Source organism: Rutidosis leptorrhynchoides, chromosome 6 (assembly GCF_046630445.1).
Source record: "Rutidosis leptorrhynchoides isolate AG116_Rl617_1_P2 chromosome 6, CSIRO_AGI_Rlap_v1, whole genome shotgun sequence".
NCBI lineage: Eukaryota > Viridiplantae > Streptophyta > Magnoliopsida > Asterales > Asteraceae > Rutidosis > Rutidosis leptorrhynchoides.
The window spans coordinates 234,792,184-234,864,272 of NC_092338.1; positions in this window are offsets into that span (position 1 = coordinate 234,792,184).

A 72,089-nucleotide genomic window follows, 5' to 3' on the forward strand; every position below is an offset into this window, starting at 1 on the left:
CATTTTGAACTGCGAATACATGAAATGTTTTTATAAATGTTTGATGAGATTGACACAAGCAAAACATTCCTCGAATGAATTATTATGCAGACAGATGTTCTGTGGATTATTATTGAATTATGTGGACATCATAATTGCCATCAATTGATGAATATATTTTCCCCTGATTATCATTGCTTGGTAACCTAAGAATTAGAATCGGGTACGGCCCTAATTCATGCGAATCCTAAAGGTAGCTACCGAGTTTAACACCCCCACCCAAAATGTTCACTAGACGGAAGAGCTAGTGGGCATGGTGTTTAGTACTTCGAAGTTTATATGATTATTATACAGACGAGATGTTCTGTTTTAGGGATATTATTGATGCGCATTATATGTTAAGGTCAGTTACCATGTTGAGCAATGAAATCGTTATGAATGTTATGTATCAAGAGAATGATTTTTATACACAGGTTATGTGTATTAGTTTTATGCACGAGATATGTGCACGATTATTTAAAAATCGCGAGGCAACCTACGGGGGAGAAAAGGATACGAACCTACTCAGCTAAGCATTATGAAAAATGGTTTCGTACACGAGATAGGTGTACTATATTTGAATCTTGTGGTCTATCAAAATGATGAATTTTATTATTTATAATAAACCTATGAACTCACCAACCTTTTGGTTGACACTTTAAAGCATGTTTATTCTCAGGTATGAAAGAAATATTCCGCTGTGCATTTGCTCATTTTAGAGATATTACTTGGAGTCATTCATGGCATATTTCAAAAGACGTTGCATTCGAGTCGTTGAGTTCATCAAGAATATTATTAAGTCGTTTATAGTGGGATATGTTATGAAATGGTATGCATGCCGTCAACTTTCAACGTGATGAAAGTTTGTCTTTTAAAACCGAATACAATATTTGTAAAATGTATCATTTAGAGGTCAAATACCTCATAATGAAATCAACTATTGTGAATCGTTTATAATGTATATGAACGGGTCCTTTCACTGCTTACATCATAGCATACACTAAAGATAACTACTCGCTAATCATGGCAATAATATCACATAACATAATGATAGAAGACATTATATAAAGATAAGAGATAGAAGTACCATTAGATTAAACGAGTTCTGAATACAAAAGTGACAACTTCAAGACTCCAGACCACTCCTAATACAATCTTCAGGGTTCTTCTCCGGGTACTAGGTTTCCCGCACGGAGTCGAAGGCCTTGAGAGTATGACTAATATTGTACAAGAGAGAGAAAGAAGTGAATTGAAGTATGTGTTGGAATGAATGACAAAGACCCTTTAAATAAACAAGTTTTTTTCCTGAAAAATGCTGGCAGACCGTTTGGCAGGCTGTTTGCCATACTGGTAGGCCATTTGGCAAGCCGTATGGCAGGCCGTTTGCCGGCCTGGTCAGCCTGATTTTCCTGGGTCGTAACTTGATTTCTTGTCTTTCACCGTTTTTGCTCTAGAATCTTCGTTTTAGCTCCGATTCTCTTGATTCTTTTTGCACCATCTTTGTAATTACCTGTTCTTCAATTCTAACCAACGAAGTGGGTATTTTGCCAACAAAGTTCGAATCTTTCTTGTTTTTGGGCCTTAATACCGGGGTGAAAATGTGACTTTTTAGCCGATATCACTTCCCGACTTCTCCAATACCTAAGAGTGTTAGGGACATAAGTCCAGAAGTGTCGTTAGATCGTCGAGTAGTGGTGAAGAATGAAAGAGATAAGTGACGGTCATGAAAGCGTATGGGATACGGGTCAACTTGCGAAAACTGAACAACCTTCTAATGTTCATACGTTGTACGTGGCTAATTAGGGTGAGCTCGGGGGGTGGGGCGAGGTGCAGTTACTCCGACAAATCCTCACATATCTTCTCCTCTGAGGATCAACTTTAGTGGGCGTGTAGTCCGAGGGGTACTCTTCCTAGATTGCATGAAGTAATGTTTCGATATCTGGAATGGTGGAACGGTAGTAACAGGTGGATTACATTACTAGTTCTTAGGGTTGGACGAGTGGGAAAAAGGTTTTGAAAAACATCTGAACTAGGAAAGATAAATTTTCTAAGTCGGTACAGCGAACAGCAGACATGTAGCAAGAAACAGCTTCAACAATAACCTAGGTAGTCTATTGCAGTACACAAAACTATAGTAGATAGTAGTGTCATGCAGTAGTATCAGGTAACCAGTAGTAATAAGCAGTAACATGCAGTAATATCTAACAGTAGCATGCAGCAGTTTCGCAGAAACAAGTAAACGAGCAAGTTGTAGATTAGTCCTATTGGGGAATCCTACTCGACTCGGTCAAGACACACTAATGCAACCTAATTCCCTACAACCAATGCTCTGATACCAAATGTGACGCCCCGTACAAAATAAACGTGTACGAATCATCAACAACAGGATCATCACATGTTTACAACACTATATGCTGTTTTAAAACAAGTTTTGCATTCATGAAAAGATAACGTCTTTACCAACGTCAAATGTTTTACAAAAGATAATGTGCTTCTATGAATAGAAAGCATTAACATAAGTACGTGACACAAAGGTCAATCCAAAGCCATTGTTCAAATGTAACATAAGTTTTGAATGCAACGTAAAAGTTCCATGATTGAGACATCTCTAAACAATGCAGCGGAAGTCTAACACAACAAGTCTATAACAGCGGAATCAAATCGTCTAAGCACCTGAGAAATAACATGCTTAAAAAGTCAACACGAATGTTGGTGAGCTATAGTTTGATTGTAGACAACAATATAATGTAGACCACGAGATTTCGTATTCAAAACAGTATGAAAAGTATATGCTTATCCGTGGGCACCTGGTAACAAAGTAATATAAATATCACTCCCTAAAAGTACACTTGGAGAGTGCGTATGTTCTCGAAGTATTAAACACCCGTTAAATGCTAGCGCGACAAGCCCGAGTGGGGATGTCAAACTCTATGGATCCATATCTAAGATTCACGTCTATCGGTTCAAAAACTAATTGTTAAATGTTACCGAGCTAAGGGAAATATTTGTGCCGTTATATCACCCACACATATATATAAAGTTTAAGTACTCGTGTGTAGTATGTAAAATATAAAAAGCGCATGTATTCTCAGTCCCAAACATAGTTAAAGTAAAAAGCGAGCTGTAACTCACAGTGAACGTGCGGTAAAATCGATATGAAAACGTAAGCAAGTAGTAAGTTGGTCCAAACAAGTAAGTTGGTTTATCCAAAAGGTCCTCAACCTAAGTCAATGGTTGCTAAGTCAGTAAATCGTACCAAAAGGTTTAAAAGTAAGTAAGTTAAGTCTTAAGCATCATCTTTATAATCATCGTTATCATCATACGTAAAAGGTAAAGTAAGGTTTTCAACAAGAATAGAGATCGAAACAAAGGGCTGACTTCGGACAGCTGCTACGACCTCTATAAAAACTGAAATGCGTGGCTAGTGGCCAAGGTTCCATTTGTGAGTTCTCTTACCGTTATCCAATTTTCAGATCCTAACTCGATGTCGTTTGACCGTGGCAACGGTTCAAGCGCGAGTAGGTCAGAAATTTCAGCACATCGTTACGAAGGCGTAGTGATTTTCAGAACGCTATAAATCCTAAACCGTATATCGGATTTAGGCGAGTATTGAACGAAAAGTCATTTACTCAAACCGAACTATCTGTAAATCAACTTTCTAGAAGTCCCAGGAGTCTGATCAGACCCCGAAAAACAGAAACTAGTGCTCCGGTGGGTTTCTTGGTGCTTGATGCTTATCACGGTTCTCATCCTTGATGCGTATAAGTCTCAAGTGTACAACTCTTTGATGTTTTAGCATCATTATGACCAAGTTTTAACCATCAACACACAACTAAAAGTAAAATCTAACTTTCTACAAGTTTTGAACATCAAGGTTGTCTCTTTATTGTATAAACACAATAAAGCTTTAACCTTTGTCCTTTTGATGCAAGTTTATGCATCTTCATCATATGAGATGATGAAGACTTGATTTTTATCACCATAAAAATCATAAAAAGGTTCCAAGTAAGTGAGATCTACAATAATAATTAGATCTCAAATGTTAAGAAACCCTAAGCTAGAAAGCTTGGATCTTTACAAGATTAATGAGACCATAAGCTAGAAAGCTAATGTGACGACTCGGAAAATTTCGACTAATTTTAAATCAAACTCTCGATACGAGTTAATATTTTTGACACGATAAGAAAATCCTGTTAGGTTGAGTCTCAAAAATTTTGAATTGTCTCGTGAATTCATTTGACCTTCGACCATTTCCGACGATTCACGAACAATTAAATGTAAATAGAGATGTGTGTATATATATATATATATATATATATATATATATATATATATATATATATATAAATAATTAGAAATTTAATTTGAAATATTATATGTTGTTGTTATTAAAATTAATTATGTAAAATATGATATTATGATAATTATTATTTAAAACATACCTATATATATAAATAAAGTATATTAAATATATATTTTGTGATTTCGAATCTATTTAGTAAATGACTATAACACTCAATTGTCATTCGATCAATATTAAGCAAGTTAAATTCGAACTTGTGTGATTTTAAAATAAACGGTGATCCGAAAATAAGTTATATAAATTTTTAGGGTTATTAATATATATATATATATATATATATATATATATATATATATATATATATATATATATATATATATATATATATATATTTAGAAGCTAATTAATAAATTTCAACACTTTTTATATTTTACCCAGGATCGGGCGTGGACAGTGGGTTAATTTTTGTTTAATAAATTATAATCGAATTCTATGCCATAATGACTGAAATAAATAAAGATATTTAATCTAAAAATTTAAGATTTTTTCTGAATACTTTTATCCGCCAATGATTATCAACGGAGAACGAAATTCAGTCCGTAAACCAAATAGTGAACTAATAATTTAAGGCAGCTAAACTGTTGGACACCCGTGATCTTTTGATTCCATTACAAATTGACATCCCTATCTGTGACAACCCGGAAATTTCTGTCCAAATTTAAACTTTAATCTTTATATTATTCCGACACGATAAGTAAAGTTTATTAAGTTAAATCTCAATAATTTTAAACTGTATTCATACATTCAATTAACCTCGACCAAGTTTTGACGATTCACGAACCAATACATAAATGGATATGATTATATATATATATATATATATATATATATATATATATATATATATATATATATATATATATATATATATATATATATATATTATAACTTAAAAACATTAACAAAGTATTAGACGTATAATACTTTACATGAACGTATTTGTTTTAAAATATAATCGACGGAATTAGAAGATGATATCAAATGATTGATTTATCAGATACATTGAATTATAATTAAGAGTCTCTATTAAGAGATCCACTTTGATTTAATAAACCTTTCTTTTTAAAGGTATTCGGAATAGATGGTAAAGTAATTTACGTAAAAGAACAAAGGTGTCACGTCTCCTTTAAACGAATATAATTTTATAAATATTTAGAGTCACTTTTGACGAATTGTTACTGAGTCATTATGATAAGAATAAAGGTTTTAACGTTACCTTGAAATATAGAATATTTCTAGAAACCTTTTGACAAGTTATAACGATCCAGGATGTAATTGAATATAAATAAATAACTTACAACGTGTAATCAAGAACGTGTCTGTATATGTCTCAAACTATTTAATAAACGATATTTATTCGATTAGTAACTATAATATTTAACAAGTTAGAGTGAACGCTAGTACATAAATGATTCATATCAATTTAAGTTATATAACGAAAATGATTAAAATATTTTTAGTTTTGAAAAACTAATTAATATATTATTAAATAAATTTTTTTATGAACAAATCATATTTTAAATTAAGATATATAGATTATATAGTTATATATGTATATATATACAAATCATATTTTAAATAAAGATATATAGATTATATAGTTATATATGTATATATATATATATATATATATGTATATATTTTACAAAATGATTAAATATAATATTAACTTAAATATAAAACGTTTTGAATTAAACATACTTAGATGAATAGTGAGAAGTTGATTTATAGAAACAAATGACCAAAACACTCAAATGATTAAGATACATCTTTAGTTATATAGTTTACTAAAAATCTAAGTTATATTTTGATAAGGGTACGAGTCACTAAACGTAAAAGACTAGTTTTCTCAGCGTATGAAACGTCGTTCGAAAAACCGAAAGCGGGACATAAGTCGAGTGACAACGTACGAATCATCGGAACTAAATTTACGTGTTAACTATGCATGTAAATATAATATAATATTTAATTAATTATATAAATTAAATATATTATATATTAATATATATTAAAACCGTCGGCAGCCCACGTTTTGTTGTGAATGAGCTGGAAACAGTACCTCCGCACTCGCGGAGCAGAAACACTAAACAACTCCGCACTCGCGGAGCTGTGGGTTCCATATCAGGGCTATAAATCCCGAGCTTTTCTGCTCTCGATTCAATCTATCTATCTATCTCTTTACTCCGTATATATTTATTTTATTATTATTATTATTATTATTATTATTATTATTATTATTATTATTATTATTATTATTATTATTATTATTATTATTATTATTATAATTATTAATATTATTATCATTATTATTATCATTATTATTATTATTATTATTATTATTATTATTATTATTATTATTATTATTATTATTATTATTATTATTATTATTATTAAGATTAATAGTATTATTATTATTTTTATACATAAAATATTACGACGAGGTCATGAGCGAACTATTTCAAAACGGGTTTTATGAGCGGGATAGAACTAAGGAAATTATGGGTTATAGCTATGGAGGTTATGGGTATGGATCATGGGTATGCTCGTGAGGTCAATCTAGTGTTTATCATCTCTGTTACGTCTACGTATCTTTCCTGCAATATTGAATCTCAATATTGATACGTGAGCACTCATAACTTAACTTTTATATATTATTAGTGTATCCCTGACTAGTGCTCGAGTATATAGGATTATGCATGTTTGTATTTTTGATATTGTCGTTAGATAGGATATGTTGAATCCTGAACTAGTTACATATGCGGTTGAGATAAGGTATAAGATATGCATGTCATTGGAAAGCTAGCAAAAAATTAAGAACTTTTCATTTAGATATCGAATGGTTTCGATGAACGGATTAGAAGTTATAGTCAATCGAATTTTTTGTATTATTATTGAAATTAATTATTATTATCGTCGTTAATATCATCGTTATAGTTTTTATCTAATTATTATTATTATTATTATTATTGTCATTATTATTATCATTATCAATAAAAGGTATTATCATTCAAAATTGTTATTTTTATTATTATTACTATCGTTATTATCGTTAAAGTTATAATTAGTATTATCATTAATATTATCATAATATTTATTATCATTAGCATTATTACAATTAAAACTAATACTAGTAACACCTAATTATTATGATTACTATTATTATCATTAATATGAACGCGATATAAAAGATGATTAAAAGCTATTAACAAATTGATTAGGAAATAATGAGTATAAGTATCATGATGAAATTAAAATATTGAAAGGTATTGATTTAGATAAAAATATTGTTTTCATAATTTTTATCATTATTATTATCAAAAGTGTTATTAATATTAAAACTATCATTTTTTTAATTATTATTTTTAATAGGAATATCATTGTTAATATAAAATATCATTATTATTATCATTTTAAATAAAATTATTATTTTAAAGTTAATAATAAAAAGTATCGTAAATATTAAAGTTATCATAATTAGAATTATCATTTTATCATAATATCACTTTTAGTAAATATAAATATTGAAATTTTTATTAATAGAATAATAATAATTATTATTACAAAATAATACAACTTTTACTTACCATTGTTATTATCGATATTATTTTATCAAATAAATATGTGATACAAAGATATTTTACTAAGTGTAATATGACTATATTAATAATACCTATCATATTATTTTTATGATATTAATTGAATTTTATAAATCTTATTATTTAAGATGTATAAAAGTATATTTTTATTACATAAATTTTAATATAAAATTTTATTTATTAATAAATGATTTATATTTTTTACTCTATTAAAATCTGTAAAAAAATATCTAAATATATTAAACGACTATATTTATGTTATATAATAATCATGTATAGATTTTTGAAATCATTTAAGATTAAGTTGACTTTTGTTGACTTTTGCATATTAGTCTCGAGCATTAGGATTGTGGTACACTATGACTTCACCTAATTTGTTAAGACAAATATTAACCAACATATAAATATATATACTTAATTTAGGTTCGTGAATCTGAGGCCAACCTTGCACTTGTTCAATGATGTTATATGTATTTTTACTACAAAATGCAGTATGGTGAGTTTCATTTGCCATTTTACCCTTTATATTTTTGGGCTGAGAATACATGCGCAAGTTTTATAAATGTTTTACAAAATAGACACAAGTACATGAAACTACATTCTATGGTTGAATTATTAAACCGAATATACCCCTTTTTAGTTTGGTAATATAAGAATTAAGGAACAGACACCCTAATTGACACGAATCCTTAAGATAGATCTATTGGGCCCAATAAGCCCCATCTAAAGTACCGGATGCTTTAGTACTTCGAATTTATCATGTCCGAAGGGAGTCCTGGAATGATAAGGGATATTCTATATGCATCTTGTTAAGGTCGGTTACCAGGTGTTCACCATATGAATGATTTTTGTCTCTATGCATGAAGGAAATGAAAATCTTGTGGTCTATTAATATGATGAAAATGAATGATTATGATAAACTAATGAACTCACCAACCTTTTGGTTGACACTTTAAAGCATTTTTATTCTCAGGTATTAAAGAAATCTTCCGCTGTGCGTTTACTCATTTTAAAGATATTACTTGGAGTCTTTCATGGCATATTTCGAAGAACGTTGCATTCGTGTCATTGAGTTCATCAAAGATTATTATTAAGTCAACTTATAGTTGGATAGTGGATATTATGAAATGGTATGCATGTCTGTCAAACTTCGATGTAAAGAAAGTTTGTCTTTTAAAAACGAATGCAATGTTTGTAAAATGCATCATATATATATATATATATATATATATATATATATATATATATATATATATATATATATATATATATATATTAGATGTGTAGACCCGTCCTAATCCATCCGGACGAAGTCCATATCGAATATAAACAATTCACAACAGTTGATTACATCATGAGGTACTTGACCTCTATATGATACATTTTACAAACATTGCATTCGTTTTTGAAAAGACAATCTTTCAGTACATCAAAAGTTGACGGCAGGCATACCATTTCATAATATATCTAACTATAATTGACTTATTAATAATCTTGATGAACGCGATGACTCGAATGAAACGTCTTTTGAAATATGTCATGAATGACTCCAAGTAATATCTCTAAAATGAGCAAATGCACAGCGGAAGATTTCTTTCATACCTGAGAATAAACATGCTTTAAAGTGTCAACCAAAAAGGTTGGTGAGTTCATTAGTTTATCATAAATAAACATTTCATAATTTTAATAGACCACAAGATTTCATATTTCCATTTTTCATAAACATACGTCCCATGCATAGAGACAAAAATATCATTCATATGGATTGAACACCTGGTAATCGACATTCACAATATGCATATTAGAATATCCCCATCATTCCGGGATCCTCCTTCGGACATGATATAAATTTCGAAGTACTAAAGCATCCGGTACTTTGGATGGGGCTTGTTGGGCCCGATAGATCTATCTTTAGAGTTCGCGTCAATTAGGGTGTCTGTTCCCTAATTCTTAGATTACCAGACTTAATAAAAAGGGGCATATCCGATTTCGATCATTCAACCATATAGTGTAGTTTCAATTACTTGTGTCTATTTCGTAAAACAGTTATAAAAACAGCGCATGTATTCTCAGTCCCAAAAATATATATTGCAAAAGCATTTAAAAAGGGATTAATGAAACTCACCATAATGTATTTTGTAGTAAAAATACATATAACGATATTTAACAACTGAACAATGCAGGGTTGGCCTCGGATTCACGAACCTATAACAATTGTATATTTATTAATATATCTAATCGTATTCGAATGAATATATATATAAATTTATTAATTACATTAATTTTATATTAATAACATATATTTTTAATTTGTATGTACATTCAAATGGTTAATATTTTTTATAGTTATCTTAATATATTCATATACATACTTGTTTAATATTATATTTAAAAATCGATAATTTGTTTTTTGTAAGTGTTTATATAAATAATTTTAGTAGGTTTTATATATATAGTTATGTGTAGTTTTAATATAAGTATAGTATATATAATAAATATATTTTATGTACAAAATATTTATTTGCTTAAAAATGATAGTTTCGATAATAACGATTTACTAATAATAATAAGCATAACCTTATTAAAAATGATAATATTAATAATAATATTGATATTGTTAATAATAATACTAATAGTTATAAGAGTGTTAGTAATACTTAATATTAATGAAAATAATGGTAACTTGTATTATCTTCATAATAATGTTAATAATAATGATCCTAATCATAATAATAATAATAACACATCTGTTAATAATAATAATTATCATACTTTTAATATCAATAATAATATCGATATTTTTGATAATTTTAATGATAACATTTATAAAAGTGATAGTGATGTTAATAAGTTTTATAATACTAATAATAATATTATTATTACTTAATAATACTACTAATACTCATATTAACCATATTACTAATATTACTTATAATAATAATACTTTTAATACTAAATACAACAATAATAATAATAAGAACCATAATAATAATATTAATATTAATAATAATAATATAATTAATGATAATAATAACTTGATAAAAGAACTACCTTCAAGACTCCAAAAAGTATAAGAAACTGTCCAAGCCGAGACTCGAACCCCCGACCCCTCGTTCATCTACACCCTCCCTAAACCGTCCATCCATAATTGTTTTTCTGTTTAGTATTGAACACCTCTTTTATATAAACCGTATTTCTATTTTTCCCTACTACCCTCTTCTTCGTAAATTGAATCAACCAACAACACAGACTAGTTCTCTCAGCGATTAAAACAATTTGTTTAGAACAAAACAAAAAAAAATATATAATTTGTTGAGATGAAATAAATTACCAGATAAGAAAATGAGTATGAATACCGAAACATTCGTTGTGGAAAAAAAATTATATAAATGAACTCAATCCAACATCATAACCGATTTGCAATTTAGTTTATAACTTTCAAGCAATAAATAACAAACTATATCAATTTTTGACTTAACTGAAAAAAAATTAAAAAAAAAATATAAACAAGAGCATAGCTGCTGTCGACGCAGGTATAGGAAGGAAAACAAATTGATGATGGAATTGAGAACTTTTTAGACTAGGATTATAACATGAAATAATTTTCTAAACATCTGTAGAAACTATAGAAATCGTCAATTTAACTTTAAATGTAACAAGTATCTTGAATTTGATCCAAGAACAAAGGTTGACTTTTAAATACCAAAACTTTAACTCAAAAATTCGTGTTCGATATAATGAATTGGGGTTTGATGTTTTGCAGAAAGATTACATGGAGGATTCCTAATAACTCTACATTTCTAGATTTTGAAGTTTGAAACGAAATCAAGTTTTGAGTAAAAAGATTAAGAACAGAGAAGAAAAAAAATAAATGAGTTTACATTAATTAAATTTCTGTAATACTCTGTGACAATTACAGTACCTTCGATAGTTAACGAATATTAGGTATTAATTCCACTTTTTGAGCAGTGAACAAATTTGTTATCTAGTGTTCATGGTTGACAGTCGGATCACAGGCGAACAGAAAAAAAAAAGTATATTGGGGAATCACAAAAAAATAAATAAATAACATATGCGTATATAAATGTTTGTTCCTAAATAATATAATTAATCTAAATATTTGTATATATATATATGTATTTAAAATATATCTGTATTTGTATAAAACTATATCGACTGTTTATATATATATATATATATATACATATTTATATATATATATACATATATATATATATATATATATATATATATATATATATATAAGGAAATCTAATAATATTAATTTTACAAACATTAATATTCAAAATTAATTTTAATAGTAATAATAATAATTCTAATAATAACAACTATTAGTAATACGATAATATATATTAATTATGATTATTATTATAAAGGTGATGATAATAATATTTGTTAACGATAATAATAATGATTTGTATTATTTTCATAATGATACATATAATAATAATAATGACTTTATTGATTATAAATCATAATATTAATGATAATTTCACTATTAATTATATTAGTAATGTTATTAATAATGATAACAATAATATTAGTAATAGTAATATTGTAACAAATTAACTGTATCCAATTTCATACCTTTATATTATATATAGTATTAGTATTTATATTAATATTTATATTTATATTGATTTTAATACGAGTAATGATAATATTAATATAGTAATTATAATTAATCTTGTAAGTAAGTTTAATATATTGATATTAGTAACTCTGTACTATCTATTAACTATATAATATATAATAACACATATTAATTATTTAATTTTTATATATTTTATATATATTACAACATACATATAATATTAATCATGTATAGAAATCATGTTTATTTATATACGAATTTACTTAATAACAACATTATTATCCTGCATATTACTTTACATAATTGATTCTAATATTTTAGTTATATTTTATTATTTCTAATTATTATATATATACTTTTGTTATATTATATTATATGTACACATTTATTTACATACAATTATTCGTGAATCGTCGTGAATAGTCAAAGGGCAAATGCATTCATGAAAAAGAAAAAAAATAATTCAAACATTTTGAGACTCGGTTAAATAGACTTTTCTTATCATGTCGAAACCATATAAGATTAAGTTTAAATTTGGTCAGAAATTCCCAAGTCATCACAGTACCTACCCGTTAAAGAAATTTCGTCCTGAAATTTGAGTGAGGTGGTCATGGATAACAATAAAAATGTTTTCATGACGAATATGAGTTGATAAATTGAGTTTTATCATTATTGAGTAATATGGATAAAAATAATTCGGTTATTCGAAGAGTACGAATGAAGCTATCACCAACGAGTGAAATAGGAAAGTAAAGATTAATCTTAACTTTTGACAGAGCCAGGGTTGAATTTAGAAAATAAGGTTCGTCTTAACTTCTGACGTTGTCTCGATTGAATTCTGGAATTCAAGGGATTTAAAGAAAATCTTGGAAATCTATAAGATCTGATTCTTCGAGATTTATGGAAACTAAGATCTCTTTAATTAAATGCGATCATCTATCTCGATTGCTCTGTCGAATGTTTCCATTATAAATTTACCTCTTCCATTTTATTATTCTCACCATTCCAATACTTTCTTTCTTAGTTCATACATCCAAAAGATTGTGAAAATGCTAAATCCCGTTCTAATCCTTGATATTTTCCTAATTATCATTCATGGCATCCTTCTTTTAAATCTTCCACCAGAAAAATCTATTTACTTCTACTATTACCTTGGAATGATACTATTCATAATTATACCATGTCTTTATATTGCTATTCGTATTAATATTCACGGTTTGCAACCTCCGTGCTGTTATCGGGCTTTATATTTTCTCTTATATTTCGAAATCCCTGTTTCCGTTTACTATAATCATTGTCATCCACAGTTAATGCTCTCTCCTATTTTGCTGCGATTTATACTTCAAATTTTCTATTTCTTTTGGAGCTTTGTCCCTTCATTTCTTCTTTTTATGATTGGACATCTCTGTTAATGGTCCAGAATTCGTAGATATGAGTTTCGGAATGAACATAATTAATGTTCTAAGAAGAAAATTGAAATGGCACGATCTTGATTTGGCAAATTACAAGAATATCTGAAAAGATAGAATTATCAAGAAGATATGTTCTTAATATATTTGAAGATTGGTTAGAATGTAGGAGTCGTGTAAATGGCACATGATGACGGTACTGTGAATCATCACATTCCATTAGAAACTCAGCATGACTTACTGTAATATAATCACGTTGATCATGTGTCATTATATTATACTAACTCATGCATCAGTTCCCAACATTACTTCAATAACATTCATATTTTAAGCTCGAAAGTTTACAGAATATAGAAACTAACAGTTTCTATATGATGTAATACTGATAGCACGAAGAGATTAATGATTTCAGATAAGAATAGTTATAAAAATATCTCCAGAAATATGGAGGATATTTATAATGAAAGATACGATAATATCTCGGAATATCTAAGATCAGAGGATGATAGAAACTATTATCTGCAAGGGTTTAGAGTATGGAGCAAGATATTCACTAAAGACTTTAGCAGACATTGAATCATTTGGATTCTTTGAAGTCAAACTTATTCTTTGTGATTTGTCCACGGCTTTCTTCCTAGTTTTGCATAATCTGCTTTTCGGTACTAAATTTTCTATTGAATGTTTCCAATATAATGATACACAGGAAGCACGAGGAGGTATATAATTTCGGACGAGAATATTTATGAAAATATCCTCAGAAATATCGAAGATATTGATGATGATATTTTGGAATTTCTAAGTTCGATGGTTGGTGGAGAAAGATTTTCCGCAGGATTTTAACATGACTTCGGAGCAAGATATTCTCTAAAGATTTCAACGGATCCAGAATTACCTGAATCCTTTGAATATAGGGTTTGGTCCTTGTATTTGTCCTTGGTCTCCTTCATGGGTAGCTCGATCTGTTTTTCAATACCCAAGTTTCTATCGAGCGTTCCTAACACTCCTTTCTTTATCATCAAACTTTTGGACGTTTAGACCATCTACCATTTTTCTGTTTCCTCTGCGTTTAATGCTATGATATCTGAATCATTGGTTATTAATCCGGGGTGGTTTCAGGAAAATTGTGTTTTTAGATGATTAAACGCTGATGGTAATATGGTGGAATATGAAAGGTTCCCTGGTAACAATAAAAGAGCACGCGTATATATCAATGTTATAATAAGGTTGTTTCGTACGAAAAGTCGAAGTTGTCTTGCTGGAGCTATGACAAAACTGGCTATCTCGAACAGCAGATGCACAGTTATTTTCGGTAATAATAACGCTAAAGGAATTAGCACAGCTACGTGTTAAACGTTTACTCAGGTTCCGAGTGTTTTCAGGTGCATAACTATATGCATCCATCTTTTCTCCCGTAAATGAAGTGCGGTTGGTTCATCCTATCGATTGAGGTGTTTTCAAGAATCATGAAAGGTTTGAACGCAGATTGTAATCGTGAAGATACAAATGATGTTTACGAGGAAATCAAGTGGCAACTTGAAGAATTGTTTAGTTTCATATGTTATAATCAATATTTTAATTCATTTTAATTGTCCAATGTTATTAGTCCACAGTCGATAGTCCACAGTTGACAGTCCAATAATTCATATATAGTTTAATATATAATATTCAAATTAATTAATACGTGTCGTGACCCGTATACGTCTCAGACTCGATCACAACTCAAACTATATATATTATTGTAGAATCAACCTCAACCCTGTATAGAGAACTCGATCATTACTGCATATAGAGTGTCTATGGTGATTCCAAATAATATATATAGATGCGTTGATATGATATGTCAAAACCTTGTATACGTGTCCCGATATTTAAAGTGCGTAAAAATAAATAATAGAAATTAAATGACGATAAATAAAGTGCGTAAAGTAAATAACAGAACATTAAATGACGATAAATAAAATTGCAAAAATGTAAATTGCGATAATTAAATTGTGATAAATAAAATATAATTAGTTAGATAGGAACAATTAGCTAGGAACAGTTAGCGTGGATTCTTAACAAAATTCCTCATAGTTAATTTGTTTGTTTCTAACAAATTTTATTGTGTCAAATATTTTCTTCGTTATGCCACTTGTTGGATTCTTATATGTCAAAATCCAAATATGAAATTGAATGAAAAGGGTTATTCTGTGATGAACGGATTCGTATAGCTGTGGTTGCAAGTAGGATAGTAAATGACTGTTGAATCAGATTCGAAGAATATACAGTGTAACTTATTAATGCGAAATTTAAATATTCCTCGGGTATTACCTACCCGTTAAAATATTTTCACCATTAACAGTTTGTACAAAAAAAAAAAATTTCAATTACAATCTTTATTAAAATATACTTACATATATATTTTCCTCAGATGTAATCATGGATTTAATGAGTCAATATGATAATAGACTCATTTGATTTACCATTAGAACAAGAATGTATAATCTCTAAAACATTAGAGAATACATAATCGCCATGTCGAACGAAGATAAATGATGTAGAACGTTATGTAGAACGATGATTATACTCGAGGTACAGAATGAGATGTTGAGGCATGGATTGTTGATGGTACTGGTGCTGTCACTGATGGTACTATTGATGCCGATGATCTTGCTGAAGCTGGTAAGTTTTGCACCATATTTTCCAGGGCTACAACTCTAGCACGAAGTTCGCTGACTTCTTCTATTATTCCGGGATGATTGTTGGTTAGAACGAGCGAATGAATAAGGTTTAAAATCTGAGATATTATGTAATCATGATGAGATATTCAAGAAATAATGGTGAAAATGATATTTCGAACTGGTTCACCGGTAAGTGCTTCAGGTTCTTTGCCAAGAGGTAAATTCGGTTGGTGAAAAGGATCGCCTTCCTCGCGTCTCCATTGATTAACTTGGCTACAAACCCATTAGATGAATTGGGGATGGATGATTGGTTGATTCATTCTGGCAACACTACTTTCGAGGCTTAGGTGAATATTCATGTCGGAATAGCTGTCGGAATAACTATTGGAATATCTATCGAAATCTGAGGGACTCGAACTGGTTGAGGGATTCATCTCGTACGATCAGATGAAGGATTTTTGATAAGAAATAGATTATAGGATGTAGATTAGTACCTTGCAATACATAATTTACATATGCATATATAATACTAAAATCTCATAAGTTACGGAGGAATCTACGGAAGCTGTCAGACAAAGTAACAACAACAGATATGCTAAGATATGAATTTATCTATACACTGTCTATGCAATAGTGGCAGTAAGACGTGTCTAGACTTTAAGGATGATAAACAAGTAATTTTTGACACGAAATGATAAGCAAAACTTTGGACATCAGACACGGTCGAAGCCCAGAATCACTAATGCATCCTAACAACTATCAGTTAGACTCACTAATGCAAGACCTGGTTCGCTACGACCACCGCTCTGAAACCAACTGTGAATACAGTGTGGATAACCACTGTCCCACCCAGTGCCTTCCCAGCTAACCGCCTGGTGACCACTGAGTATACCTCAGATACTGATTTTAGGGCCTGCCTCTCGGCTACTGCCAACCCTCGTAAGGGATTGCAAGGAGTAAGAGCCAATGCTTCGTCACAGGTAACACTGTGAGAACCTCCTTTACGACTAACCCACCACATATGGACGGCGTTATACCAGCTCTGATACTAACTGTGAAGACCCGTCCTAATCCATCCAGACGAAGTCCATATCGAATATAAACTATTCACAACAGTTGATTACATTGCGAGGTACTTGACCTCTATATGATACATTTTACAAACATTGCATTCGTTTTTGAAAAGACAATCTTTCAGTACATCAAAAGTTGACGGCAGGCATACCATTTCATAATATATCTAACTATAATTGACTTATTAATAATCTTGATGAACGCGACGACTCGAATGCAACATCTTTTGAAATATGTCATGAATGACTCCAAGTAATATCTCTAAAATGAGCAAATGCACAGCGAAAGATTTCTTTCATACCTGAGAATAAACATGCTTTAAAGTGTCAACCAAAAAGGTTGGTGAGTTCATTAGTTTATCATAAATAAACATTTCATAATTTTAATAGACCACAAGATTTCATATTTCCATTTATCATAAACATACGTCCCATGCATAGAGACAAAAATATCATTCATATGGATTGAACACCTGGTAATCGACATTCACAATATGCATATTAGAATATCCCCATCATTCCGGGATCCTCCTTCGGACATGATATCAATTTCGAAGTACTAAAGCATCCGGTACTTTGGATGGGGCTTGTTGGGCCCGATAGATCTATCTTTAGAGTTCGCGTCAATTAGGGTGCCTGTTCCCTAATTCTTAGATTACCAGACTTAATTAAAAGGGGCATATCCGATTTCGATCATTCGACCATATAATGTAGTTTCAATTACTTGTATCTATTTCATAAAACAGTTATAAAAACAGCGCATGTATTCTCAGTCCCAAAAATATATATTGCAAAAGCATTTAAAAAGGGATTAATGAAACTCACCATAATGTATTTTGTAGTAAAAATACATATAACGATATTTAACAACTGAACAATGCAGGGTTGGCCTCGGATTCACGAACCTATAACAATTGTATATTTATTAATATATCTAATCGTATTCGAATGAATATATATATAAATTTATTAATTACATTAATTTTATATTAATAACATATATTTTTAATTTGTATGTACATTCAAATGGTTAATATTTTTTTATAGTTATCTTAATATATTCATATACATACTTGTTTAATATTATATTTAAAAATCGATAATTTGTTATTTGTAAGTGTTTATATAAATAATTTTAGTAGGTTTTATATATATAGTTATGTGTAGTTTTAATATAAGTATAATATATATAATAAATATATTTTATGTACAAAATATTTATTTGCTTAAAAATGATAGTTTCGATAATAACGATTTACTAATAATAATAAGCATAACCTTATTAAAAATGATAATATTAATAATAATATTGATATTGTTAATAATAATACTAATAGTTATAAGAGTGTTACTAATACTTAATATTAATGAAAATAATGGTAACTTGTATTATCTTCATAATAATGTTAATAATAATGATCCTAATCATAATAATAATAATAACACATCTGTTAATAATAATAATTATCATACTTTTAATATCAATAATAATATCGATATTTTTGATAATTTGAATGATAACATTTATAAAATTGATAGTGATGTTAATAAGTTTTATAATACTAATAATAATAATATTATTACTTAATAATACTACTAATACTCATATTAACCATATTACTAATATTACTTATAATAATAATACTTTTAATACTAAATACAACAATAATAATAATAAGAACAATAATAATAATAATATTAATAATAATAATATAATTAATAATAATAATAACTTGATAAAAGAATTACCTTCAAGACTCCAAAAAGTATAAGAAACTGTCCAAGCCGAGACTCGAACCCCCGACCCCTCGTTCATCTACACCCTCCCTAAACCGTCCATCCATAATTGTTTTTCTGTTTAGCATTGAACACCTCTTTTATATAAACCGTATTTCTGTTTTTCCCTACTACCCTCTTCTTCGTAAATTGAATCGACCAACAACACAGACTAGTTCTCTCAGTGATTAAAACAATTTGTTTAGAACAAAACAAAAAAATATATATATAATTTGTTGAGATGAAATTACCAGATAAGAAAATGAGTTTGAATACCGAAACATTCGTTGTGAAAAAAAAATATATAAACCAACTCAATCCAACATCATAACCGATTTGCAATTTCAGTTTATAACTTTCAAGCAATAAATAACAAACTATATCAGTCTTTGACTTACCTGAAAAAAAATATATATAAACAAGAGCATAGCTGCTGTCGACGCAGGTATAGGAAGAAAAAAAAATTGATGATGGAATTGAGAGCTTTTTAGACTAGGATTATAACATGAAATAATTTTCTAAACATCTGTAGAAACTATAGAAATCGTCAATTTAACTTTAAATGTAACAAGTATCTTGAATTTGATCCAAGAATAAAGGTTGACTTTTAAATACCAAAACTTTGACTCGAAAATTCGTGTTCGATATAATGAATTGGGGTTTGATGTTTTGCAGAAAGATTACATGGAGGATTCCTAATAACTCTACATTTCTAGATTTTTGAAGTTTGAAACGAAATCAAGTTTTGAGTAAAAAGATCAAGAACAGAGAAGAAAAAAATAAATGAGTTTACATTAATTAAATTTCTGTAATACTCTGTGACAATTACAGTACCCTCGATAGTTAACGAATATTAGGTATTAATTCCACTTTTTGAGCAGTGAACAAATTTATATCTAGTGTTCATGGTTGACAGTCGGATAACAGGCGAACAGAAAAAAAAACAAGTATATTGAGGAATCACAAAAAAAAAAAAAAAAATAACATATGCGTATATAAATGTCTGTTCCTACATAATATAATTAGTCTAAATATTTGTATATATATGTATTTAAAATATATCTGTATTTGTATAAAACTATATCGACTGTTTATATATATATATATATATATGTAGTGACCCGAACTTTTCCATGTTTATATATATTAATTGAGATTGATATTTACATGATTAAATGTTTCCAACATATTAAGCAATCAAACTTGTTAAGACTTGATTAATTGAAATAGGTTTCATATAGACAATTGACCACCCAAGTTGACCAGTGATTCACGAACGTTAAAACTTGTAAAAAACTATATGATGACATATATATGGTTATTTATATAGTTAACATGATATTATGATAAATAAACATATCATTAATTATATTAACAATGAACTACATATGTAAAAACAAGACTACTAACTTAATGATTTTGAAACGAGACATATATGTAACGTTTATCGTTGTAACGACATTTAATGTATATATATCATATTAGGAGATATTCGTACATCATAATATCATGATAATATAATAATTTAAAATCTCTTTTGATATTATAAACATTGGGTTAACAATATTTAACAAGATCGTTAACCTAAAGGTTTCAAAACAACACTTACATGTAACGACTAACGATGACTTAACGACTCAGTTAAAATGTATATACATGTAGTGTTTTAATATGTATTTATACACTTTTGGAAGACTTCAATACACTTATCAAAATACTTCTACTTAACAAAAATGCTTACAATTACATCCTCGTTCAGTTTCATCAACAATTCTACTCGTATGCACCCGTATTCGTACTCGTACAATACACAGCTTTTAGATGTATGTACTATTGGTATATACACTCCAATGATCAGCTCTTAGCAGCCCATGTGAGTCACCTAACACATGTGGGAACCATCATTTGGCAACTAGCATGAAATATCTCATAAAATTACAAAAATATGAGTAATCATTCATGACTTATTTACATGAAAACAAAATAACATATCCTTTATATCTAATCCATACACCAACGACCAAAAACACCTACAAACACTTTCATTCTTCAATTTTCTTCATCTAATTGATCTCTCTCAAGTTCTATCTTCAAGTTCTAAGTGTTCTTCATAAATTCTAAAAGTTCTAGTTTCATAAAATCAAGAATACTTTCAAGTTTGCTAGCTCACTTCCAATCTTGTAAGGTGATCATCCAACCTCAAGAAATCTTTGTTTCTTACAGTAGGTTATCATTCTAATACAAGGTAATAATCATATTCAAACTTTGGTTCAATTTCTATAACTATAACAATCTTATTTCAAGTGATGATCTTACTTGAACTTGTTTTCGTGTCATGATTCTGCTTCAAGAACTTCGAGCCATCCAAGGATCCATTGAAGCTAGATCCATTTTTCTCTTTTCCAGTAGGTTTATCCAAGGAACTTAAGGTAGTAATGATGTTCATAACATCATTCGATTCATACATATAAAGCTATCTTATTCGAAGGTTTAAACTTGTAATCACTAGAACATAGTTTAGTTAATTCTAAACTTGTTCGCAAACAAAAGTTAATCCTTCTAACTTGACTTTTAAAATTAACTAAACACATGTTCTATATCTATATGATATGCTAACTTAATGATTTAAAACCTGGAAACACGAAAAACACCGTAAAACCGGATTTACGCCGTCGTAGTAACACCGCGGGCTGTTTTGGGTTAGTTAATTAAAAACTATGATAAACTTTGATTTAAAAGTTGTTATTCTGAGAAAATGATTTTTATTATGAACATGAAACTATATCCAAAAATTATGGTTAAACTCAAAGTGGAAGTATGTTTTCTAAAATGGTCATCTAGACGTCGTTCTTTCGACTGAAATGACTACCTTTACAAAAACGACTTGTAACTTATTTTTCCGACTATAAACCTATACTTTTTCTGTTTATATTCATAAAATAGAGTTCAATATGAAACCATAGCAATTTGATTCACTCAAAACGGATTTAAAATGAAGAAGTTATGGGTAAAACAAGATTGGATAATTTTTCTCATTTTAGCTACGTGAAAATTGGTAACAAATCTATTCCAACCATAACTTAATCAACTTGTATTGTATATTATGTAATCTTGAGATACCATAGACACGTATACAATGTTTCGACCTATCATGTCGACACATCTATATATATTTCGGAACAACCATAGACACTCTATATGTGAATGTTGGAGTTAGCTATACAGGGTTGAGGTTGATTCCAAAATATATATAGTTTGAGTTGTGATCAATACTGAGATACGTATACACTGGGTCGTGGATTGATTCAAGATAATATTTATCGATTTATTTCTGTACATCTAACTGTGGACAACTAGTTATAGGTTACTAACGAGGACAGCTGACTTAATAAACTTAAAACATCAAAATATATTAAAAGTGTTGTAAATATATTTTGAACATACTTTGATATATATGTATATATTGTTATAGGTTCGTGAATCAACCAGTGGCCAAGTCTTACTTCCCGACGAAGTAAAAATCTGTGAAAGTGAGTTATAGTCCCACTTTTAAAATCTAATATTTTTGGGATGAGAATACATGCAGGTTTTATAAATGATTTACAAAATAGACACAAGTACGTGAAACTACATTCTATGGTTGAATTATCGAAATCGAATATGCCCCTTTTTATTAAGTCTGGTAATCTAAGAATTAGGGAACAGACACCCTAATTGACGCGAATCCTAAAGATAGATCTATTGGGCCTAACAAACCCCATCCAAAGTACCGGATGCTTTAGTACTTCGAAATTTATATCATATCCGAAGGGTGTCCCGGAATGATGGGGATATTCTTATATATGCATCTTGTTATTGTCGGTTACCAGGTGTTCACCATATGAATGATTTTTATCTCTATGTATGGGATGTGTATTGAAATATGAAATCTTGTGGTCTATTGTTACGATTTGATATATATAGGTTAAACCTATAACTCACCAACATTTTTGTTGACGTTTAAAGCATGTTTATTCTCAGGTGAATATTAAGAGCTTCCGCTGTTGCATACTAAAATAAGGACAAGATTTGGAGTCCATGTTTGTATGATATTGTGTAAAAACTGCATTCAAGAAACTGATTTCGATGTAACATATTTGTATTGTAAACCATTATGTAATGGTCGTGTGTAAACAGGATATTTTAGATTATCATTATTTGATAATCTACGTAAAGCTTTTTAAACCTTTATTTATGAAATAAAGGTTATGGTTTGTTTTAAAAAGGAATGCAGTCTTTGAAAAACGTCTCATATAGAGGTCAAGACCTCGCAACGAAATCAATTAATATGGAACGTTTTTAATCAATAAGAACGGGACATTTCAGTTGGTATCCGAGCGTTGGTCTTAGAGAACCAGAAAATTTGCATTAGTGTGTCTTATCGAGTTTGTTAGGATGCATTAGTGAGTCTGGACTTCGACCGTGTTTTCTTTAAAAATGATTGCTTAACATTTTTGTTGGAAACTATATATTTTTAACATATGAATATTATGTGATATATTAATCTCTTAACGTGTTTGATATTATGTGATAGATGTCTACCTCTAGAACAAGTTCCATTGACTCACCTAATAATAATGAAGAGTCAAATGTAACTTGGAATGATTTGTGGACTGATTCACAAGTTCCCGAAGAAGAACCGGAAGAAGAGTCGGAACCGGAAGAAGAATCGGAACCGGAAGAAGAATCGGAACCGGATGAAGAAATAGAACCGGTGGGGGAAATAATAAAACGGTTAAGTAAAAGAAAATCCTCAACCAACCGACCAAAGTTAATTATGGTCAATGGTGTTTCCGCCAAGGAAGCAAAATATTGGGAGGATTACCAATTCTCCGATGAATCGGATTCCGACGAGAATTCCGATGATGTTATAGAAATTACCCCAACTGAATTTAAAAAGGCAAAAAAAAAATAATAAGGGAAAGGGCATAAAAATAGAGAAATCTAATTCCAACCCCGATGAACTTTATATGTATCGTCAACCCCCGAAGTCCTTAAGTTGTAACAATGACCCGGGAACCTCTAAACCACCAGGTTTTTCTAAACCAATGTGGACAACGACGGCTCGTATTAGGGGAACATCATATATCCCTAGAAACTTGGCAAAACGAGCCAAAACCGAAGAAGAAGAAACGAGCGAGTCGGAATAAGATAGTTGTATTCGTGTGGTGTAATATATGTAATATAGTGTTCTTATGCTTTATGATATATGTAAAAATTGCTTGTATTAATAAGTATTTTTTTTTTTTTTATGAATTTAACTCTTGTCTATTTTACAGTTTAAAAACACAAAATGGATAGACAACCCAATATTTTAAGAGACCTACCCGGAGACATGATTGATGAAATCTTGTCTAGAGTCGGCCAGAATTCTTTGGCACAACTATTTAAGGCGAGATCAGTTTGTAAGACATTCGAAGAACGTTCCAAGAATGTCTTGGTTTATAAGAGACTTTCGTTTGAAAGATGGGGGATATCACATTGGGAAACCCATAAGTTACGATGTATTTACTTTGACGCATATATTGCGGGGAACCCAAATGCTATTTTACGCAACGGGTTAAGAAATTATTTTGACTCAATATATCCAAATATTGGACTTCGTGATTTAGAAAAAGCGGCTAACATGCAACATAAAGAAGCATGCTATGCTTACGGATTAGTAATGTTCGCTTCTCACCAAAGTGAGAACAAGAACATCGGGCTACAACTATTAAACAAAACGTTTCCACAAGTAACGGAGTCGGTAATTGGGGTAAGAAATGAGGTTTTTAGATTATTACGGGACTGTTGGACATTACGTAACCCTCGTCCCTTTGATGACGTTACAACACGCTGTCTTATCAACGGCCATAACGGTTATGTTGCACAAGACCAAGGATGGGAAGTAGTCCTAGTAAAACCAGAATGCATGACTTGTTTCTGGACGTATGAATTACGTGTCTTTATTGCCTTTGCTGAACGACTTGTGTACTAGCTAGAATTGTCTTCACAACTATCTTGTATCAAAGTTATTGTGTGCTATATTTCATGCTTTATGTAAAATAAGCGGTATTGTAAGTTTGTAAAATATTGTATAAAAGTTTGAACGCGAAATATTATTATAATCAGTTTTTCATATAGAATTGTAGTAGTTGAATTGTATATTAGCTACTAAGTATGAACTTAACGGGTAGGTACTACCCGAATTTAAACTTATAAAACGCTAATATGAAGAAAAAGCTTTTATAAATGAGTTCATATTATGCTACGAAATACTATTAACTACTCTTAATATTCTGTATGATTAACTTGTTCCATTTAACTATTTTGAAGGAAATGGCACCGACTACTCGACACACTGTGAATATGAATGAAGAGGAATTCCGTACTTTTCTAGCTTCAAACATAGCCGCAGTACAGGCTGCGCTACATACCAACAATAACCTTGGATCTGGCAGTACAGGAAATCGTGTAGGATGCACCTACAAAGAATTCACTGCCTGCAAACCTTTGGAATTTGATGGAACCGAAGGACCGATCGGATTGAAACGGTGGACCGAGAAGGTTGAATCGGTGTTTGCCATAAGTAAGTGTACTGAAGAGGACAAAGTGAAGTACGCTACGCATACCTTCACAGGTTCTGCGTTAACATGGTGGAATACCTATCTAGAGCAAGTGGGACAAGACGATGCGTACGCATTACCGTGGTCAGCATTCAAGCACTTGATGAACGAGAAGTACCGTCCCACAACCGAGGTCAATAAGCTCAAGACAGAACTTAGAGGGTTACGAACCCAAGGATTTGATATTACCACGTACGAAAGACGATTCACAGAATTGTGCCTATTGTGTCCGGGAGCATTCGAAGATGAGGAAGAGAAGATCGACGCGTTTGTGAAAGGATTACCGGAAAGAATCCAAGAAGATATAAGTTCACACGAGCCCGCCTCCATACAACAGGCATGTAGAATGGCTCACAAACTAGTGAACCAGATTGAAGAAAGAATTAAAGAACAGACTGCTGAAGAGGCCAATGTGAAGCAAGTCAAAAGAAAGTGGGAGGAAAACGGTGATAAGAATCACCAATACAACAACAACAGCAATTACAACAATAATCGCAACAATTATCCCAACAATCGCAACATCAATCGCAACTACAACAAACGGCCCAACAACAACAACAACAACAACAACAGCAACTACAACAATCATCCCAACAACAATAATAATCGCAACAACAACAACAATCAGAAGCAGCTATGCCAAAGGTGTGAAAAGAATCACTCGGGGTTCTGCACCAAATTTTGCAACAAGTGTAAAAGAAATGGTCATAGCGCGGCGAAGTGTGAGGTCTACGGACCAGGGGTTAATAGAACGAAAGGAACAAATGGTGTCAGAACGAGTAATGGCGGAGCAAGTAGTGTCGGAGCAAGTTATGCCAATGTAGTTTGTTATAAATGTGGAAAACCAGGCCACATTATTAGAAATTGCCCGAACCAGGAGAACACGAATGGACAAGGCCGTGGAAGAGTTTTCAATATTAATGCGGTAGAGGCACAGGAAGACCCGGAGCTTGTTACGGGTACGTTTCTTATTGACAATAAATCTGCTTACGTTTTATTTGATTCGGGTGCGGATAGAAGCTATATGAGTAGAGATTTTTGTGCTAAATTAAGTTGTCCATTGACGCCTTTGGATAGTAAATTTTTACTCGAATTAGCAAATGGTAAATTAATTTCAGCAGATAATATATGTCGGAATCGAGAAATTAAACTGGTTAGCGAAACATTTAAGATTGATTTGATACCAGTAGAGTTAGGGAGTTTTGATGCGATAATCGGTATGGACTGGTTGAAAGAAGTGAAAGCGGAGATCGTTTGTTACAAAAATGCAATTCGCATTATACGAGAAAAAGGAAAACCCTTAATGGTGTACGGAGAAAAGGGCAACACGAAGCTACATCTTATTAGTAATTTGAAGGCACAAAAACTAATAAGAAAAGGTTGCTATGCTGTTCTAGCACACGTCGAGAAAGTACAAACTGAAGAAAAGAGCATCAATGATGTTCCCATTGCAAAAGAATTTCCCGATGTATTTCCGAAAGAATTACCGGGATTACCCCCACATCGATCCGTTGAATTTCAAATAGATCTTGTACCAGGAGCTGCACCAATAGCTCGTGCTCCTTACAGACTCGCACCCAGCGAGATGAAAGAACTGCAAAGCCAATTACAAGAACTTTTAGAGCGTGGTTTCATTCGACCAAGCACATCACCGTGGGGAGCTCCTGTTTTGTTTGTCAAGAAGAAAGATGGTACATTCAGGTTGTGTATCGACTACCGAGAGTTGAACAAACTTACCATCAAGAACCGCTACCCACTACCGAGAATCGACGACTTATTTGATCAACTACAAGGCTCGTCTGTTCATTCAAAGATTGACTTACGTTCCGGGTATCATCAAATGCGGGTGAAAGAAGATGATATTCCAAAGACTGCTTTCAGAACACGTTACGGTCATTACAAGTTTATGGTCATGCCGTTTGGTTTAACTAATGCACCAGCTGTGTTCATGGACCTTATGAACCGAGTGTGTGGACCATACCTTGACAAGTTTGTCATTGTTTTCATTGATGACATACTTATTTACTCAAAGAATGACCAAGAACACGGTGAACATTTGAGAAAGGTGTTAGAAGTATTGAGGAAGGAAGAATTGTACGCTAAGTTTTCAAAGTGTGCATTTTGGTTGGAAGAAGTTCAATTCCTCGGTCACATAGTGAACAAAGAAGGTATTAAGGTGGATCCGGCAAAGATAGAAACTGTTGAAAAGTGGGAAACCCCGAAAACTCCGAAACACATACGCCAGTTTTTAGGACTAGCTGGTTACTACAGAAGGTTCATCCAAGACTTTTCCAGAATAGCAAAACCCTTGACTGCATTAACGCATAAAGGGAAGAAATTTGAATGGAATGATGAACAAGAGAAAGCGTTTCAGTTATTGAAGAAAAAGCTAACTACGGCACCTATATTGTCATTGCCTGAAGGGAATGATGATTTTGTGATTTATTGTGATGCATCAAAGCAAGGTCTCGGTTGTGTATTAATGCAACGAACGAAGGTGATTGCTTATGCGTCTAGACAATTGAAGATTCACGAACAAAATTATACGACGCATGATTTGGAATTAGGCGCGGTTGTTTTTGCATTAAAGACTTGGAGGCACTACTTATATGGGGTCAAAAGTATTATATATACCGACCACAAAAGTCTTCAACACATATTTAATCAGAAACAACTGAATATGAGGCAGCGTAGGTGGATTGAATTATTGAATGATTACGACTTTGAGATTCGTTACCACCCGGGGAAGGCAAATGTGGTAGCCGATGCCTTGAGCAGGAAGGACAGAGAACCCATTCGAGTAAAATCTATGAATATAATGATTCATAATAACATTACTACTCAAATAAAGGAGGCGCAACAAGGAGTTTTAAAAGAGGGAAATTTAAAGGATGAAATACCCAAAGGATCGGAGAAGCATCTTAATATTCGGGAAGACGGAACCCGGTATAGGGCTGAAAGGATTTGGGTACCAAAATTTGGAGATATGAGAGAAATGGTACTTAGAGAAGCTCATAAAACCAGATACTCAATACATCCTGGAACGGGGAAGATGTACAAGGATCTCAAGAAACATTTTTGGTGGCCGGGTATGAAAGCCGATGTTGCTAAATACGTAGGAGAATGTTTGACGTGTTCTAAGGTCAAAGCTGAGCATCAGAAACCATCAGGTCTACTTCAACAACCCGAAATCCCGGAATGGAAATGGGAAAACATTACCATGGATTTCATCACTAAATTGCCAAGGACTGCAAGTGGTTTTGATACTATTTGGGTAATAGTTGATCGTCTCACCAAATCAGCACACTTCCTACCAATAAGAGAAGATGACAAGATGGAGAAGTTAGCACGACTGTATTTGAAGGAAGTCGTCTCCAGACATGGAATACCAATCTCTATTATCTCTGATAGGGATGGCAGATTTATTTCAAGATTCTGGCAGACATTACAGCAAGCATTAGGAACTCGTCTAGACATGAGTACTGCCTATCATCCACAAACTGATGGGCAGAGCGAAAGGACGATATAAACACTTGAAGACATGCTACGAGCATGTGTTATTGATTTCGGAAACAGTTGGGATCGACATCTACCGTTAGCAGAATTTTCCTACAACAACAGCTACCATTCAAGCATTGAGATGGCGCCGTTTGAAGCACTTTATGGTAGAAAGTGCAGGTCTCCGATTAGTTGGAGTGAAGTGGGGGATAGACAGATTACGGGTCCGGAGATTATACAAGAAACTACCGAGAAGATCATCCAAATTCAACAACGGTTGAAAACCGCCCAAAGTCGACAAAAGAGCTACGCTGACATTAAAAGAAAAGATATAGAATTTGAAATTGGAGAGATGGTCATGCTTAAAGTTGCACCTTGGAAAGGCGTTGTTCGATTTGGTAAACGAGGGAAATTAAATCCAAGGTATATTGGACCATTCAAGATTATTGATCGTGTCGGACCAGTAGCTTACCGACTAGAGTTACCTCAACAACTCGCGGCTGTACATAACACTTTCCACGTCTCGAATTTAAAGAAATGTTTTGCTAAAGAAGATCTCACTATTCCGTTAGATGAAATCCAAATCAACGAAAAACTTCAATTCATCGAAGAACCCGTCGAAATAATGGATCGTGAGGTTAAAAGACTTAAGCAAAACAAGATACCAATTGTTAAGGTTCGATGGAATGCTCGTAGAGGACCCGAGTTCACCTGGGAGCGTGAAGATCAGATGAAGAAGAAATACCCGCATCTATTTCCAGAAGATTCGTCAACACCTTCAACAGCTTAAAATTTCGGGACGAAATTTATTTAACGGGTAGGTACTGTAGTGACCCGAACTTTTCCATGTTTATATATATTAATTGAGATTGATATTTACATGATTAAATGTTTCCAACATATTAAGCAATCAAACTTGTTAAGACTTGATTAATTGAAATAGGTTTCATATAGACAATTGACCACCCAAGTTGACCAGTGATTCACGAACGTTAAAACTTGTAAAAAACTATATGATGACATATATATGGTTATATATATAGTTAACATGATATTATGATAAATAAACATATCATTAATTATATTAACAATGAACTACATATGTAAAAACAAGACTACTAACTTAATGATTTTGAAACGAGACATATATGTAACGTTTATCGTTGTAACGACATTTAATGTATATATATCATATTAGGAGATATTCGTACATCATAATATCATGATAATATAATAATTTAAAATCTCTTTTGATATTATAAACATTGGGTTAACAATATTTAACAAGATCGTTAACCTAAAGGTTTCAAAACAACACTTACATGTAACGACTAACGATGACTTAACGACTCAGTTAAAATGTATATACATGTAGTGTTTTAATATGTATTTATACACTTTTGGAAGACTTCAATACACTTATCAAAATACTTCTACTTAACAAAAATGCTTACAATTACATCCTCGTTCAGTTTCATCAACAATTCTACTCGTATGCACCCGTATTCGTACTCGTACAATACACAGCTTTTAGATGTATGTACTATTGGTATATACACTCCAATGATCAGCTCTTAGCAGCCCATGTGAGTCACCTAACACATGTGGGAACCATCATTTGGCAACTAGCATGAAATATCTCATAAAATTACAAAAATATGAGTAATCATTCATGACTTATTTACATGAAAACAAAATAACATATCCTTTATATCTAATCCATACACCAACGACCAAAAACACCTACAAACACTTTCATTCTTCAATTTTCTTCATCTAATTGATCTCTCTCAAGTTCTATCTTCAAGTTCTAAGTGTTCTTCATAAATTCTAAAAGTTCTAGTTTCATAAAATCAAGAATACTTTCAAGTTTGCTAGCTCACTTCCAATCTTGTAAGGTGATCATCCAACCTCAAGAAATCTTTGTTTCTTACAGTAGGTTATCATTCTAATACAAGGTAATAATCATATTCAAACTTTGGTTCAATTTCTATAACTATAACAATCTTATTTCAAGTGATGATCTTACTTGAACTTGTTTTCGTGTCATGATTCTGCTTCAAGAACTTCGAGCCATCCAAGGATCCATTGAAGCTAGATCCATTTTTCTCTTTTCCAGTAGGTTTATCCAAGGAACTTAAGGTAGTAATGATGTTCATAACATCATTCGATTCATACATATAAAGCTATCTTATTCGAAGGTTTAAACTTGTAATCACTAGAACATAGTTTAGTTAATTCTAAACTTGTTCGCAAACAAAAGTTAATCCTTCTAACTTGACTTTGAAAATTAACTAAACACATGTTCTATATCTATATGATATGCTAACTTAATGATTTAAAACCTGGAAACACGAAAAACACCGTAAAACCGGATTTACGCCGTCGTAGTAACACCGCGGGCTGTTTTGGGTTAGTTAATTAAAAACTATGATAAACTTTGATTTAAAAGTTGTTATTCTGAGAAAATGATTTTTATTATGAACATGAAACTATATCCAAAAATTATGGTTAAACTCAAAGTGGAAGTATGTTTTCTAAAATGGTCATCTAGACGTCGTTCTTTCGACTGAAATGACTACCTTTACAAAAACGACTTGTAACTTATTTTTCCGACTATAAACCTATACTTTTTCTGTTTATATTCATAAAATAGAGTTCAATATGAAACCATAGCAATTTGATTCACTCAAAACGGATTTAAAATGAAGAAGTTATGGGTAAAACAAGATTGGATAATTTTTCTCATTTTAGCTACGTGAAAATTGGTAACAAATCTATTCCAACCATAACTTAATCAACTTGTATTGTATATTATGTAATCTTGAGATACCATAGACACGTATACAATGTTTCGACCTATCATGTCGACACATCTATATATATTTCGGAACAACCATAGACACTCTATATGTGAATGTTGGAGTTAGCTATACAGGGTTGAGGTTGATTCCAAAATATATATAGTTTGAGTTGTGATCAATACTGAGATACGTATACACTGGGTCGTGGATTGATTCAAGATAATATTTATCGATTTATTTCTGTACATCTAACTGTGGACAACTAGTTATAGGTTACTAACGAGGACAGCTGACTTAATAAACTTAAAACATCAAAATATATTAAAAGTGTTGTAAATATATTTTGAACATACTTTGATATATATGTATATATTGTTATAGGTTCGTGAATCAACCAGTGGCCAAGTCTTACTTCCCGACGAAGTAAAAATCTGTGAAAGTGAGTTATAGTCCCACTTTTAAAATCTAATATTTTTGGGATGAGAATACATGCAGGTTTTATAAATGATTTACAAAATAGACACAAGTACGTGAAACTACATTCTATGGTTGAATTATCGAAATCGAATATGCCCCTTTTTATTAAGTCTGGTAATCTAAGAATTAGGGAACAGACACCCTAATTGACGCGAATCCTAAAGATAGATCTATTGGGCCTAACAAACCCCATCCAAAGTACCGGATGCTTTAGTACTTCGAAATTTATATCATATCCGAAGGGTGTCCCGGAATGATGGGGATATTCTTATATATGCATCTTGTTATTGTCGGTTACCAGGTGTTCACCATATGAATGATTTTTATCTCTATGTATGGGATGTGTATTGAAATATGAAATCTTGTGGTCTATTGTTACGATTTGATATATATAGGTTAAACCTATAACTCACCAACATTTTTGTTGACGTTTAAAGCATGTTTATTCTCAGGTGAATATTAAGAGCTTCCGCTGTTGCATACTAAAATAAGGACAAGATTTGGAGTCCATGTTTGCATGATATTGTGTAAAAACTGCATTCAAGAAACTGATTTCGATGTAACATATTTGTATTGTAAACCATTATGTAATGGTCGTGTGTAAACAGGATATTTTAGATTATCATTATTTGATAATCTACGTAAAACTTTTTAAACCTTTATTTATGAAATAAAGGTTATGGTTTGTTTTAAAAAGGAATGCAGTCTTTGAAAAACGTCTCATATAGAGGTCAAGACCTCGCAACGAAATCAATTAATATGGAACGTTTTTAATCAATAAGAACGGGACATTTCAATATATATATATATATATATATATATATATATATATATATATATATATATATATATATATATATATATAAGGAAATCTAATAATATTAATTTTACAAACTTTAATATTCAAAATTAATTTTAATAGTAATAATAATAATTCTAATAATAACAACTATTAGTAATACGATAATATATATTAATTAAAATTATTATTATAAAGGTGATGATAATAATATTTGTTAACGATAATAATAATGATTTGTATTATTTTCATAATGATACATATAATAATAATAATGACTTTATTGATTATAAATCATAATATTAATCATAATTTCACTATTAATTATATTAGTAATGTTAATAATAATGATAACAATAATATTAGTAATAGTAATATTATAACAAATTAACTGTATCCAATTTCATACCTTTATATTATATATAGTATTAGTATTTATATTGATATTAATATTTATATTGATTTTAATACGAGTAATGATAATATTAATATAGTAATTATAATTAATCTTGTAAGTAAGTTTAATATATTGATATTAGTAACTCTGTACTATCTATTAACTATCTAATATATAATAACACATATTAATTATTTAATTTATATATATTTTATATATATTACAACATACATATAATATTAATCATGTATAGAAATCATGTTTATTTATATATGAATTTACTTAATAACAACATTATTATCCTGCATATTACTTTACATAATTGATTCTAATATTTCAGTTATATTTTATTATTTCTAATTATTATATATACACTTTTATTATATTATATTATATGTAGACATTTATTTACATACAATTATTCGTGAATCGTCGTGAATAGTCATAGGGCAAATGCATTCATGAAAAAGAAAAAAAATAATTCAAACATTTTGAGACTCGGTTAAATAGACTTTGCTTATCATGTCGAAACCATATAAGATTAAGTTTAAATTTGGTCAGAAATTCTCGGGTCATCACAATAGAGGTCAAATACCTCGCGATGTAATCAACTATTATGAATCGTTTATAATGTATATGAACGGGTCCTTTCACTATCTTCTTTATTTATTTATTTTTTTATTCGATTCCTTCTTGCTTGTGATTTGTTGTCTACTCAATCCTCACTACAAAACAACTCCGGATCAAATCTTGTTGCTACTTTAGTTGTTTTGATAATTGATATTCTATATTTACTATACTTATATATACATATGCATACTTGCACTAACACACACAACATCGCTCATTTCCTTCTCCTTCTTCAAGAACACCGGCAACTACCATCGACCAACCATAACCCACAACAAACTAATTGGTTTGTCGACACCTCTACCACCTTGCTTTCTTGATTAACTACTGCCATGACTTATTTCTGTTAGGCGTTTCTGTTGCAGCCCAAAATCATCATCAATCATTATAAATAAATCACCACACGCCACCATTTTACACTTTCATGCTCGACCACCTTCACCATTCGAGAACATCACCTCCAATCACCACTGCCACTAAACTATCGCTTTCTTGTTTCTATTTCAAGCTCCACTAAAAGCATCACCACCACAGCCATCGCCACCTTAACCATCACCACTCACAACCATCATATAAATTGTAAACTGCTGCTTCGGGCAAGATTGTTGTAGACCATCGAAACCATCATCATTATTATAATTGTCTATACTCGATCATAATCCAAACCCATCACCAACAACCTATAACCGTCACCCCTTCTCTTCTCTTGATTCATTCGAACATCTTATGATCACCAAAACTCCACCACTGCATCACTTACCTTCTGGTCTTCTTCTGTTTTCAATCCAAGGTCACCAAGACAACTACCACAGGTGACTTCCATGTTTACTACTTTATGTTCTATTCGATCATCATCACCAGAACCATTAACTTCTGCAGCTACAACGTGTTTTTCTGTTTCTGTCGAATTAAACCACCAATTTTCCTTTCCCCCTCTATTTTTCTGTTACCACCGTAAGCCACCTCCATTTTTCTTTTTCTTGTCTTCCTATTCTGTTGCCGCTGTAACCAAACACAAACACCCTCGTAAACCTGTTGCTTGTTTTCTATTTTGAATGAACACCCCAAAACCAGAAAACTAGCTAGAAACCCTCGATTGGTTATTACTCAAGTTGCTTTTCTTTAATCATTTATATATAATATGTTAGGACCCCAAAGTTGTATAGTGTTAATGTGAAAATAAGCTTAAATGAAGGTTCCTTAGAAGAGGGCTATATAAGGAACCTAAGTAGTCCTAATTAGATAGCCATTGCATTGTAACCGAGTTCTAGAAGCTGTGGAATGTAATTGTACCGATTCTCTCTAATACTGAGTCTCATGCTTACCTACCGAATCTCTCTTTATCTTATCATTTCTCTCAATCTCAACATGATCTGACCTATCATTTGGTATCAGAGCTTCCAGGAAGTGATTCTACATCACTATATCGATCCAGAGTTTGTAGATTACAGAATCTGATTACTCTCGGTATTTTGAATCACATTCGGTATCATCGAATTTGATAATCTGATGTTCAGATTCTTGTGATAAGTTCAGCAAAGTTGCATTAGGTATTTTAGAAAGAGTTTCGATCATCATTACAGTTTTTTAACTTTAATTATGGAGAATCAAGTTGATTTTTAGAGTTTGTGGCTAAAACTCTCGGTATTGCTTAATTCAAGCTTGATTCTGGATTTTTGTGAAGATTTAAGGATTCAGTTGTGTTCGTGAGGTGTTAAATCACATTTCTGACGGTTTAATTTCTTCAATTCATTAAGTTTTGAAGATTTGATCAACACTCGGTATCGTAACTCTCATACCGAGTCTGCTTCATTACTTAAATTCATCTTAAGTGTTGCAGATTGTGGTGTGATTGTGATTCTATCACATTCGGTTTGATTATACGCAGCTAATTGGTGTGGTTTGAGAAAGGATTCTGTCATATTTCTAAATTTTAAACTTAGACTCGGTATTGTCAAATGCTACAGTTGACATTCGATATCCTATACTTTCGGTATCTTTGATATTTTGTGTGATACTAACGTGTTTCCTTGTGCAGCAAGGTTACAGAATCTAATTCAAAAGGATTGAATTGAGTTTGAACTTCAAATTCATACAGAATCTGACTATCGAATCAAATACAGAATCTGAGTTTTTGTATCACTTAATCCATTATTTTAAGTGGTTACAGGCTACAATTCTTGTGATTACCGAATCTATACTGAATCTGGGTGTGTCTCTTGTATTTCTGATCAGTTTCTTTTACAGAATCTGATATACAGAATCTTTACTGAATCTGCTACTTTATCGAATCTGCTACAGTACCGAATCTGTTACATAATCTGACATTCTGATCAGATTGTTGAGATTTTTCATCTTAGATTTGTGTAATACAGAATCTTTACCAAATCTACCTCATTTTCAAGATGCCTACTCAAGATACTTTAATCATTGGATCAGATTCCCGTCCTCCAGTGTTGTTTGATGGCAAATACACTCAGTGGCTTCACCGTATCACTCAGTACATAGAATATAAGGGTGAGAAAGCAAAACACATTTGGGCTTCTCTGAGAGATGGTCTAGTTGTTGATTATCATCCGGATACTGGTATGCCAATTCCAGTCTATGAACTTTCTGGTGATAAGCGTGAGAGAGCTCAGGGTGACATAGAGGCAAAGAATATTGTTATGCAAGCTATCCCGTATGAATTGTTTGAAAATGTTGATAGCAACACAACAGCAAAAGATATATGGGATGAGATCAAACAACAGCAAGAAGGTTATGACATGTCAGACGTTACTAAATTGAATAAGGCTCTGGGATTCTATGAAGATTTCAAGCAGGAAACTGATGAACCACTCAAGGATACCTATCATCGTTTCAATGGTGTTCTCAATGAGTTGAAAAGGTGCAAGATCATAAAAGTAAATGCTGAAGTCAACATGAAGTTTCTCAAAAAGCTCAATGCTGATTGGCTTCCTTATGGAACCATTGTTAGATCTACTAAAGAGATTGACAAGTTGACTATTCATGAGCTTGTTGGAGTTCTTGTGCATTACCAACCTGAAGTGTCTAAACTTCAAGAAGGAAGGAAAGAGTCTTCTTCGGGCGATCCACTTGCCCTAATTGCCAAAAAGAAGAGCAAATCGTTGACGTCTTCCAAAAGCTTGTCCAAGAAAGTGCTTGTTGAAGAATCAACTGATTCAGAAGATTTAAATCTTTCTGATGTTGATGATTCTCATCTTGAATTAGTCAAGATGGCATCCATGTTTACAAAAGCCTTGAACAAACACAAGTTTAAAGGCAAATCAAGCAATCAACGCAAAAACTCGTCATCTTCCTCGTACTACAAGAAAGCTGATCAATCTAAACAACAACATGCTGATGATTCCAAGAAGGAAGATTCAATTTGTTTCAATTGTGGCAAAGCTGGTCATTACTCTCGTGAGTGCAAGATGCCTAAGAAGAAGGACGCAGCATACTACAAGAAGAAAATGTTGATGGCTAAGATTATGGAAACTGGGGGAGAGCTAAAACCGGTTGATGATACTTGGTTTAACTGGACTGACGATTCAGATTCAGAGGTGGAACATGCAAATGTTTGCAAGGTGACAAAGCTCATCAAAGCTAAGGAAGCAATGGAGAATTCTGACTCAACATCTGATGATGATGAGGTACAATCATCTGAAATCTCACTTGATTTTATAAAAATACAAAATGACTTGATGAAGAATCTGGTCTCAATGTCAAAAGAAGTCAAAGGCTTAAAATCTGAAAACAAAGTTTTAAAAGATAAAATCAAAATGAATGAGACCAGACCTTCCTCATCCAAATTGCAAACGGATGTGCAACAATTGACTCTCCAACTCAACTCTAAGGAAACTGAGTTGGAAGATCTAAAAAAGACAATTCATCCAATTAAAGTTGAAAGAACTGATTATCGTTTAAAATCGGAACGACTTGCAGAAAAAGTTCAATTTTTAGAAAAAGATCTTTCTGATTTGAAAAACCAACATGAACCCACACTTTCAAAACTAAACAAGAAAATCGTTCAATTGGAAAACACCATAATTGAAAAGAACACTGAAATTTCTTTATTGTCAAAAGAATCTTTTCAAATGAAAGCACAACTTGCTCGATATGAGGAAAAACTCTATCGAACAGAGCAATCTAAAGCTATCATAGATATGGAACTTTCAAAACAAACGATTTTCATGAATAGACCAAAAACGATTCATGGTGAAAAGTGGGGTTGGGTTATGAAGATCCGAAAATTTTGGAAGATGCTTCCAAAAAGATTCCAGGATTATATCATTCTGATTATTTTCAAGCTGGTTTACCATCGCATTTTGTACATGCTTCCGATGCTGATTTTGATGATATTATTGTAAATCGTAAATCTAGGAAATACCATCAAATTAGCTTAATGTATGAAAAATCAATGCTAAGATAGGTAAATCGAATCCTGATTTCTTGAAAAATCTTGTTGAAACTGAAAAGAACATGCAACGTGAAGATTATGTGCCTAAGCGTAGACTGGTTTATATCCCAACACTCATGCTAGAGAAATACATTTTAATGCTTGAGAATGAAGTGTTTAACAAACCTAGTTCTAGCATTACTGCAATAGATGAGGTGTTTGATGAACCAATTTTTGATGTGAAACCAATTCTACCAACTTTACCTGCATGTCCAGATGATGTTTTCCGTGCAGACCTAGCACATGAACTAACTGTCTTCTTTGAGACAGATTCTCTAGGTCAAAATTCTTTAGATGATAAAGTAGAACCTCAGGATGAACCGAACATTGAACCTTTCATAGATTTTGAAAGTCAACTTGATCCTTTGCATGATTATTACTTGCATTTGCCTGCTGTACGTAATTTGAATCGTATAGTAGCTCAACTTGAACAGGAGAATATTGACTTGCAACTTAAGTGCCAATCATTAGAACAAATGCTTGCTTTGTGTGATAAATTGCCTTCACTACCTAAGAAAGAATGTACTTATGCTTTTAAGGAGGGTGAAGTGATAGTTTCTGCTGAAGAATTATGTCTTGAGATTAAAAGCATAAAACAAAAGATAATTCAAATGAAACAGGCTAACACACTTAAGCAAACGTCTAATGTTGCAACCAATGTGCTTGAATGTACTGGTGGGATTACTAAGAAGGGGGAAGGGAACAACAACATCTAAGGATGTAAAACCCATTACTATTCTTAAAAATCCTCTACGTTCTCAATTTGGCAATCATGGTTCGAAAGTTGTTTCTACAACTCAGTATATTGTTAAAAAGATTCATTCTCCAAATGGTTCTGTGTTAACTGAAAAGATTCCTATGATTCCTATGACAAAAACTTCAAAAGAGAGTCTTTTAAAGAAATTAGTTAAGTCCACAACACATACAAGTTCTAAACCTGATTTAAGTGAGTATGATGCAAAAGAACGTACAATCAAATTGGAAATTCTGCAAAATCAGTCATCTCATGTGTCAACTGAAAAGTTTGGATGTATAACTAACAAAGGTGTTTTTCGTGTCACAGGTCATAATCCAAACATGAATTACAAATTTGTATGGGTTCCTAAGTTCACGACTAAGAAAGTAGCAACCAAACCAAAGCAATCTGCTAGTCGGCCTAGGAAATCATCTCATGTTTTTTCAATTTTCGTCTGTGAACAAAACATCTACTTGGAATAAATTGTGTGTTAAGACTTCTGATAACGATGTAAAGATTGATATTGCGTATGATGCTTCATGTAATGTGGTTTTAAATGATGCTTTATTGTCTAAACTGCATGATGCTTTACGTGATTATTTCATCATTGATCCAAAGTTTGTTGTTAATCCAAAGTTTATTGTTGGTACTAACCGAAAAGGACCCAAAAAACTTTGGGTACCTAAACTCTAGGAAATTCACATTTACAGGGTTTCGACGTCTGTGTTTGGTATATCGATTCCAGTTGTTCTCGACACATGACGGGCGATAAATCCTTGCTTGTCAACTTCATTGACAAATTCCTAGGAAAGGTTACATTCGGAAATGATGAGATTGCAACAATAACGGGTTACGGAGATTTTGTGCAAAATGGCATAACAATCAAACGGGTTTCATATGTTGAGGGTTTGGGGTGCAGTTTATTTAGTGTGAGCCAATTCTGCGATGGAGATCTCAAAGTTTTGTTTGAACGTTGACAATGCTCGGTGCAATCCACCGGAGGGAATGATCTTTTTGTTGGTAAACATTGTGCTTCACTATATACTATTGACCTCAATGATGCACCATCACATGCAACCATGTGTTTGGCCACTCGTTCTACCAAAGAAAATTCATGGTTATGGCATCATCGGATGTCACACCTGAATTACAAGGGTATCAATTGACTAGTCTCTAAAGATTTAGTTGATGGTATTCCAACCTTTCAATATGATAAGCATCATGTGTATCCATCATGTGCGATGGATAAGCTGAAACGGACTAATCATCCGCTTAAGCAAAACCCCAGTACTTCATCGTCTTTGCAATTATTGCATATGGACTTATGTGAACCCATGCGTATTTCTAGCTTCGGTGGCAAGAAACATGTGCTTGTCATTGTTGATGACTATACCCGGTTTACATGGATTTTTCTTTTGAGAACTAAGTCAGAAACCCCCGCCATTATCATTGAATTCATTAAAAAGATTCACCGCTCTTTTAACAAACATGTTAAGAGCATCAGAACTGATAATGGGACGGAATTTAAGAATGACCCGCTTGATAGTTATTTGAAAGACAAAGGCATTGAACATCAGTTCTCTGCTGCTCGGACCCCCCAACAAAATGGAGTAGTCGAACGACGTAATCGTACGTTGTGCGAAGCAGCACGAACGATGCTTGCCTACTCTAAATTACCTCCAAAAATGTGGGGGGAGGCCATTTCAACTGCATGCTATACCCAAAATCGTTGTATTGTAAACAAACGTTTTGATAAAACTCCATATGAGTTATTATATGGTAGACGCCCGAATGTCAAATATTTCCGTGTTTTTGGTTGTATATGCTATGTGCTTAACGATTTTGACAGCCTCAGAAAGTTTGATCCTCATGGCGATCAAGCCATATTTCTTGGTTATTCCTCGAACAAAGTTTCTTATCGTGTTTATCATAAGCGGACAAAGATGATTAAAGAGAGCATTAACGTCAAGTTCGATGAATTTTTGGGAATGTCTTTTGAACAACTCAGTTCAAAACCCGATCCTAACCTGGCTATTACTTCTTCTGTGCAAAACTCAATTTTCTCGAAGAAGGGTGTTCCTACGGTTACATCAGAGGAACTGGATATCTTGTTTGATAGTCTTTATACTCCTCAACGGGATTCAAATGTTCAAGCCGTACCGGTTACACCATCACAGTCAACTACTGTGGAGACTCTTCAAAGTCTTTTTGATGAAGATTCAACACCAACTGATTCACCTGTTGCTTCTTCATCCTCCCTCCAACCTCCTGTTACTGATAATCTTGAACCAATTCAAGATTCATCAGTTGATACAACTCCAGCTGTTTCTCCAGAAACTCTATTGAATCCATTAGATAATGTTACATCAGATCCAGCAGATCAAGGCTCAACGTCAACAACGGTTGATGTTTCAATCGATACCACTGATGTACAACCTCTTCCACACACCCGATGGACTAAAAGTCATCCAATAGATCTTATTATTGGTGACGCATCTGCTCCAGTGTTAACTCGAAGGGCTACTCGGAATATGTTCCTATTCACAGCATTTCTTAGTAAGATTGAACCAACAACGGTTGCTCAAGCTTTACTAGATCCATACTGGGTAGTTGCAATGCAAGACGAGATCAATCAATTTGAACGATTGAAAGTATGGCGATTAGTTCCAAGACCAACGGGTCAACGACCAATAGGGGTAAAGTGGATTTTCAAGAACAAGAAAGATTCTGATGGAATTGTGGTTCGAAACAAGGCACGTCTTATGGCCAAAGGATATCGACAACAAGAAGGCATTGATTATGATGAAACGTTTGCTCCGGTTGCTAGGATTGAGGCAATTCATCTTTTCCTTGCATTTGCTTCTCATATGAAGTTCACGGTGTTTCAAATGGATGTCAAAACTGAAATGTCCCGTTCTTATTGATTAAAAACGTTCCATATTAATTGATTTCGTTGCGAGGTTTTGACCTCTATATGAGACATTTTTCAAAGACTGCATTCATTTTAAAACAAACCATAACCTTTATTTCATCAATAAAGGTTTAAAAAGCTTTACGTAGATTATCGAATAATGATAATCTAAAATATCCTGTTTACACACGACCATTACATAATGGTTTACAATACAAATATGTTACAACAAAATAAGTTTCTTGAATGCAGTTTTTACATAATATCATACAAGCATGGACTCCAAATCTCGTCCTTATTTAAGTATGCGACAGCGGAAGCTCTTAATAATCACCTGAGAATAAACATGCTTAAAACGTCAACAAAAATGTTGGTGAGTTATAGGTTTAACCTATATATATCAAATCATAATAATAGACCACAAGATTTCATATTTCAATACACATCCCATACATAGAGATAAAAATCATTCATATGGTGAACACCTGGTAACCGACATTAACAAGATGCATATATAAGAATATCCCCATCATTCCGGGACACCCTTCGGATATGATATAAATTTTGAAGTACTAAATCATCCGGTACTTTGGATGGGGTTTGTTAGGCCCAATAGATCTATCTTTAGGATTCGCGTCAATTAGGGTGTCTGTTCCCTAATTCTTAGATTACCAGACTTAATAAAAAGGGGCATATTCGATTTCGATAATTCAACCATACAATGTAGTTTCACGTACTTGTGTTTATTTTGTAAATCATTTATAAAACCTGCATGTATTCTCATCCCAAAAATATTAGATTTTAAAAATGGGACTATAACTCACTTTCACAGATTTTTACTTCGTCGGGAAGTAAGACTTGGCCACTGGTTGATTCACGAACCTATAACAATATATACATATATATCAAAGTATGTTCAAAATATATTTACAATACTTTTAATATATTTTGATGTTTTAAGTTTATTAAGTCAGATGTCCTCGTTAGTAACCTACAACTAGTTGTCCACAGTTAGATGTACAGAAATAAATCGATAAATATTATCTTGAATCAATCCACGACCCAGTGTATACGTATCTCAGTATTGATTACAACTCAAACTATATATATTTTGGAATCAACCTCAACCCTGTATAGCTAACTCCAACATTCACATATAGAGTGTCTATGGTTGTTCCGAAATATATATAGATGTGTCGACATGATAGGTCGAAACATTGTATACGTGTCTATGGTATCTCAAGATTATATAATATACAATACAAGTTGATTAAGTTATGGTTGGAATAGATTTGTTACCAATTTTCACGTAGCTAAAATGAGAAAAATTATCCAATCTTGTTTTACCCATAACTTCTTCATTTTAAATCCGTTTTGAGTGAATCAAATTGCTATGGTTTCATATTGAACTCTATTTTATGAATCTAAACAGAAAAAGTATAGGTTTATAGTCGGAAAAATAAGTTACAAGTCATTTTTGTAAAGGTAGTTATTTCAGTCGAAAGAACGACGTCTAGATGACCATTTTAGAAAACATACTTCCACTTTGAGTTTAACCATAATTTTTGGATATAGTTTCATGTTCATAATAACAATCTTTTTCTCAGAATAACAACTTTTAAATCAAAGTTTATCATAGTTTTTAATTAACTAACCCAAAACAGCCCGCGGTGTTACTACGACGGCGTAAATTCGGTTTTACGGTGTTTTTCGTGTTTCCAGGTTTTAAATCATTAAGTTAGCATATCATATAGATATAGAACATGTGTTTAGTTGATTTTAAAAGTCAAGTTAGAAGGATTAACTTTTGTTTGCGAACACGTTTAGAATTAACTAAACTATGTTCTAGTGATTACAAGTTTAAACCTTCGAATAAGATAGCTTTATATGTATGAATCAAATGATGTTATGAATATCATTACTACCTTAAGTTCCTTGGATAAACCTACTGGAAAAGAGAAAAATGGATCTAGCTTCAACGGATCCTTGGATGGCTCGAAGTTCTTGAAGCAGAATCATGACACGAAAACAAGTTCAAGTAAGATCATCACTTGAAATAAGATTGTTATAGTTATAGAAATTGAACCAAAGTTTGAATATGATTATTACCTTGTATTAGAATGATAACCTACTGTAAGAAACAAAGATTTCTTAAGGTTGGATGATTACCTTACAAGATTGGAAGTGAGCTAGCAAACTTGAAAGTATTCTTGATTTTATGTAACTAGAACTTGTAGAATATATGAAGAACACTTAGAACTTGAAGATAGAACTTGAGAGAGATCAATTAGATGAAGAAAATTGAAGAATTAAAGTGTTTGTAGGTGTTTTTGGTCGTTGGTGTATGGATTAGATATAAAGGATATGTAATTTTGTTTTCATGTAAATAAGTCATGAATGATTACTCATATTTTTGTAATTTTATGAGATATTTCATGCTAGTTGCCAAATGATGGTTCCCACATGTGTTAGGTGACTCACATGGGCTGCTAAGAGCTGATCACTGGAGTGTATATACCAATAGTACATACATCTAAAAGCTGTGTATTGTACGAGTACGAATACGGGTGCATACGAGTAGAATTGTTTATGAAACTGAACGAGGATGTAATTGTAAGCATTTTTGTTAAGTAGAAGTATTTTGATAAGTGTATTGAAGTCTTTCAAAAGTGTATAAATACATATTAAAACACTACATGTATATACATTTTAATTGAGTCGTTAAGTCATCGTTAGTCGTTACATGTAAGTGTTGTTTTGAAACCTTTAGGTTAACGATCTTGTTAAATGTTGTTAACCCAATGTTTATAATATCAAATGAGATTTTAAATTATTATATTATCATGATATTATCATGTATGAATATCTCTTAATATGATATATATACATTAAATGTCTTTACAACGATAATCGTTACATATATGTCTCGTTTAAAAATCATTAAGTTAGTAGTCTTGTTTTTACATATGTAGTTCATTGTTAATATACTTTATGATATGTTTACTTATCATAGTATCATGTTAACTATATATATATCCATATATATGTCATCATATAGTTTTTACAAGTTTTAACGTTCGTGAATCACCGGTCAACTTGGGTGGTCAATTGTCTATATGAAACATATTTCAATTAATTAAGTCTTAACAAGTTTGATTGCTTAACATGTTGGAAACATTTAATCATGTAAATATCAATCTCAATTAATATATATAAACATGGAAAAGTTCGGGTCACTACAGTACCTACCCGTTAAATAAATTTCGTCCCGAAATTTTAAGCTGTTGAAGATGTTGATGAATCTTCTGGAAATAGATGCGGGTATTTCTTCTTCATCTGATCTTCACGCTCCCAGGTGAACTCGGGTCCTCTACGAGCATTCCATCGATCCTTAACAATTGGTATCTTGTTTTGCTTAAGTCTTTTAACCTCACGATCCATTATTTCGACGGGTTCTTCGAAGAATTGTAGTTTTTCGTTGATTTGGATTTCATCTAATGGAATAGTGAGATCTTATTTAGCAAAACATTTCTTCAAATTCGAGACGTGGAAAGTGTTATGTACAGCCGCGAGTTGTTGAGGTAACTCAAGTCGGTAAGCTACTGGTCCGACACGATCAATAATCTTGAATGGTCCAATATACCTTGGATTTAATTTCCCTCGTTTACCAAATCGAACAACGCCTTTCCAAGGTGCAACTTTAAGCATGACCATCTCTCCAATTTCAAATTCTATATCTTTTCTTTTAATGTCAGCGTAGCTCTTTTGTCGACTTTGGGCGGTTTTCAACCGTTGTTGAATTTGGATGATCTTCTCGGTAGTTTCTTGTATAATCTCCGGACCCGTAATCTGTCTATCCCCCACTTCACTCCAACAAATCGGAGACCTGCACTTTCTACCATAAAGTGCTTCAAACGGTGCCATCTCAATGCTTGAATGGTAGCTGTTGTTGTAGGAAAATTCTGCTAACGGTAGATGTCGATCCTAACTGTTTCCGAAATCAGTAACACATACTCGTAGCATGTCTTCAAGCGTTTGTATCGTCCTTTCGCTCTGCCCATCAGTTTGTGGATAATAGGCAGTACTCATGTCTAGACGAGTTCCTAATTCTTGCTGTAATGTCTGCCAGAATCTTGAAATAAATCTGTCATCCCTATCAGAGATAATAGAGATTGGTATTCCATGTCTGGAGACGACTTCCTTCAAATACAGTCGTGCTAATGTCTCCATCTTGTCATCTTCTCTTATTGGCAGGAAATGTGCTGATTTGGTGAGTCGATCAACTATTACCCAAATAGTATCAAAACCACTTGCAGTCCTTGGCAATTTAGTGATGAAATCCATGGTAATATTTTCCCATTTCCATTCTGGGATTTCGGGTTGTTGAAGTAGACCTTATGGTTTTTGATGCTCAGCTTTGACCTTAGAACACATCAAACATTCTCCTACGTATTTAGCAATATCGGCTTTCATACCCGGCCACCAAAAATGTTTCTTGAGATCCTTGTACATCTTCCCCGTTCCAGGATGTATTGAGTATCTGGTTTTATGAGCTTCTCTAAGTACCATTTCTCTCATATCTCCAAATTTTGGTACCCAAATCCTTTCAGCCCTATACCGGGTTCCGTCTTCCTGAATATTAAGATGCTTCTCCGATCCTTTAGGTATTTCATCCTTTAAATTTCCCTCTTTTAAAACTCCTTGTTGCGCCTCCTTTATTTGAGTAGTAAGGTTATTATGAATCATTATATTCATAGATTTTACTCGAATGGGTTCTCTCTCCTTCCTGCTCAAGGCATCGGCTACCACATTTACCTTCCCCGGGTGGTAACGAATCTCAAAGTCGTAATCATTCAATAATTCAATCCACCTACGCTACCTCATATTCAGTTGTTTCTGATTAAATATGTGTTGAAGACTTTTGTGGTCGGTATATATAATACTTTTGACCCCATATAAGTAGTGCCTCCAAGTCTTTAATGCAAAAACAACCGCGCCTAATTCCAAATCATGCGTCGTATAATTTTGTTCGTGAATCTTCAATTGTCTAGACGCATAAGCAATCACCTTCGTTCGTTGCATTAATACACAACCGAGACCTTGCTTTGATGCGTCACAATAAATCACAAAATCATCATTCCCTTCAGGCAATGACAATATAGGTGCCGTAGTTAGCTTTTTCTTCAATAACTGAAACGCTTTCTCTTGTTCATCATTCCATTCAAATTTCTTCCCTTTATGCGTTAATGCAGTCAAGGGTTTTGCTATTCTGGAAAAGTCTTGGATGAACCTTCTGTAGTAACCAGCTAGTCCTAAAAACTGGCGTATGTGTTTCGGAGTTTTCGGGGTTTCCCACTTTTCAACAGTTTCTATCTTTGCCGGATCCACCTTAATACCTTCTTTGTTTACTATGTGACCGAGGAATTGAACTTCTTCCAACCAAAATGCACACTTTGAAAACTTAGCGTACAATTCTTCCTTCCTCAATACTTCTAACACCTTTCTCAAATGTTCACCGTGTTCTTGGTCATTCTTTGAGTAAATAAGTATGTCATCAATGAAAACAATGACAAACTTGTCAAGGTATGGTCCACACACTCGGTTCATAAGGTCCATGAACACAGCTGGTGCATTAGTTAAACCAAACGGCATGACCATAAACTCGTAATGATCGTAACGTGTTCTGAAAGCAGTCTTTGAAATATCAACTTCTTTCACCCGCATTTGATGATACCCGGAACGTAAGTCAATCTTTGAATAAACAGACGAGCCTTGTAGTTGATCAAATAAGTCGTCGATTCTCGGTAGTGGGTAGCGGTTCTTGATGGTAAGTTTGTTCAACTCTTGGTAGTTGATACACAACCTGAATGTACCATCTTTCTTCTTGACAAACAAAACAGGAGCTCCCCACGGTGATGTGCTTGGTCGAATGAAACCACGCTCTAAAAGTTCTTGTAATTGGCTTTGCAGTTCTTTCATATCGCTGGGTGCAAGTCTGTAAGGAGCACGAGCTATTGGTGCAGCTCCTGGTACAAGATCTATTTGAAATTCAACGGATCGATGTGGGGGTAATCCCGGTAATTCTTTCGGAAATACATCGTGAAATTCTTTTGCAATGGGAACATCATTGATGCTCTTTTCTTCAGTTTGTACTTTCTCGACGTGTGCTAGAACAGCATAGCAACCTTTTCTTATTAGTTTTTGTGCCTTCAAATTACTAATAAGATGTAGCTTCGTGTTGCCCTTTTCTCCGTACACCATTAAGGGTTTTCCTTTTTCTCGTATAATGCGAATTGCATTTTTGTAACAAACGATCTCTGCTTTCACTTCTTTCAACCAGTCCATACCGATTATCACATCAAAACTCTCTAACTCTTCTGGTATCAAATCAATCTTAAATGTTTCGCTAACCAGTTTAATTTCTCGATTCCGACATATATTATCTGCTGAAATTAATTTACCATTTGCTAATTCGAGTAAAAATTTACTATCCAAAGGCGTCAATGGACAACTTAATTTAGCACAAAAATCTCTACTCATATAGCGTCTATCCGCACCCGAATCAAATAAAACGTAAGCAGATTTATTGTCAATAAGAAACGTACCCGTAACAAGCTCCGGGTCTTCCTGTGCCTCTGCCGCATTAATATTGAAAACTCATCCGCGGCCTTGTCCATTCGTGGTCTCCTGGTTCGGGCAATTTCTAATAATGTGGTCCGGTTTTCCACATTTATAACAAACTACATTGGCATAACTTGCTCCGACACTACTTGCTCCGCCATTACTCGTTCCGACACCATTTGTTCCTTTCATTCTATTAACCCCTGGTCCGTAGACCTCACACTTCGCCGCGCTATGACCATTTCTTTTACACTTGTTGTAAAATTTGGTGCAGAACCCCGAGTGATACTTTTCACACCTTTGGCATAGTTGCTTCTGATTGTTGTTATTGTTGCGGTTATTATTGTTGTTGGGATGATTGTTGTAGTTGCTGTGGTTGTTGTTATTGTTGTTGTTGTTGTTGTTGTTGTTGGGCCATTTGTTGTAGTTGCGATTGATGTTGCGATTGTTGGGATAATTGTTGCGATTATTGTTGTAATTGCTGTTGTTGTTGTATTGGTGATTCTTATCACCGTTTTCCTCCCACTTTCTTTTGACTTGCTTCACATTGGCCTCTTCAGCAGTCTGTTCTTTAATTCTTTCTTCAATCTGGTTCACTAGTTTGTGAGCCATTCTACATGCCTGTTGTATGGAGGCGGGCTCGTGTGAACTTATAACTTCTTGGATTCTTTCTGGTAATCCTTTCACAAACGCGTCGATCTTCTCTTCCTCATCTTCGAATGCTCCCGGACACAATAGGCACAATTCTGTGAATTGTCTTTCGTACGTGGTGATATCAAATCCTTGGGTTAGTAACCCTCTAAGTTCTGTCTTGAGCTTATTGACCTCGGTTCTGGGACGGTACTTCTCGTTCATCAAGTGCTTGAATGCTGACCACAGTAGTGTGTACGCATCGTCTTGTCTCACTTGCTCTAGATAGGTATTCCACCATGTTAACACAGAACCTGTGAAGGTATGCGTAGCGTACTTCACTTTGTCCTCTTCAGTACACTTACTTATGGCAAACACCGATTCGACCTTCTCGGTCCACCGTTTCAATCCGATCGGTCCTTCGGTTCCATCAAATTCTAAAGGTTTGCAGGCAGTGAATTCTTTGTAGGTGCATCCTACACGATTTCCTGTACTGCTAGATCCAAGGTTATTGTTGGTATGTAGCGCAGCCTGTACTGCGGCTATGTTTGACGCTAGAAAAGTACGAAATTCCTCTTCATTCATATTCATGGTGTGTCGAGTAGTCGGTGCCATTTCCTTCAAAATAGTCAAATGGAACAAGTTAATCATACAGAATATTAAGAGTAGTTAATAGTATTTCGTAGCATAATATGAACTCATTTATAAAAGCTTTTTCTTCATATTAGCGTTTTATAAGTTTAAATTCGGGTAGTACCTACCCGTTAAGTTCATACTTAGTAGCTAATATACAATTTAACTACTACAATTCTATATGAAAAACTGATTATAATGATATTTCGCGTTCAAACTTTTACACAATATTTTACAAACTTACAATACCGCTTATTTTACATATAGCATGAAATATAGCACACAATAAATTTGATACAAGATGGTTGTGAAGATAATTCTAGCTAGTACACAAGTCGTTCAGCAAAGGCAATAAAGACACGTAATTCATACGTTTAGAAACAAGTCATGCATTCTGGTTTTACTAGGATTACTTCCCATCATTGGTCTTGTGGAACATAACCGTTATGGCCGTTGATAAGACACCGTGTTGTAATGTCGTCAAAGGGACGAGGGTTACGTAATGTCCAACAGTACCGTAACAATCTAAAAACCTCATTTCTTACCCCAATTACCGACTCCGTCACTTGTGGGAACGTTTTGTTTAATAGTTGTAGCCCGATGTTCTTGTTCTCACTTTGGTGAGAAGCGAACATTACTAATCCGTAAGCATAACATGCTTCTTTATGTTGCATGTTAGCCGCTTTTTCTAAATCACGAAGTCCAATATTCGGATATATTGAGTCAAAATAATTTCTTAACCCATTGCGTAAAATAGCATTTGGGTTCCCCGCAATATATGCGTCAAAGTAAACACATCGTAACTTATGGATTTCCCAATGTGATATCCCTCATCTTTCGAACGAAAGCCTTTTATAAACCAAGGCATTCTTGGAACGTTCTTCGAATGTCTTACAAACTGATCTCGCCTTAAATAGTTGTGCCGAAGAATTCTGACCGACTCTAGACAAGATTTCATCAATCATGTCTCCGGGTAGGTCTCTTAAAATATTGGGTTGTCTATCCATTTTGTGTTTTTATACTGTAAAATAGACAAGAGTTAGATTCATAAAAAAAAATACTTATTAATACAAGCAATTTTTACATATATCATAAAGCATAAGCACACTATATTACATATATTACACCACACGAATACAACTATCTTATTCCGACTCGCTTATTTCTTCTTCTTCAGTTTTGGTTCATTTTGCCATGTTTCTAGGGATATATGATGTTCCCCTAATACGAGCCGTCGTTTTCCACATTGGTTTAGAAAAACCTGGTGGTTTAGAGGTTCCCGGGTCATTGTTACAACTTAAGGACTTCGGGGGTTGACGATACATATAAAGTTCATCGGGGTTGGAATTAGATTTCTCTATTTTTATGCCCGTTCCCTTATTATTTTATTTTGCCTTTTTAAATTCAGTTGGGGTAATTTCTATAACATCATCGGAATTCTCGTCGGAATCCGATTCATCGGAGAATTGGTAATCCTCCCAATATTTTGCTTCCTTGGCGGAAGCACCATTGACCATAATTAACCTTGGTCGGTTGGTTGAGGATTTTCTTTTACTTAACCGTTTTATTATTTCCCCCACCGGTTCTATTTCTTCATCCGGTTCCGATTCTTCTTCCGGTTCCGATTCTTCTTCCGGTTCCGACTCTTCTTCCGGTTCCTCTTCGGGAACTTGTGAATCAGTCCACGAATCATTCCAATTTACATTTGACTCTTCATTATTATTAGGTGAGTCAATGGGACTTGTTCTAGAGGTAGACATCTATCACATAATATCAAACGCGTTAAGAGATTAATATATCACATAATATTCACATGTTAAAAATATATAGTTTAAAACAAAATTTGTTAAACAATCATTTTTCAAGTAAACACGGTCGAAGTCCAGACTCACTAATGCATCCTAACAAACTCGATAAGACACACTAATGTAAAATTCTGGTTCTCTAAGACCAACGCTCTGATACCAACTAAAATGTCCCGTTCTTATTGATTAAAAACGTTCCATATTAATTGATTTCGTTGCGAGGTTTTGACCTCTATATGAGACGTTTTTCAAAGACTGCATTCATTTTAAAACAAACCATAACCTTTATTTCATCAATAAAGGTTTAAAAAGCTTTACGTAGATTATCAAATAATGATAATCTAAAATATCCTGTTTACACACGACCATTACATAATGGTTTACAATACAAATATGTTACAACAAAATAAGTTTCTTGAATGCAGTTTTTACACAATATCATACAAGCATGGACTCCAAATCTCGTCCTTATTTAAGTATGCGACAGCGGAAGCTCTTAATAATCACCTGAGAATAAACATGCTTAAAACTTCAAAAAAAATGTTGGTGAGTTATAGGTTTAACCTATATATATCAAATCATAATAATAGACCACAAGATTTCATATTTCAATACACATCCCATACATAGAGATAAAAATCATTCATATGGTGAACACCTGGTAACCGACATTAACAAGATGCATATATAAGAATATCCCCATCATTCCGGGACACCCTTCGGATATGATATAAATTTCGAAGTACTAAAGCATCCGGTACTTTGGATGGGGTTTGTTAGGACTAATAGATCTATCTTTAGGATTCGCGTCAATTAGGGTGTCTGTTCCCTAATTCTTAGATTACCAGACTTAATAAAAAGGGGCATATTCGATTTCGATAATTCAACCATAGAATGTAGTTTCACGTACTTGTGTCTATTTTGTAAATCATTTATAAAACCTGCATGTATTCTCATCCCAAAAATATTAGATTTTAAAAGTGGGACTATAACTCACTTTCACAGATTTTTACTTCGTCGGGAAGTAAGACTTGGCCACTGGTTGATTCACGAACCTATAACAATATATAGATATATATCAAAGTATGTTCAAAATATATTTACAACACTTTTAATATATTTTGATGTTTTAAGTTTATTTAGTCAGCTGTCCTCGTTAGTAACCTATAACTAGTTGTCCACAGTTAGATGTACAGAAATAAATCGATAAATATTATCTTGAATCAATCCACGACCCAGTGTATACGTATCTCAGTATTGATCACAACTCAAACTATATATATTTTGGAATCAACCTCAACCCTGTATAGCTAACTCCAACATTCACATATAGAGTGTCTATGGTTGTTCCGAAATATATATAGATGTGTCGACATGATAGGTCGAAACATTGTATACGTGTCTATGGTATCTCAAGATTATATAATATACAATACAAGTTGATTAAGTTATGGTTGGAATAGATTTGTTACCAATTTTCACGTAGCTAAAATGAGAAAAATTATCCAATCTTGTTTTACCCATAACTTCTTCATTTTAAATCCGTTTTGAGTGAATCAAATTGCTATGGTTTCATATTGAACTCTATTTTATGAATCTAAACAGAAAAAGTATAGGTTTATAGTCGGAAAAATAAGTTACAAGTCGTTTTTGTAAAGGTAGTCATTTCAGTCGAAAGAACGACGTCTAGATGACCATTTTAGAAAACATACTTCCACTTTGAGTTTAACCATAATTTTTGGATATAGTTTCATGTTCATAATAACAATCATTTTCTCAGAATAACAACTTTTAAATCAAAGTTTATCATAGTTTTTAATTAACTAACCCAAAACAGCCCGCGGTGTTACTACGACGGCGTAAATTCGGTTTTACGGTGTTTTTCGTGTTTCCAGGTTTTAAATCATTAAGTTAGCATATCATATAGATATAGAACATGTGTTTAGTTGATTTTAAAAGTCAAGTTAGAAGGATTAACTTTTGTTTGCGAACAAGTTTAGAATTAACTAAACTATGTTCTAGTGATTACAAGTTTAAACCTTCAAATAAGATAGCTTTATATGTATGAATCGAATGATGTTATGAACATCATTACTACCTTAAGTTCCTTGGATAAACCTACTGGAAAAGAGAAAAATGGATCTAGCTTCAACGGATCCTTGGATGGCTCGAAGTTCTTGAAGCAGAATCATGACATGAAAACAAGTTCAAGTAAGATCATCACTTGAAATAAGATTGTTATAGTTATAGAAATTGAACCAAAGTTTGAATATGATTATTACTTGTATTAGAATGATAACCTACTGTAAGAAACAAAGATTTCTTGAGGTTGGATGTGAAAGGACCCGTCCTAATCCATCTGGACAAAGTCACCAACATCTGGTTCCATTGCGATGGTCGACTCCAATTAATGTCTTTAAAATGAGCAAATGCACAGCGGAATGTTTCTTTCATACCTGAGAAATAAACATGCTTTCAAGTGTCAACCAAAAGGTTGGTGAGTTCATTAGTTTAACATAATTAATCATTTCATAATTTTAATAGACCACAAGATTTCATATTTCCAATTCTCATAAATAAACGTCTCATGCATAGAGACAAAAATATCATTCATATGGATTGAACACCTGGTAACCAACATTCACAATATACATATAAGAATATCCCCATCATTCCGGGATCCTCCTTCGGACATGATATAAATTTCGAAGTACTAAAGCATCCGGTACTTTGGATGGGGCTTGTTGGGCCTGATAGATCTATCTTTAGAGTTCGCGTCAATTAGGGTGTCTGTTCCCAAATTCTTAGATTACCAGACTTAATAAAAAGGGGCATATTCGATTTTGACAATTCAACCATAGAATGTAGTTTCGATCACTTGTGTCTATTCCGTAAAGCATTTATAAAAACAGCGCATGTATTCTCAGTCCCAAAAATATATATAAAAAGGGAGTAATGAAAACTCACCTAATGTATTTTGTAGTAAAAATACATATGACGACACTGAATAACTGAACAATGCAGGGTTGGCCTCGGATTCACGAACCTATATTATTATATATATATATATATATATATATATATTAAAACGCATAATTGTAATCGAATAAGTTTATATATAAAATTTATTAATGATGTTATTTTCATATTGATAATATATTTATATTTCATATATTCCTTTTATATAATAAAAATATTTGGTTATGTTATATGTGTTAAATATATATATTTATGTATGTAATTAGTTTGTTTATCAAAATAGTAGTCTTATTATACTAAGTTAATATTAGTAAAAATAAAATAAAATAATGATACTAACATTAATATTATACATATGTTAATAATAACCCTATTAGTGATAGTAACAATGATATTAATAATAGTACTTGTAAGAATATTAATTTTACTGTTTAAGATAGTTATGATACTAATGATTTACTAATAACAACAATAATAACTCTAAACATAATAATGATAATAACGCACTATTAGTGATAATAAGAATAATAATATACATGCTTGTATTTGTAATCATAATAAAATTGATAATACCTATACTAGTGGTAAAATGATAAAATTATATTTTAAATGATGATAATAATATTAGTAGCAACATTAATAATGATAAAAATCATATTTGTAATTATAGTTATAATGAAGTTTTCTATCATAATATTTATATTAAATATAATAATAATACACTTAATAATTATATTATAATATTAATTATAATAACAACAATAATAATAATAATGATATCTATAATACTTAACAATTATAATTATAATACATATAATAATGACATTAATTATTAACAATAATAATAATAATAATAGCAATAATAATAATAATAATAATAATAATAATAATAATAATAATAATAATAATAATAATAATAATAATAATAATAATAATAATAATAAAATCAAAATATCAATGTATACCCTTTTAAATCTTTGAGTAAAAAGAATTGCCCACGACGAGGCTCAAACCCGCGACCTCCCGAATACCCACTAACACTCAAGACCGTTGGGCTGCTGCCCATTTTCTGAATATATTTGCAACCCAGATTTATTTATACCCACTATGTTTCTGATTACTCTTCATCTCCTTCTTCTAACCTCAAACGGCCAAATTGGTAATCAATAATAACCACGAATAGCAATAGAAGTCGACAGAGAAAAATAACGCAGTAGGAGTAGCAATCAAATTACAACAATTAGTTTAGCCGTTGCATCATCAACGAAATCATCATAATCATCATCGTTACCCATAAAATCACGATCATAATCATAATATAACTCGTCCATCATCATCGTTATTATTATCAAGTCCTCATCATCATACTCGGTTAATAACATGCCATAATACTCGCACCATAACATGTTGTGGCCATCGTCTAATGAGTAAAAGCAATCGAAAACAGAAACAGTATATAACAAGAGCTGCATAACTCGTTTGCAGACAGGATGTTTGGGCTCGTTCAAAACAGAAAAACAACATAAGCTGCTAAGGCCCGATGGTAGTTGAATCAAACCCGTTACCAAAATTTGTTAATAAGGTTTAAGAGACTGTAGCAACATTAATAATCTACTCGGCCCAATATCAAGATTCATAAGCCCGACATATTGTTGGGTTTTGGTCGCCAGTTTCAAAGAAAAGATATACAGAAAACATAAGCGATTACTTTTCATATTATGGAATGATGGAATGATACAAGTGGACATATTATCATATAATATGTGGGATCCTCCTTCCATTTAAGAACTCCATCGAATGAGCTGTAATTCAACCATTGCAAATCAAATTTTTTTTTATTATTATCTTAATTCTATCGGTGGATTCCACCTCACCTTGTCCCTCTTTGGTTCTTTTTATAACCATACATAGCTCTAAAAGTTTCAATTGAATCTTCAACCATTTAGTGATCAAGGATGAGAGGAAACAAAATATATAGGCAAGAAAGACACGCAGCTATAGCTGTCACGAAACAGAAATAGAAAAGAATGGCGGTTGCAGCTGCAGTTCATCAGAGATGGTGGCAGTTTGGTGTTGGTTCTAACCAAAACAGAAAAAAAATAGAAGGAAGGTATATGTAGCAGCAGGGTTTCAGTGGTGGGGGTTATTTAAATGGGTTTGTGGTGAGGTTTTAAGGTGGTGCTGGTGGAAACTCATGGTGGTGATGATCAAAGGTGGTGGTGATAATTAAGTTTTACGATGTAGGACAAGGGTTGAAGAGAGTGGCGAGTTGAAATGGATAGATTGGTTTTAAACTTGGTAACATGGTCTTGTATCTTCAAACACAAAAAAAATAAAATAAAAGTTGATGGTTTGGTTAAAGTCGAAGTTTGCAGAGAAAAGAAAATAGATCAAATGTGGTTTGGGTATTGAACAAAAAAATAAGTAGAAACTCGATAGTAGAAATAGGTGATTCAGAGAGTAATTTGGTTTGGGTCATGTTTGATTTTTAAACATAAAAGTAATATCACAAGTGGTTGTTAGATGGGTGAATGGTTTAAAGGTTGATGGGTGAAGAAATTTTGCAATGATCGAGTATATGTAAAAGTTTATATATCAGTACCTTATATGCATATGAATATGTATAAAGGTGATGACCAACACAATAATCATATAATTGAGTTAGTACAAATGGTTCGATCAATTTTTGTTTGTAATACGAGTTGATAACGACTGATAACAAAATTTAGAAAGATGGCAAATTAACTAAAGTTGAGGTTGATTTTGTACAGAAGTTGATTGGTACTATCAAAGGAATCATTGGAGTAATTTAACAGATAATTTAAAAAAAGATAGTGATGTTAAACTAATTTTTAGATTCCATAAACAATGATAGGTATTAATCTAAAAATATATGTGTATAGCAATATAAGCATATTTCGTATATTATTTATTTATCTAATTGTATATATGTATTTATTTATATATAAATATGTTTTAAATAATAATTATTATAATATCCTATTTTTATTTTATTAATTCTAATAACAATAACATCTGATACTTCAATTTATATTTCAAATTATTATTTACATATACACATATCTATTTACAAATAGTTGTTCGTGAATCGTCGGGCACAGTCAAAGGGTAATTGATTACATGATTATAGATTTCAACACTTTCGAGACTCAACATTACATATTTTGCTTATCGTGTCAGAAGCATATAAAGATTAAAGTTTAAATTTGGTCGGAAATTTCCGGGTCACTACAGGATGATCACCTTACAAGATTGGAAGTGAGCTAGCAAACTTGAAAGTATTCTTGATTTTATGTAACTAGAACTTGTAGAATATATGAAGAACACTTAGAAGTTGAAGATAGAACTTGAGAGAGATCAATTAGATGAATAAAATTGAAGAATTAAAGTGTTTGTAGGTGTTTTTGGTCGTTGGTGTATGGATTAGATATAAAGGATATGTAATTTTGTTTTCATGTAAATAAGTCATGAATGATTACTCATATTTTTGTAATTTTATGAGATATTTCATGCTAGTTGCCAAATGATGGTTCCCACATGTGTTAGGTGACTCACATGGGCTACTAAGATCTGATCATTGGAGTGTATATACCAATAGTACATACATCTAAAAGCTGTGTATTGTACGAGTACGAATACGGGTGCATACGAGTAGAATTGTTGATGAAACTGAACGAGGATGTAATTGTAAGCATTTTTGTTAAGTAGAAGTATTTTGATAAGTGTATTGAAGTCTTTAAAAAGTGTATAAATACATATTAAAACACTACATGTATATACATTTTAACTGAGTCGTTAAGTCATCGTTAGTCGTTACATGTAAGTGTTGTTTTGAAACCTTTAGGTTAACGATCTTGTTAATTGTTGTTAACCCAATGTTTATAATATCAAATGAGATTTTAAATTATTATATTATCATGATATTATCATGTATGAATATCTCTTAATATGATATATATACATTAAATGTCTTTACAACGATAATCGTTACATATATGTCTCGTTTAAAAATCATTAAGTTAGTAGTCTTGTTTTTACATATGTAGTTCATTGTTAATATACTTAATGATATGTTTACTTATCATAGTATCATGTTAACTATATATATATCCATATATATGTCATCATATAGTTTTTACAAGTTTTAACGTTCGTGAATCACCGGTCAACTTGGGTGGTCAATTGTCTATATGAAACATATTTCAATTAATCAAGTCTTAACAAGTTTGATTGCTTAACATGTTGGAAACATTTAATCATGTAAATATCAATCTCAATTAATATATATAAACATGGAAAAGTTCGGATCACTACAAAAACTGCTTTTCTGAATGGTTATCTTCAAGAGGAAGTCTATGTTGATCTACAGAGGGCTTTATCGATCCCATTCATCCAAACCACGTTTACTACTTGGAGAAAGCTTTATACGATCTGAAGCAAGCACCGCGTGCATGGTACGAGACCTTAACAAAGTATTTGCTAGACAATGGCTTCTCTCGTGGAACGATTGATACAACGCTATTCATCCGTAAAATCCACGGTCACATTCTCTTGGTTCAAATTTACGTTGATGATATTATTTTTGGTTCCACGTCCCCGGCCTTATGCAAAGAATTTGGTAACCTTATGGCCAGCAAATTCTAAATGAGCATGCTTGACCAGTTAACTTTCTTCTTGGGGTTACAAGTAAAACAATTATCAAATGGGATTTTTATCAGTCAAACAAAGTATATCAATGATATGCTAAAATGTTTTAAAATAATTGCTTTAAAACCAATGACAACCCCAATGAGGACTTTACTGGATGCTGATACTAATGGGGAACCCTTTGATATTACGCTTTATCGAAGCATGTTTGGTTCTTTAATGTATCTGACTGCAAGTCGACCAGACATTACACTTGTCGTAACTGTATGTGCCCGCTTTCAGTCCAACCCTAAGAAATCTCACTCCAAAGCGGTTGTTAGGATTTTTCAATATCTTAAAGGTACACCTAACCTTGGGATCTGGTATCCTCATGGATCCGATTTCAATCTCACTGCTTATACTGATGCGGATCACGGTGGTTGCCATGTTGATAGAAAAAGCACATCTGGATCAATTCAGATGTTGGGGAATAGGCTAGTTGGTTGGTCATCCAAAAAGCAGAACTGTGTGTCTTTATCAACAGCTGAGTCTGAGTACATTGCTGCAGCTCACTGTTGTTCACAAGTTTTGTGGATGCAAACTCAACTCTTGGACTATAGCTTTAAGATTTCTAAGACCCCGATCTATTGTGATTCACAAAGTGCTATTGCAATAACAAGCAACCCGGTTCAGCATTCTAAAACTAAACACATAGATATTCGTTATCATCTCATTAAGGACCATGTAGAGAAAGGGGATGTAGAATTATACTTTGTGCCTACTAAAGTGCAGTTAGCTGACATGTTCACTAAACCTTTAGATGAACTTAGGCTAAAATTCTTGATCAAAGAGATTGGCATGGTAGAGTATAGTGCTTGATATTCCTTAGATCTGTTGGGACTTATTTTTGGGATCATTTGCTTAGGGGGAGTAGATACTTTCTAGGGGGAGCAACTAAGTTTCAGTGCTTTAGATAATTTTTCTTTAAGGGACTGCCTTTAGATTAATGATAACTTCCTAGGTACATTTGTTCAATGGTTACGCAAGGGGGAGGTAACTCATTGATATCCTATTTCAAGGGGGAGTTGATTCATTTTCTTGGGAACATAATCAAAATGTTGATTTACTTTCTTGTATATCACATTTTGAGGGGGAGAAAAAGGGAGAAAATGAGAAAATTATTAAAAAATATTGTTTTTCTAAAGTGAATTCAAAATTTCTTTGTTTTTATCTGAAATAATTCACTATGGCTTGTATACATCTCAGTATGCAACCCGTGTCAACAATTGGTATCACTAGAGATTTGTACTTTGTATAAAATTCAAAGTTCTTTTAAGTACAAATCTTATTTTGAAAAATACATAAAAATTGGAAAAGATAAAATCCAAAAATATTTAAATTTTACTGAATAAATGCTATTTTTAGCATTTTACCGAGTCTGACAACCAACTGTACAGATTCGGTCAGTTCAAAGTTTTCAAAAAAAATTGTCTCAGAATTGTTTTTCATGAAAAGATTGAAATGGATTTCAAGAGGAAAAACCAATTTGTCAAGATTTGGAGTTAAATTGTTTATGTTTTGAAAAATTAGACTGAATTGGGTATATTAGGCCCATTCGGTATTTTACCTTCGGTATCTATAAAAGGAGAGTCAAAGTTAAACATTACTCTTACTGTTATTAATTACCTACCGAGTCTGTTGATTATACCGAATCTGCCTAATTCTACCGAGTCCGTCATTCTGTTTCTTCAAATTCTTGGTAATTGTTCATTTTAATCAATGTTTAAGATATATTATTGTAGATCTGAGATAATTATGTTTTTATCAACTAGAAAAGTTCAAAATAACTGGATTATGATCTTTAATTTTTGAAATCTTGAGGTTATACCGTGTCTGAGTCGATTTCAATTAATCTTTGATTAAACTCAATTGATTTGGAAAATCAACATGAAATCTTGTCTAATCTGAGTTAAATTGACTGATCTATCATTTGACCGAGCCTGATTACATGTTTAATTGCTTATTTGATGGATTCTGTATCTACCGAATGTGTTCTTATCTTGATACCGAATTTGTTCATACAATTAACATGTTAATATGCTTGTAATTGAATGGTTGTTTGATCATGGTTGTGAAATTACATGATATGTGATAGAATATGCATGTTTGAGTGAGTTTCTGTTAATTGTTGAAGATACCGAATCTGGTTTTCCTTCTTGATACCGAGTCTGAAATTTGGTACCTTGAAATTTTCTGATTTTTATCTTCAAACACTTAACATGTTTATTCTATATTTTTCTGATATGAAAACTCAAGCTTATTTGGTTACAGAATCTAAAGTTTTTGTAACTACCGAATCTGCTTGAATTGTGCTGAAATTGACTAAGTGTTGTTTTGATTCCTTGTGTTATATAATTGACTTTGCATGATGATTTTGTACTAAGATGAATATCATATGAATGTCATGGTTGTTAATTATTTGTTCATATTTGAGAATAAAAGACTTTTATATTTGACAAACCATAAAAATCTTAAAATTTAAAAATATAAAAAGGATTTCAAAGGCAAATAAGAATAGAGATATATGCTTTTTGTTAAATATCTTGTGGTCTTCTATTTCTTATTTATACAGCTAAATGGCGAACAATCACTTTATCAACTCTGAAACCAATATTCCCTGCAAATATTGGACTGCAATTCTAGAGAGGCATACTTTATGGCCTGCTCTGAGCTCCACAGTTAGTGTGCCAGAAACAGACTTGGATATTCTTAACAGATCAATCAGATTTGTGGAGGCCACACAACCAAATGCTACTAATCCACAGGGCGAACCAGCCAGATTTGAATTTAGGCTGAGAGGAGTACAAGGATTCAGGAGTATCACAAAAGCAGACTTCAGGAGGATATTCAGACTTCCTCTTGTACAGAATGCTCCTGCTTTTCCTGCTACTCAGCAAATGATGACTTCTGTCTTTTGTCTTGGTTATGTTGGAGCTACCAATGTTCCACCAGCTAAGTTTCAGAAGAAATATATGTACTCAAGGTGGTATGTGATCTTCTCAATCATCAACAGATGCTTGTTGATGACAAGAAGTGGATCTAATAGCTTAACTGTGCCGATGCTCAAACTTTTCTACTCATTCACAAGAGTAGAGAATCCTGATTATGCAGAACTTATATGGGATTTGGTTCAGGCACAGGTTGAAAAGCCAAGGGGTTCATACATCCCTTGCGAAAGGTTTTTCTGTATCTTTATCCATGATGCTATCAATGCTTGCAGAAATGCAAATATCTTTATACCAGGTACACATGGATTAAAGATGAAAAGGTTTGGAGAGCTGAAGATGAACACCCCTATGGTGTCTGATAATCAATTCACTGCACCAATTCCAAATTGGCTAGTAAGGCTAGCTGAACCCCAAGACGCTCGTATGCGTTCTTATTTTCAGGCTGTAGGAATACCTCTTCCAAACCCGGTACAACAAGAACAAGTTGAACCTGCCGTGGTTCCAGCCCCAGAGGTTGTAGAGGAACCTGTAGTTCAACCACCCGGGCCAGCTAATCCTCCACTTAGGGTTAACCTCAAATGATCTAGGGTAGCACACCAAGCTCAACCCGTGAGGATCAAGGAACCTAGTCCAACTAGGATTGAACCAACCCTTTCCACAACACCCGAAGTAAGCATTGACACTTCAGCAACAGCATCTGAATCATCTCCTGAACATTCTCCTAAGAGAACTCGATACATGCCTGACGAGATGATTCAGACTCCGCCAACCCAACGAGTAACTAGATCTAGGACTTCGACACCCATCGTCCGCCAAACAGTTACTTCAACCAGTGGTGATACGGACCAAGACCTAGAGCCAATTAGGTCACCCTCACCCATCTCCGTATCACATTCAAGAATAACAGTAAGCCCTACGCTAAATGAAGCGCAAGCTTCGGTAGGCAAGAGATCTAAACGCACGGATGGTGAAACAACCTCTAAGCCCATCCAATCTAAACAGGACTTAATAATAAATCCTACAAAACAAGGTGCTTCGGCATCTAAGGAAGTAAAGTCTTCCTCTGCAGTAAAGTCTGCGTTGACTCAATCGATTGAGGGAACTCAATCATTGAAGTCCAGAACGGCCGAAGGGGAGCCGAAAAATCTTGAAAAGGCACCCTGCGTATCGGCTGGAAATCCTCCTGTACTTCAACGTACAACAGGGTCTCGAGGTCCGGCTTATCTTGATGAGGAAGATCTGCCGCGTCCCATGGAAACGAGTCAACATGACAATCCTTCGGGATATTTATCAGACTTCTAGCAGACTGTTCCCTTGGTTCATGAAAGTGATCTATTGGTTCAAACCACTTCTCTTCCGAATTTTGAATCTCAGGGTCTGGAGGAAGAGTCTTTAACTGAAAGAGATGTGCCACCTGATGGTATATCAATGATTTAAGGAGTCGGGGATAGCAATATCTCTGCGAGAACTAAATAGACGGGTAGTTCTACTACTCTGTCAGAGTCCCATGAGACCAAAGTCATGGAGGCGGATGCTTCGAAAGAAACTTCGCCGGTGACAACTCCGGTTGTTACCCAATCTCCATCAGAAGGGGATATCACGAATCTGACTAGTAGTATGTACAGCCCTACATATAAGAATAATATCGCACAATCATCCTTACCTGCCCTCACGTCAACTCAAACACTTCCACCGACATCGCCTTCAACAGTTGCTGCTGCTAGTGTTCCTATTGTTACTTTTCCACCATAACCTTCTCGTTTACCACTTTTCTATGATGCTTTGGAGCAAGAATATTTCAGTCATATGTTTTCTAGAGTCAATCTAGATGTTCTTCGACGCACTTCGCTTCAAGCATTGTTTCGTGCTCGTGTTCGATATCTACTTAATTCCTGCTCTTCTCCGTTGAGTCCTCACAGTGATGATGAACATGACGATTTTGATCCTCAGAATAGCCATGAGGGGGAGATAGGAGTAGATGGAGAATATCTACGATTAACATTTCAACTAAGGGTGGTGGTGTAAGGTCTTTATTAGCTTCACAAGCTCAACAAGTTCAGATGGAATCAGAAATGGTTTCTACACATGATGAAATTGATGATAAGGAGCCTGAGCAAGTTATAATTCCAATTGTTCATAATGAGGCTGATAGTGGACTGGTAGATGAGGATTTGAACTTGAGTGATTTCTATCTTGAAGAGACGGATGATGATGGATTTGTCTCTCTAAGCAAGTTATCATCAGTATCTTCAATTCCGAAAGATGTAGAGATTGTAGATGAAGAGAATCCTAAACCAGTAATAGAAAGTGATGATGAAATGGATTCTTCTGATGACGATGAAGACAATCTTTATGTTAATCCAAATGAAGATGAGATCTTTGATCATATTGAAGATGATGATGCAACAAATCCTACTGGTCATTCATCAAATTCTACACCCTCATCGAGTTCAAATCCAACAAATGCTAATGAAAGTTCAACTTCTGGTACACCTACATCAAGTGAAACAGTGAATTCCAGATTCAAATACAATCATGTAATATTCTTTAAGAATCAGGAGCAAAGATTATTATTGGGAGTAGAACATGATTTTATAACGTTACGAAACACATTCATCGAGGAAAATGCTTACAAGATCTTCCGTATCAATGAATTACCAAGGAGTAAAAGGTTTACTTATATAGGTTCACGATTGCTTCCAGCAAGTGAAAGGAATTGGTATGAGTTTATGTGGAGAAAACATATCAACAAAGATGAAGATGATTTGTGGCTTCAAAGAAAATATCGTATTTCAGAAGTGTTGAATATTACTCGAGTCGGAGTAGAGATAAGCGAAAAGAAAGACATCATCAGTCAGTTCCACGTTATTAGAGAAGATGAGAAAGAGTACAAGTTCATAGAAGCAGATTTTCATAATCTTGATATGCTTGACATCATTCACATCTACAACTACCTCAGTATCATCATCATTCGACCTTTTGCTAAGGCTCAAGCTTTGGAAGCTGTGAAAAGATACATGATGGAGACAATTGAACTGATGAGACGTGAAGATTTTCAAATAGGTCTCGAAGCAAAAAGGAAAAAGATTCGAATTACGTGTCCGAATCAATTTACAGAGGGACTGAAGGATATGAGGATGTTTCAAATGCAATTCGAACCCGAAGAGTTTGTTTTTGTAAATTCTCAAAAAGAAAAGGTGTTCATTCTTACTGAAGAGCTGAACAAATATTCAGATGGAACACTTAAGGCTGCACTAAAGTATCTTAAGATTCATCAAAGTAAGTTCCATGACATTGACATGATAATGGGTCTTGTAGAATTCATAAAGCATATAAGAGATCGTCTGAAACTCCGAGTTCGTACAAGACAGTTTGAGATACTTCGAGGACAGAGAAAGAGAAGATATTTCAAGGAAATGGATGAATATCCATTATATGAGGGAGATCCAAGAAAAGCGTGGGGTGTCTGGAAACCTTCTAAACAAGTTTCAGAAAATCAAGTAGAAGTTTCGAAACCAGATGGCACACGATGAAAACTAACGTTTGGACCTCTCAAGATTTCAAAATAGGATTATGTTGTAAAGTTCACATTTAACACTAAGGGGGAGATTGTTAGGACCCCGAAGTTGTATAGTGTTAATGTGAAAATAAGCTTAAATGAAGGTTCCTTAGAAGAGGGCTATATAAGGAACCTAAGTAGTCCTAATTAGATAGCCATTGCATTGTAACCGAGTTCTAGAAGCTGTGGAATGTAATTGTACCGATTCTCTCTAATACCGAGTCTCATGCTTACATACCGAATCTCTCTTTATCTTATCATTTCTCTCAATCTCAACATGATCTGACCTATCATAATACTATTTTTCTCTTTAGCCGACATATATCAAGCTAATAACCCCACCTCACCCACTTGTTGGTTTTTAAAAGAGAGATACGTGTACGATGATGATGATGTCTGATGTTGCTGTCGAAGAAGAAGAATGAGATGTATGGGATTATACCCTAAAAACCGAACCCCACGATCCAATTCAGTTAAATATATCATCATATATATATGGGCTTGATTAAACTTTATTCTTGGGCTCATGAAAGGGTTTTATCCAAAACATAAAAGTTTAATGCTTGTTGGGCCTGTGGACTGTTAATAGCGAAGGGATGATAATCGATGGTGATGATAACGATTACTTTGATGAATATGAAGATGATGTTTAGATGATATAGTTATGACAATGTACGTGATTCGATGATGATGATGAATAGTCGATAAAGATGATAAAACAATTTACTTACATGTTAATTAATTAAGTGATCGAATTATAACAAGAATGGAACCAGCGGATCAGTGGTTAGGGATGCTTGTGTTTAAGTAAGAGGTCTTGGGTTCGAGCCTGGTCTGAGACATTTCTTTTTAGGAAACCTTTTAAAGGTAGTTTTCATTTTTTAAAATTATTATTATTATTATTATTATTATTATTATTATTATTATTATTATTATTATTATTATTATTATTATTATTATTATTATTATTATTATTATTATTATTGTCATTATTACTAGTGTTATAATTATAATAATAATAATAATAATAATAATAATTATTATTATTATTATTATTATTATTATTATTATTATTATTATTATTATTATTATTATTATTATTATTATTATTATTAAGATTATTATGATTACTAACATGTAAATAATATAAACATATTTATATTAAGAAGTTATTAAAAGATGATATGGTAAAGATTATGGATAAAGATTACAATCATGTTAATACATGTACGATTATGATTATGATGATGAATTAGAATTTTAGAAGCTATAATTATAAGTTTAGGAATTTAACACGGAGATAATTATGACAATTAATATTAATTAGTATTATCATTAACATTATTATTAAAATTATCATTTTATTTAAAATTATCATTTTTATTAAACTTGTAATTTTTTTAAAAATTATTATTATTATTATTATTATTATTATTATTATTATTATTATTATTATTATTATTATTATTATTATTATTATTATTATTATTATTATTATTATTATTATTATTATTATTATTATTATTATTATTATTTTCATCATCATTATTATTATTATTATCATTAAACATGATTTATTAATATGATCATTATTATTATTATTACAAAATAATACAACACTTTATTCATTATCATTATTAATATTATTTTATCAAATAAATACTTATATAAAACCTATATAAAGTATATATATATATATATATATATATATATATATATATATATATATATAACAATTGAAATAATATATATTATTAATATCAATATATAACTTGTTCGATTACAATTATATGTGTTAATATATATATACTTGATATAGGTTCATGAATCCGCGGCCAACCCTGCATTGTTCAATTCCGTCGTATGCATATTTTTAGTACAAAATATCATATCGTGAGTTTCATTTGCTCCCTTTTTAAATGCTTTTGCAATATATATTTTTGAGACTGAGAAAACATGCGTTGTTTTATAAATGTTTGATGAAATAGACACAAGTACTCAAAAATTACATTCTATGGTTGGATTATCGAAATCAAATATCACCCCTTTTAGTTTGGTAGCCTAAGAATTAGGGAAATGGCCCCTAATTGACGAGAATTCTAAAGATAGATCTATGGGCACTGACCAGCCCCAGTCAGAGAATTTGAACTGCTTTAGTACTTCGATTTAAATGGTGATTGCGATCGCCGGGTGATATTCTATATGCATTAAAGTTAATGTCAGTTACCAGGTTTTCATCATACGAATGGATTTTATACACTTGCGAGTGTTTTGAAACCGAAAATGAAATCTTGTGGTCTATTGAAATTATTGAAATGATTGTTTATGATAAACCTAATAACTCACCAACCTTTTGGTTGACACTTTTAAGCACGTTTATTCTCAGGTATTAAAGAAATCTTCCGCTGTGCATTTGCTCATTTTAAAGATATTACTTGGAATCATTCATGGCATATTTCAAAAGACGTTGCATTCGAGTCGTCGAGTTCAAAAAGACGTTTATTAAGTCAATGACAGATTAGTCGTTCATATTACAGGAATCGTATATCATTTGTATCGAAAGGTTATATTTTGAAATGAGTTTGTCTTTAAAACGAATGCAATGTTTGTAAAACGTATCATATAGAGGTCAGTACCTCGCAATGAGACCAGATGTTGAAGCATTCGTCCAGGTGGATTAGGACGGGCTATCACAGTTGGTATCAGAGCGGTGGTCTTAGCGAACCAGGTCTTGCATTAGTGCGTCTAACTGGTAGTTGTTAAGATGCATTAGTGAGTCTGGACTTCGACCTAGTAGTTGTTAGGATACATTAATGAGTCTAGACTTGGACCTTGTCTGCATGTCAAAAGTTTTGCATATCATTCCTTGCCGAAAAATATCTACTTATCATTTTCAGTCTCGATACGTCTTATTGCAATTATTGCATAGATGGTGTACAGACAAATTCATACTCCATCGCATTAGACTTTGTCTGACACGTTTCCTTAATTCCCTCGTAATCTACGGGATCTTTTGTACTATATATAGGTATTCTATGTAATTAGAATATCGTCCGATATCCGAAAATTATTTCATATCGAAAAAATCCTATAATCTTCCTCATATCGAAAAATAATTTCCCTGCTCTGTACGAGGTGGATCCTGCAACCAGTTCCAGTTCCTCGGATTCCGATAGCTATTCTGATATGGATTTCCACTCGAGCTCCGAAAGCGGTGTAACTAGAATGGATTAACCAATTAACCATCATCAATTCTGGATGAATTGGGAATGGGTTCGTAGTGGACTTAACCAATGGAGACGAGAAGAAGGCGATCCCTTCCATCAACCAAACTGCCCACTCGGCGAAGAACTTGAAGCATTTACCGGCAAACCAGTTCGAAACACCATCTTCACTCTCATTTCCCGAATAGATCGCAACGATTACATAATATCTACAATTCTAAACCTTATTCATCCGCACGTTCCAACCGCCAATCATCCCAGAGTAATAGAAGAAGTCAACGAACTTCGTGCTCGAGTAGTAGCTTTGGAGAGTACGATGCATAACTTGCAGGCATCACCGTCAACACTGGCACCAACAGTACCAACAACAACACAAGCCTTAACATCTGCATCACACTCCTCAAACTTCACAATATGTCCCACGAACATCAACATCATACACACCATAGATACCAAGGAGTACCAACAATAACAAACGATGAAGTATTAATTCATAACTCCATTGAAGAAATATTCTACGGCGATTATGTAAAATCTAAAGTTTTAGAGATTATATATTCTAGTTCTAACCGTAAATCGGATGAAATTAATATCATATTAATTCATCAAATCCATAATTACATCTGAAGAAAATATATATATAAGTATATTTTCATAAAGATTGTAATTAAAAATTCCTTTGTACAAACTGTTAATGGTGAAAATATTTTAACGGGTAGGTAATACCCGATGAATACTTAGATTTCACATTAATAAGAACATTGTGCATTCTTCAATTCAGATTCAGCAGTCATTAACAATATTGCTCAAATCTACATATATACGTATCCGTTCACCAAAGAACAACTATTTTCCTTCAATTTCATATTTGGATTTTGACCGATCAGAATCCAAGTCAAGATTTGACAAGTGGCATAATGAAGAAAATAATGGACAAAATAAAAATTGATTAGAAACAAATTAATTAACTACGTAAAAAAATTAAAAATCTATACTAACCAAATCCTAGCTAATTGTTCCTATACCCGTTATGACTATTTCCTTATTACATTTATTTATTGTCATTTTAATTATCACAATTTATTTATCGCAATTTTAATTATAGCAATTTATTTATCGCAATTTTAATACTCGCAATTTTATTTATCGTCATTTAAATACTGTCCTAATATACTAGTCTTGGTTAATCCCGAGAAAATATTTGTATATTGGACTATTGGACTATTGGACTACTAACAATGGACTACGAACCTTGGACAATTAAAATTTATTAAAATGGTAGGAAATATTAAATATAACACATTTTGACTTTAAAATATCGTTAATAAGTTACATCTTCTACAGTTAAATATTTCTTCAAGTTGCCACTTGGTTTCGTCTTAAACATCCTTTGTATCTTGACAATCAGCGTTTAATTATCTAAAAACAAAATTTTCTTGAAAACCATCTCGAATTGATAACCGATGATTCAGATATGGTAGTATTAAATACAGAGGAAACAGCAAAATTATTGATGGTCTAAATGGACGATATTTTGATGATAAAGAATGAAGTGTTGGGAACGCTCGATAGAAAATTTGGTACAGAAAAGCAGATTATACAAAACTATGAAGGAGACTGTGGATAAATACAAGGACCATACCCTATATTCAAAGAATCCAGGTAATTCTGGATCCGATGAAATCTTTAGAGAATATCTTGCTCCAAAGTCATGTTAAAATCTTGCGGAAAATTTTTCTTCATCAACATTCGAATTTCGAAATTCCAAAATATTATCATAAATATCTTCGACATTTCTGAGGATATTTTCATAAATATCCTCGTCCGAAATTGTATACCTCTTCGTGCTTTCTGTATTTCATTATATTGGAAACTTCTTTAAAATCTAAGTATAAATTATGAATGAATTCTTGAGAAATGTTAAGAATTAGAGCATGAGTTAGTATAATATAATGACACTTGGCCAACGTGATTATATTACAGTAAGTCATGCTGAAGTTCTAAATGGAACGTGATGATGGTTCACAGATCATGTTGTCATCATAAACCATGCTACACAACTCTTTCATTCTTTTACACCTCTGAAACATATCAAGAAAATATTTTTCTTGATGGTTC